This window comes from Amphiura filiformis, chromosome 15, assembly GCF_039555335.1.
Source record: "Amphiura filiformis chromosome 15, Afil_fr2py, whole genome shotgun sequence".
In the NCBI taxonomy this organism is placed as follows: Eukaryota; Metazoa; Echinodermata; class Ophiuroidea; order Amphilepidida; family Amphiuridae; genus Amphiura; species Amphiura filiformis.
Window position 1 is genome coordinate 4,438,989 of NC_092642.1, and position 72,089 is coordinate 4,511,077.

Below are 72,089 nucleotides of genomic sequence, written 5' to 3' on the forward strand. Positions count from 1 at the left end.
TACCCTCGGTATTTTCGAAGATTTGCTTGTTGTTTTCGTAATCATGAATTTTGCTGGGAATTATTTTGGTCCAGTCCCAGCAGCTTTACGGGTGATCAGCCCTGTTTCAGCTTATTTCTGGACACACAGCAGCCGAGATCTACCAATATGCTCTGGAACATGTTGGCCAGTGTTGGAAGGTTGACCAATGATGACATGTTCAACACCAGCCTAATGACCGTTGAGAAGTAAATCTTCCTCATGCGGCATAAAACAAACAAAAAACGCGTATTTTACTAATTGTAGATCCATCCTTTGCCCTCATTTTAGTGAAAACATTTTTTAACTCAGGGCTTTATCTGGGGTAAGGGCCGATTATCAACAATTACCATGGGGATTGGTGGGGATCACCATAGATTTCTACAGTATAATTCATGATTTTAATTTTGCTTTTGTAAAATTATAAGATATATCAACTTTTTACTTGGAAGTTTATGGTTGAAATAGTAATTTCCTTTCATATTTAGGAGAAAATCCGATAAAAAATTGTAGCCGAAAATCAATTGTGCCTATAATATTTTGTACATTTCCCAATTTTGTAACCGAGTATCGAAAATTAAAGGGGGCTGAAACAAGATAAACTTTCACAGGGGGGGATGATTTCAAATTGAATGAACACTTTAAGCAGCTCCATTTTAATTTCATATACCCTCTGAGAAAGATTCAACTTGAACCTTCTACAGATGGTGGTGAGTTTCAAATAGAGTGGAACGGGCTCCGACTCATAATCGGTTGCGGGTTCGAGCCCCGGCGGCGCTTTCGTGTTGTACCACTGAGTATTAAGGCACCTTATCTCGATTACTCCTCTCCACACAGGTGTATAAATGAGTACCGGCGTTCTTAAATGCTGGGAAGGTAACATACTCGCTGTGGAGGAGGTGTAGCGACCCCCCTATAGCAACTGATTATATGATGGAGGAGTCTGTCCCAATGACCAATGAAAGAGAGATGGGCACTCCGATCATTTGAAATTATTATACTACCCACATGGGGAGTGTAGACATTACATGGATTAGCCCAATACTTGAAAAAACTTGAAAACCAATATAAATTGGTTTGCTTAAAAAAATACTATACGCTCAATGAATACATACTGCTATGGTCATGTTTTTTATGTTGGGCACCAGTTTGCGATGCATGTGTATTTTTCAAACAAATCACATGCTTTTACAGGTTTGGTACTATAACTTCAAAAGTTTACATTAGAACCCAATAAAAGTATATATATTCTGAGAGCATATACTCAGACGATTTCAGAAACGATACAATGGGAGTCATTATACAGGGTGACCCATATAATATACAGGGTGTAACAAGCAAAATAAGGATGAAAATATTAATTCAGTTAGGGGTGTCACCCCTCAACGTACATTGATAATGTAAAGTTTTGACACATGTTTAATATAGTTCACTTAATTGCCCACCCAGCCATATGGAACTTTTAGCGGTCAAGTACTTCAATTATGTAGATACAGGGTGGTCAAAAATCTATCAATATTTATATGAATTTCTTCAAAACACCCCTTATCTGGCAGTGGAGATGCAAATTTTCATGATTGAGGCATCTAACTAGATGTAATATAAGCTCAACAATACAGTTTTGAAAGTTAAAAGAGAATTTGACAAAGCGTTTTCGTAAAAATGGACTTTTTGGATCAAAATTGAGCATGAGGGCGCTCTTTCAGATTTGTCGCAAACTTTCTATGTTTTACTAGTTTTTAGTTTACTGAAGTAAAGAGGATCACAACCAAGGTCTGCTTAAGAAATTTGAGCCATTTATCATGTTTCGTTTGTCCGTGGCACCCTTTTGAATGTTGCCTATTCAAATACATAGAGGGCAACGAACTTTATTAATGAAGAAACAAGTAATTAGTAATTTTTAATTGTCTAATTAACAAATACTGAGGCAATGAATACTAAACGTGATATCACTTGGCTGAGATCAAGTACAGAAACAAGTACAAATCCATTGTACAGCATTGTGATCCTCCGCCACATGATCACCATTGTACAGCATTGTGATCCTCCGCCACATGATCCTCCGCCACATGAGCCACCCCTGACTAATTAGACTTAATGAGTTACAGTAATTAGTACAAATGAAAATCATTAATTTTTGTTTCAGAAATTGAAAGACCAATGTCTAAGGAAAAAAATAGTACTAAACAAGCTCATAATAAATATCAAATAAACAAGCTACATGCATGTAAACATGTTTTGATGAGTAAGAATGCAACAAAGCCACCCTTTTTAGGTGTCAGTATAAAAAACATGACCCTATCGGAAACTACTTGCTGTACCTTATTAAAATATCGAACTGTGCAACAGTTGGCATAAGCGTGCAAGTGGTGTATATATCAAAAGGTGCACTCGAGAAAATGAATTCTACTCATTTAAATGATGGTTGCGACGTATTGCTTTCAGAAGAAGAAGCTGTTCCGTACTTTTACACGATTTATGGGAAAATCTTCGTCCTATTTATCGTACCCCTTGTGGCAGGATTGGGCATTCTCGGAAATGCTGCGCTATTATTTGTTGTTTATCGCGTACCAGAAATGCGGACTGTTACCAACTTCTATCTGTGTAACCTTGCTGTTAGCGATGCAACATTACTAATTATTGGCGGACTTAAGTACATGTGGACTTACTTCAACACTCCAATTGAGTTTTCTTTATCGGCGTTTAACTCTGGTGCCGTTTGTGCTTTAGTCTGGCTTGTCACATTCCTTTCTTATTTTACATCCGTTTTTTTAATAACATTCGTCACTTTTGAAAGATATTTGGCTATCTGTCACCCGCTGGCGCATCGAATGCTCAAAGGCAGAACATGGACTGTACGAATGACAATAAGTGCTTGGTTGATTTCTTTGGTTTTGGCTTGTGTAAGTCTCCATGTTCATGAAACTGAAACAATATGCATAGATTGGTCTAACAATGCCACATTTCATAATATGGTGGCAAAATTCGTTGTCTGCAAGGAGGACACAAATTGCTCGTGGTGTTGGCAAACTCTTGTTGCAGTTGACTTTGCACAGTTTTGTCTTGCAGTTGTCTTTTCTTCATACATGTACGGCAGAATTATTTACGCGCTTAGTACAAGGTCGGGTCTCACTGAAGAACGCGGCTCTGAAAAGCAAACGACAGCAATGCTTCGCGCCAGAAATCAAATAGGAAGAATGTTGATTTTGAATGGAACTGTTTTCTTCATATGTCTCGCGCCAAATGAACTATACAATCTCTATTATTTTAAGTATTGGTTGGATGGCGAGAGCCTGTTTGGAGATGAAACGCTGACAGTGCTTCTCTGGTTGGCTCGCGTTGCGACGCTGTTAAATTCGGCAGTAAATCCGCTCATGTATAACGTAATTAACGAACGATACAGGAGAGCATTTGCTGAAGCTTTTGGGTGTTTTCGAAAAAGAAAAAAGAGATCTTCTTCGCCGAATGAAAATGAAACTTCCACGTCAATATAATATCTAGGTAACAGGTAGCGAATACAAACTTACCTTTAGCCTGCAGCAAAGACATTAATATGAAACATCATGACATGAAGTTGTTGCAAAACGAAATGTTGGCAAAAGTCGCGGAAGACAGGAATGTTGTATTTTAGTCACATTTTAGTTTAACGTTGTACTCAACGCAGTATATGGATTCTAGTGGACTCTGCAGACATACAGACGTTAACAACAAGCATGCAATGGGCTATTCACGAAAATTACTACAGAGTAAATTATCTATAGAGAAGAAAGTTTCCAAGTTTGCTGAATGAAAACGACTGGAATTTCAGTTCCCAATGTTACTATACTGGAAAAGGCTTGAAAAGGCTACGATTAGCTTAGGTCGTTTGTGCGTAAACGCGTGCGTGTTTTTTTGTGACGGATAAAAAATCTTAGGAGGTTGGTCGGTACACCATCCCCCCTTCGTAAATCACGGAATTATCAAAATGAGCCTCTCAACATGAGAATTTCAGAGTTTGAACTATATATTCTGCTGGACACTTTTAAAGTCTGGATTTCCAACAATCATGACAGGACTAAAAGTCCGGAAATCTGAACTACTCTATAGGGTGTGCATCTACAGTCTCACTGGTGAACACGGCTCTGAAAAGCAAACGACGGCAATGCTTCGCACCAGAAATCAAATGGGAAGAACCCTGATTTTGAATGGAGATAAATGAAGACATTCTGTCGGATATCTTTCGCATGCGGGCCATAGGTTGCCCACCCTTATATTAAAGTTTCCAACTCTTGTTTATTATGTATCCTTGTTTCTCTTAATGGTGAAGAGATTATTCCTTTTTTTTTATTAAAAGTATTAAAAGTATTTATAGTCGGTTTAACGGTGGGTGGTCAGATTTTTTTACATACTCTGTTTTCTGTATTTCATGGGGAAAATCTGTTGAAAACTATCTACCAAATCACATTTTTTAACTACTCAGTGGTTATGCCACAATATATTTTAAATATGTTTCTATAGTATCCCAGAGGTGTTTTATGCCCATATCAACTTGTAAGCGCTCTTTAGCAAAGTCACAGTTCATTGAATTTACAAGCATATGACAAAACAGGCGAAAATAGTAACTTTTTGTACAAGATTTGCAATTTCAAGAGAATTGGCCATGGCTCATGGACAATATAAATATGCTTTTTCATTTAATGACATGAAATTTGAAAAATATCGTAAGGAACACTTGAGATTTTGACTTTTAAAACCTACATTTTGGTCAAAAAATGTGATTGGGTAGGTAGTTGTCAACAGATTTTCCACATTCGCCTTGTTATAACATTGAATTGCGTTTTCTGTTGACCTAGTGACGAAAAGCGTTTTTAGGTGGAAATGTTAGCTTTCGTTTGATATAAAAAAAAGTTCTGATTGGATGAAGGGAATACTTGAGGTTTCGACAAACACCAATCAAAGAGGCCCATTTTATAGTTAGAAGCTCCACAGCTCTTACATTGCTATGTACTCAACCGTGTAGTGTAATCAAAGACTGTGCGGAGACAATCAACCCTCCCAAAAATGTTGACAGTGGTGACCTTTAGGAGAAAAATACCGTGACAGCACGGATGGGATGCAAAATCAAATTAAATTGTCCACCTCTGATTCAGATGGGCTAGCCCCAACTGTAAAGTATTCCAAACTTTTGTCTATGCCTGTAAAATGACTTTATATACCGAGATTATGCGCAATTTGCAGTCCTAAACGCTAAAATGAGTCAAATTAGGACAATATTGTGGCCTAAAACTGGGCCAAAGAAAGATGCACATTGCAAAGTTTGGTCAATTCTATTCCGGTATTTGGAGCCGGGGAAAACTTTCTCCCATGACCCCAGTCGTAACGCCTCTGAGCAAGAACAAGTACTCATACCTAGACTGCATGCCAAGTTACGCGTTTTAGAAAACAATTCGTGACCAACACACTCCTGCACAGTCTAGTTTCGAAACGAGCACAAGGTTCGCACATGTAATTTCATTTGATAGGACATGATCTGTGAAATTCAAAAACGCTAACTTCCGCTTGTCTATGCTGGATGAACACAATACCTGACCGCAACTAATTCCAAAGGGGGGAAAAGTGAGAAGATTAGATCAGTCGATAATCAATATGTGGACCGCATCCAAAAGGTGTAATCACATAGTTTTCTCTTACTTGTCAATTTCATTTCTTCTTCTAAATCTATGCGATCCTATGAAGTATACTTCATAACAGCGATAGATAGAGCACCTCGTATCTCACTAGTAAAATGTGAGAAACCCCAGTCTTGAATACCCGCGGGCAAGTGCCTACGACTTGGGATAAACACACGTACCTGCAAAAGAAAGCCTCGCTTTTACATTCGGATGGTACGTGATTGAACTAGTTTACACTCGTATGAAAGTCAGGAGAATTGCAATTGAAGAAAATGAGTATGCTAAAGAAATTGTGCTGAATTAAATCAAGATATGAGCTGCATAATGAGCTGCAAGGTGCATGTCAAGAGGACATGATAAAAATGAGCGAGTTTAAATAAGGGTGAGTTGAAATGTTACAACAAGTCCATTGGGCAAGTTGCATATTTTCGGCAATTCCATTCGTCGAGTTGTATATTTCTGGCAAGTCCCAGAGCAAGTCCATAGGTTGAGTTTTCATGCATATTTTTGGAATTTTTAGTATTTCCGTAACTCGCTGTTGAGTCTTTCTACATTACATGTACTGTTTTAGTAACTCGTCGGTAGGACTTGCTAGTCTACAGGCTAGTCTAAGTGTTTCTGTTGCTCGCCGCTAGGATTTGCTGGCTTTTCCCGTAACTCGCCCAAGGGACAAAATACACATGTACAACTCCATTGGTAATTGAATACAGCCTAACTCGCCAGGTTTCTAACTCCCCTGATTTCAACTTGCTTTCTTATGGTAAGGCATTCCTCAAGGAATGATATTACGTGTTCTCAAATTCAGGGAAATAGGTTATCTGATCTACTATCTGAAGGCCTTTACCAATCTCACCTGTTGCTAACAGATACGATGTATTATTCGCTATAGAAGTTCATTGTACGATATGTCTTTGCCTTATTGGTTGGTGTATATTAGTGTTCTAGTTCAAAGTTCTTATACTTCAATCAATCTTTATATTAAAAGTGAACAAATAACTTAAAGAAGGTGCGTGTAAATCCAGTTAACGAGCAGGAAATCCAACTCACGCACGGTTTCACGTCACAACATGACAAAATATAATATACACATCAATAAGATTACATATGAATAACAATAATTGTGTAAATCAAATTGGGCGCTATTGAAAAAGTACTAGTGATTAAATAGTTAAATACGAATGCAACACGCTTGTAACTGTTGTTTCATCTTGCCAATGGAAGTAATACGTTACTAAAACGTATTGTTTGTACGAAAAAGAACTAGTTTATCAGAAGGATGAAACTGTGAGCTTAAAATAACCAGCGCTCTGACTAGGTTAATGTTAATGCGTTAATGTTTTCGCGCGCTATAATTACGTGGAAATCGCAGGTTGTAATCTGTGCCGTTCACCTGCGCATCGGGGCATATTCATGATTTTGAGATCACCTTGGGCCTATAATTTTAACCATGCCCATCATAGCAATCAATATTTGTATACTGTTTCATATTAATGACCTTTGTTGAAAATGAATCTGCCTTATCTAATGAAATCTCACGAGTATCGATTTTTTCAGTATTTTACTTTGAACAAGTGCACAACGAAGTGCTCTAAAATAAAACTACGACACATTCCTTTCAAGTATCGTCATTATATCTATATTTAGTTATTTCCAGTAGTCCATCTTTCTCGAGAGTTTTGCAAATAATTTGGTACCTACAGGTATTCATAATGAATAGTTTTTGAAATGAAGTTTATTTCGCCGTCTAGAAGATATTTTATTCACAACTGTAACCTCACACAATGAATGAATTTGACTAGAAGTTGAAATATATTTGAAGCGGCCTTTCGCAAGCCCTCGAATATTGATTCAACAACATACGTGTAGCTCGCACTTTCCTTGTCCGTTGTTTTCAATCTGAAAGTCATCAAAAGAGAGAAAATAGAATAAATGCCGCTGCATTATGTTGCCTATGGCAAGCCCGCCAAGCTGACCTTTACCTATTTTACACACCCGTAAAGGAACCTAGAGCTCTTCCCGGTCAATTTAGATTAAAGAAACGTTTTATCTGCCTCTTCTTTAAATATACAGACGAAGTAAGGCCGATAACCCTAATTTATTGAGACCACGACATTTTCTACGGGAAATAAATAAGGAATTGTACAATCACAGACCTTATTCATCCTCTACAACCATAAGGTACTTATTTGAATCGCCTTAGGAGTGTAAATGACACCATTGTTGCGATTAAAACTTGTCGAATATAAATGGGCGCAGGTGAGAGATTCCTACAACCCATTAAGCTAAATGTTTATCCCTATAAAATTCACAGTTTATTATTTGCTGCTATTTTTATGTGTTTTATAACTCTCTTTGAATCCACTATGGAATAACACAGATGGTAAGTAGGTCCATATTACTCAGTGGAATAGCATTGATGGCAGTATAGAGTGTCCGAAATATAATTTACTGAGCTATCCAAAACCACTATACAGTGAAACCCCTACAATGATTGATACAATGAATGAACTTGCTCCTTGCATGGTCATTGGTCTTGAACTGGTAGCATACGGTATTCGACTCATGACTCGTCCGTCTATGAGGTCCAACGATCGAAAAATAGCGAAATTTTCCCGGGGAAATATTAAAGGTACGGTCACTACCGTATTGGCCATTATGTTGGGTACTTTTATTTTGCATATTTGTTGCAAAATCAGATTGGGTAATTTTCAAACTTTCAGATTGGATAAACTTTGTCTAACATTAGTTTAAAAAGCAGAAATCATTTTACCCCACCAAACATATGTTTTACCTAAATGTTGGGCATCTGACTTGCCATTCGATAACTTACGTTATTCGCCGTAGAAGTCCTGACACCAAGATATACATTTAATTTGATCTAAATTAAAATAAAAATCCTCCAGTTCTCAAAGAATTAGTGATGTAACAGGATTAATTACCATAGCAGTGTGTTTACGCTATTTTGAATACATTACCCTGCACTAGGCGAAGCTGTATAGTGATAAATACAAGGATCGTAATTCTATAGAATGCTGAACACCCACACCTGTTTGAAAGAGTAGTGTCTTTGAAAAAAAGTATCGTAGTCAATCTATCATTGCACACATACACAGGTGATGCGTGCATCCTGCTTATAGTGCAGGGCAATCCATTAAAAATTCCCCATTGCTATGGTAATTAATCCTGTTACATCACTACTTTACGGCGAATTGAGGCTAAGCATAAATATGGCCCTATGTCTGGATCTACTTTGTGTTTAGGCGTAGCTGGTGTAGGGCCTACCGTTAGGTTTAGGCCAACTCTGTGCTCAGATTTAGCAGTTTAGAATATTTAATTGTTTTAACAAACCATTGGGAACTTTTAATAGACAACCACATGACTATATTGACGTCCTCTGTTAGTTAACGTTACATTAAGGTTACGCAGGGTTTTAACCTTAAGGTCAAGTTAGAATGGTTGGCAGGCTGTCGATAACTTATGGTTGCTTTCTTGCCCTGTGGGACCATTATATAATGTAACTCCATTAGTGGAAAGTCCTGACTATATGGACGTCTCTAGTCTCAGCCCTGCCAGGCTTGCGGCCTTGATGTTTTTAAGCCCTGACGGGGGCCTAGCATAAAAAACCCATCAAGGCCGCAAGCCCGGCAGGGCTGAGGCCGGAAATTTCCATAGTCAGGACTTGCTACTAATGGAGTTGCATTATATAATAGTCCCGCAGGGCATGACGAATGGTGAATGCGTAACCTTAAGTATCGATAGCCCACCATACTTAAAGACAACTCATCGCCCATTTCATACTTTTAACCTTTTTTATCCCTCAATTTCAAACATGTTTCAGTCCCTGCCCTCTATCGAAGCTAATTTATAGTTTAAGTAAATGTTTCCTAATGATTGCTTATTTAGCGCCTCTTGTTTTACATTATGTTTGTAAATTGTCTAAACACGTTGTCTTCTTTTCTAATCATTATGCTAGGACAGCTATCATAATCAAATCTAATTTACTTTACAGACTTATGGTTAAGCAAGGACTAAAGCTTAATACATCAGTGAATTAGATTTTATCTTGTTCCCATTAATATCGTCTACAGGTCATTCCAATAAACTAACACAACACATCCAACATGTAGGATGAACCTGTTATCATCTTGCTTGGACTTTCATCATACCCCTAGGGAATTGCACCAATCGAAACATAAAGCTATTAGCTTATTATTTGAGCATTCATTATTAACAAAAATAATTTAATCTGTAAGCATGAAAGTTGGGAGCATTACGCTTCTTACATTCCTTTATAGTGAAGATAATACATTACCATGCCTTGAGCAAAGTTCATGAAAACAAATGTGTTTATTCTATTTATTAACCATCCGTCGTACTATTATCTTCACGTCGGGATAAAAGCAAGGGGAATAAGTACTCAGACCCAATGTGCATGGCAAGCTAAGTGTTTAAGAAAACAACAGTTCGTGACCAACACAAGTATATCGAATCTAGCTTCCCAGCCAGCCTAAGGCTCACGCATGCAATTCCATTTGGCAGATCTTCATTGGTAAAGTGGGACAACACTAACTTCCATATGTATTTGAAAGATTAATGCAACACCGGACTGCAACTAATTCCAAAGTGGAGAAAATTGAGTAGATTAAACAGATAATAGATAATAAATGCATAAATAAAAAATAAATATTTAGAGCTGTGCAATGAACCATTGGGGAGAGTAAAATAGATAGAGTGCAAGAATGTTTTTGGCAAGACAAACAGGGAAGAGCAAGCAATTGTAACCAATGGTAAGACTTATTTGTAACCAATGAAAAAAATTGTGCTCAATAAAAAAACCTTGCTGGTAACAATGAGAAGTATAAGAATCTGCATAATAAGGTACAACATGAAAATTTGAGGGCAAACTAATACTATTATGCAAATAGGGTTCGGTAGCCTGAAGATACCAATTCACGGAGGTGGCATCATCAGTAAATTAGACCATGACGGGAAAAACAAAATTTGAACTCGGCATACCTGTCCCAGGTGTAGGCGATGATGATCATGTTGCCATTACGAACAAGATCAATGATCAGTTTGTGCGAATCTCCTCTCACATGATCTTGGTAATCTTGAGACATTCTTATCGGCCATTGATTCCCCTCCATTGCTCTACAATATGGGTTGTATATGCTGAACTAAGTAAATTTAAAGTATAAAGCATCTCTGTAACTGACATTTTGAATTGTTCTCATCAAGAGGTAGTGATCAACCATGCATTGGAAAAAAGCTATTGTTGTCCCGATCTCCAAAACAAAGCCTCCCAAGGTCAAGAAACTTAGACCTGTTTCCTTTACTTACGTAAAACTGATTTTCAAAATAGGTGAAGGTTTGGCTTTGAATGAATTTTGGAAGATATCGAAGATAAACTGACCTCTAGCAGTTTGTTAATATCAATGGTATCTCAACTGCCCACTAATGGATCCATCTGCTCCACACTATTCATCAAGGCACTGACAAGGTGAACGGACTTCTCCAAAGCGTTTGATATGATAGACCACGACATCCTCATTGAGAAATGTATCCGCTTGGGATTCCGCAGATCCCTCGTTCATTGGTTGTGTGACTTTGTCAGCATGAGCAACCGTATGCAATGTGTCCGCTATAATCAATCATTCTCTGAGTTCAAAGTTCTCATTCAAAGCCCTCCCACAAGGGATAAAACTCGGTCCAATTGGCTTCCAAGTTATCATTATTAAATGATGCAATTCAGACCAAAGATGCAAACGTCAACTGTTAATGTTGGAAATACGTGGACGACACTTGTTGAAAAGAGTCCGTAATCACAACCAAGCAAGCTTCAAGATACACAAGACGAGTTCACAGAGTGGACAAACAAAACAAGCTTCCTTGAACCCCCATAATATTTATATTATCACCAAAAGCAGACAGTTATTAATATTCATTGATGGTAATTGTAATTATTTCCATCCCTTGGATGTTCCATATGGCGGCGAGTTCTACGAGCTCTATGACGTTCTCTCTAATTGGCAAATTTGACAGTGATTAAAGTTAACTGGTAACATGGAACACTATTATATATATTCCAGTTAGATACCATAGTATCAACTACGGTGCAGCACTGACAAACAAAATCAACCCACTAATAGACTTGATTGTATTATTATAACTGCTTAGAAGCAGATTCATTAGAATTTCCTGTCAGATTTGGTGCTATTTATTGAAAACGCCTGTGTTTTATTGTTCTAATGAACTAGTTCTGTTTCATAAAAGTCATACTTGTTTTCTAACTTATTGCTACTAAGATTTCCATCAGGGCGACGCAAAAATGCAATGTATATAAATAGGAAGAGGCGTGCACGATACACTCATATAACTTCGATATAAACTGGAGTAAATAAATACGTGGAGACTAGTGTTTACGTAGTATCTTGTGATAACAAGAGTGTCCCAATAACACCAAAATGTTTTTGACTTAAGGTCACGTCCGAACCAACTTGACAGTTACTTATAAATTTTGAATAATGCAGAATAAAGATAATATGCTCCATAGAAAAAATCAGGAGAATCTGTCATGGAATTCGAACATTGCACTTTCAGCTTCCCAGGTCATGTGATTTATCAGCTTTGATTGAAGGAAGTATATAGTATTACAAATGCAATGTTTTAAACATGGTGTCCGTTATCTCGAAAATCTTAGACGTACAATAATTAACATTCCTCATTAATCCTTTCAGGAATCATATCCTTGCATGCAGGACACAAGGATTATTAAAAATCAAAATAACACTTTTTTTTTTTTACCAATTCACAAAGTCCTATAAGAAACATAATATATAGTTCGCTTTTGCAGCTGTCAATTTTTCTCAAACATTTCACAAAAAATCGATTATTCATAATATCAATTTAACAACAAAAATGCAGATGCAACTTTCGTTGCCAGTTGTTTTTCTATGCGAACGTCCTGAAAAGAGATAATATAATATAATAAGATACGAGGCATTCCATTGCTTGCAGCGAGACCGCCATACCGATATTTACCCCATCACACGCCCGTAAAGGATTTTATGGTCAATATGTCATTGCTAGAAAGAAAACTCTAATTTCTCTTACTAATTCAAAAAAATAATGCATACGTAAAATGATTTACCAAAAGCCGAATCCTGATTCGGCCGTCTGCCGAATTCATATAACGGTATCATCATTAATTTCTAGGGAATCAAATCAAGATTAAAAAAATACTACAGCCAAGTAAGTTTATAATCTATTATTTTGTATGTGTTTTATAACAATTTTTGAATCCTTTGTGGAATGACACAGATCATCAGTAGGTGAGTAATACTCAGTGATGTATTATTATTGGTGATAGTGTAATATAGAATTTGGTTTGAAATTAGAGTTCGCGGTGGCGAAAGGACACGTAATGCAACTCATAATCTGAAGGATCCGGGTCTTTTACCTCTAATGTCTCTCTCTACCCAGATGCAAGAACGGTTGACAACAAATCCGATTCAGAAGTCAAATTGGTAGTTTTCTGAGGTTTGTCCCTTTTCAAATCGGCCAAACTACCATTTCTATTACTTCTCGACATGGGGCCTCCAGCCAACAACAAAAATAAAGACTCTCCTCTACATGTTCATGTGTTCAGCTTCACATAAAATGCAATTTAAGTATTTAACCTTTATTTTACCGAAATCGGCCCAGAAATTAGCTCGATTCGAGGTCAAAACAAAATGTAAACAGACTGAATAAGCTCTGCTACAAGTCATCAACCGGGGTCACCTATGTACGACCTAAACAATAGTCGGTTCTTAGGCATTGCTACTGCACGGCATTTACCACTGTCGCATTTACCTCACTATTTAACTCAAAACTAACCCTTTCAAGTGTTCAAAGAAAGTTAGACACATGGAATTTATCCGTTAAAACCCTTTAAAGTTGTCATCCTAGTTTGATTTGAGACTTTATTGCAGGGGACGTTTGAATATAATAGCCTTGGATTATTTTAGTTGCGAATAAAAGTAAGTCAATGAGAGCGTGGATTAATACAATAGCGTAATATGATACGTAAAAGTCTACCGCACAGATGACCTGTCGTGAACATAGACGATAAAATGGTGTCTGTCGTGTTTATATCATGATATTTGCATACTTGCTATCGTCTGAAGTTGTCGGTAGAACTAAATAAAGTGATATTGATAGACTTTACATAAGATCGGGATACGCGTTGGTGTGTGTTTGGATGGGCGGTGTGTATTGGCAAATAATCCTCTAGCCGGACTTATTGCCTCATGATGAGCTCAAATGAGTGGTCAGACTTTTTCACAGCATTAAATTTGTTAAAACATTATGAAACATAACTATAATGTTTGTTCGGTTATACTTCTTTCAATGTGGATTGATGATAAAGGAAATGTAATGGCTTATACCTGCATACTGTAGTTACTGTTCATTTTCCTATACACAATACACAGTGCATTCACCATTCAGGTGTGACCTCTACAAACAGTGTATGTTAGAGGTATAGGGCATTTCCTAGTTAACGTCACTGTGTAAAAAATAACCGGCCAATATTATCTGAAATTCTAGAAAATATAGTTTTGTAACATGTCCTAAATTTTTAGCTAATTTAGATATTTGGAAATATTCGCACTTTGATGTTTTAGTAAGTAGGGCACGGCATGGCCTGCAAAATTCCCTGTGTAAATCGAATGCAACTTTTAGTGACTATCACTCACTTGTAGACCGCTCTCTTCCGAAGAGAATTAAAGCTTAACCACTTGACGGATATTTTTTTGTACTTGCTGTCAATCAAGAATAATGTATACATTACATGTAGGCTGAGTAGAAGGGGCATCTGCAAATGTTCGTACCTCCCTGATATGTTAATGACATATAACAGCAAAAACAGCTCCCATATCTGTGATAACTTTGGTCAGTGTAGCGAGTCAAGGCATTTCAAGTGGATGATTATTGATTGGCAAGTGCCATATTTGGGGATAAGTGCAGTCCACCATTAAATGTGGAGGATAGACTAGACTTTATCGATAGAATTTGCTGGAGTAGTTTCCTGTTAACCAGGTTTAAGTACTCTAAAGGTCGAATCATGTTTGCTGTGCAGCATGACTGCATATGGTATTCCCTGGTGCCTCGAACCTGCAACAATATTACCATGAATACGAACACTGAGCTGTTCAGCCACGGTGATGTTAAATAAAGGTGCTTCAGGGTGTGGTAAAAAAATTATATTGATTTAAAGAGTTTCTCTTCTACAATTTTATTGTTATATTGTTATTCTGTTTCTGAGTCGGTGTCCATTGCTTATTTTATTTGGAGATGGGTGTAAAACAAAGCAAAAAAACGCAGTGATTTATAGTGCGCTACGCAACCCACATGTACAATGCTTAGACTTCTACATGTTGTCGCTTACCACTACGGCCCCATATCATTCCATAAACCATTAAGGGGGTACTAAACCCCTGCCCAATCTTGTGCCTATTTTTGCATTTTTCTCATAAATTATAGTGCATTGGTGACAAGTAATATATGTATATTATAGGGGCAAGGACTACAACTACTGCACTGGAAATTTTATTTCGGCACAGACAACAGTTGTGGAGTTACAGTCAAAAATGTGGGAAAACCAATATTTGATCAATAAATCAATAACTACTTGCCTTGAGTTGCTGAATTTTCAGTGCAGTAGTTGTAGTCTTTGCCCCTATAATATACATATCTTACATGTCACCAATGCGCTATAATTTTTGAGAAAAATGCAAAAATAGGCACAAAATTGGCCAGGGGTGTAGTACCCCTTAAAATACATTAGCAGTAAATTCCTTTTCCTGGGGAATTATAGTCGAACGCCTTTTCGATTGAGCTTACCTGACTGCTACAGGCTGTAACAAACAAAAATCGCAATTTTTCTTTTTAGAAAAAAAAACCAGATGAAGTAATGGAAACAATAATTATTATTTGCAGTGGAATCAGTAATATCTTGCCTAACACAAAAACTGAACCAATGTCTTTACTAGTTTGGGCTCAAACGCTATGCACGTCCAGAAAACGGTGATGTTTTAACCAATAAATAACATTTGTATGATAAGTCAAATGTAATTAGAGAGGGCGGCCTATCTGCTATGTCCTGGCAGAACATCAGTCAATATGAGACACTAAATATCAAATGCGAGGATCCAGAGGATATGTATTATATATTTTCTCAGGCATGTATCCTCTGGATCCTCGCATTTGATATTTAATGTCTCATATTGACTGATGTTCTGCCAGGACACAGCATATAGAGATATTACAGCTTATTCAAATTAGTTGAAAGCTGTGCAATTTTTAAAACGATGTCGATAATGTCCACAACACGAAATCCCTATCATAATTATCCTATAGTAGCGTAGCGTGGGTCATCATATTGGGTGGTGGGGGGGGGGGGGCACCGACCATGATGGGGGGGGGCACAAGCTATTTTTCGGCACTTTTCCTATGGGTTCTCTAACTTTTGCCATCGATTGGGGCACGGGGGCTGTGACGCTACGCCACTGTTATCCTACAAGCTCATTGCAGTATTTACTTTATTTGTATAACAAATTGCTATTATTTGTCCATATATTGGTTGAATTAATGATACAAGGAAAAGAGTTGGAGTAGACTCAAGCGATTTGCTTTCAATCATTGCTCCCAATATTAGCCATTGATTGTCAGCAATCGCTTAGCGATGAAGTCTGAAGCAGCCGCGAGCACTCTCTCGCTACACGTCAAGCACGCAATGTTTGATTAAGGGTAATGTGATCGTAGAGAAAGATTTTGCCTCCCGGTTGAATTATTGTTTAAACAATCCTTATTCCACGCACCGTCAAAAACGTATCAAAGTCTTCAGACGTCTGCACAGGCCAAAAACTTGGTAAATTAAAGCGTACGGTAATGTATTATCCTCTTCCCCATATATTTATGATTTCAATTTTAACAATAGTGTTGATGCCGTTAATTATATTATTATACATTTTTGTAGGTATATTATAAAGGGAACAAAACATCTTGAAAACTTAATTGACGTTGTCAAATATTATTACTTTAAGAGGCATTTATTTTTAAGAACATAAGTTTAACGTATAAACGTGGGACCACATCTGGTCAATGTCTTCTAATAGGACAAGTTCATCGTTATGGTATTATTGAAATGGATTCAAACCTCTATGTCCATCCAAGAGTTGTGCGGTAGAAGTAATATTAATAATAGCACTGCAGATTAATCCATCTTAGGAAAAAATGATAGCCGATTAAAAATCCAAGATGGCCGCCATTTGATGCAGTTAACATCTTTATAAGGATACTAGCATTATACACTTGAAACTATGGTCGTCATTAATATCATATTTATCATTTAATGGTCGCCATATTGAAAATGGCCGCCATCTTAGAATATCAAGCGGCTAATGTTAGTTTCCTTATAAGTGATTCAAAGGCAACAAATGTTGCTACTTGTATGACCATTTTCCTTTTAATACATTAATATTTGTAATTAAGCGGCGACCATCTTAATAATGGCGGCCATCTTGGATTTTGAATCGGCTGACATTTTTTGTTCCAAATAAATGATTCAAGTGGAGTGTAACTGCAAATGTTGGTACTTGTCTGTTCATTTGATCCTTTGTAACATTACATTTGCTATTTAGTGGCGGCCATCTTGAAAAATGGTGGCCATCTTTTTTTTCCTAATCAGGATCCCAGATTATAAAAGAGTATATGTGCCAATTTTGCTCCTTGTATGACATTGCGCTCGATCGTGTCTCTAATCCTAGAACTATCATTGCAATCAAATATTGAATACTGAAGCTGGAGAGCAGCACAGCAGCTGCATGCACAGCTACAGAGCATTATTTCGACAGTCTCCTTTCTCGGAGTGTTAGAAAACCAAGAAATATAAACCAATATATTGTTTATAGTTTAATGGTGCTATCCTTCCAAACATTAATTCTCACTACCACGAAAAAACTGCCCTTATGAACTTGTTTTCCTGAATGGTTTATTATTTGACCTCTATTTACCCTTCCTAGCTATCTAATAAATTGAACCCATATCGCATTTAAAATCTCTTAGCTGATTAAATCAACTTATTTAATATCCAGTGGGTAAACATCCAGACAATATAACTAATCATTAAGATATTATCGGCTATGGTTCCTTTAATAGCTCTGTTTGTTAAAATGTAGGTTAATACAGGAGTTATTGGTAAACATGCTTGGCTTTAGCAGATCCTCGAAATACGTGACTATCAATAAAATAAACTGATACAACATTAGCAAGCAGGGGCGTAGCCAGCTTTCGGGGGAGGCATAGGCGAGTTAACATGAAAAATCCCTGGTGTGCATCATTTTGGCTCACTATTATCAGTGGCGTGTATGTATAGTGGGTAATGTTAGAAAGTCGTCCATTGTTGTAAAGCCCACACGATTTTGGAATGTTACACTCTTTTGTCAGACCCATTATCAAAGCGTTTTGGTGTGAAATTGGACAAGCAGTAGATGCGCCGACGAATTTTTATCGCTTCTGTCCCTTTTTATTTTCCTCTCCTGTTTTTGTCTCCTTTCTCCTTTCCTTTTCTTTACCTTCCCGAATTTCTCTTTCCAATTTTTGTTGTCGGAGGCAGTTTGCCCCTTTGCTACCTTGGATACACCACTATAAGTACGAGATCGATTTACGAGATTCGCAAGAGACAATTAGTTGTCAAACGTTGACAGTTGGTAACAGTTATCATGCTAAGTGAGTTTTTGGGACATACTATTGTTTAATGATTTATTAAAGCCTTTTCGTTGATAAAATAGAGCTGACTTGTTTGCAGGGTCTGCAGCTTGCAATGTTTGTAAAGTTATATGGATTAACTTATAATCGCCTCGTCGCATTACATGGAAATATCAAACAAACACTTATTCGTAATCGAAATTTTCGAACGCGTGGCCAACAAGTCCTAATCGAGTATCCTAATATGATCGCATCTATAAAATACATGAAAATTTAGTGCACGCACTCCTATGGTTTTTAGTAACTTGGGTAGTATTGACTACTTTTAATAAACCTGGATAAACCTGATATGTGCATTTTAAAGAAAACGTGCAGCGGAATTTTAAAATTTCTCCATATCCATATTTCGTGTTTTAAAATGTTTTAAATGTACTAAAATCGAGGTTCTTTTTTTATCTTGTATGTTGACACATATCTTAAACACGGGAAGATAGTGAGTGTCATGTCAAACCACATTAATTCGAAGCATAGTACAGGGGGCTTCAGTTCAATAATTATTATCGGAAACATGTTGCATTAATATAACACTAACGATGGGTTTGGTTAATGTTAGAACCACGTTTCATATCGGCAAGTGAAGGTCAGTGCCTGACGGGGTGAGGGTTGCGATTTCCCCTGACAAATCAAAGAAAAAAGATAAAGAAATGTTTCTTGTTCTTAAATGAACCCAATGTTTACAAATTACACCTTAAATGGTATTATTATGAAGCTAAGAATCCGAGTAAAATTTGTTTCTTTGCCCTCAACCACAAAACGTCCAGGCAGAGGTTGTATTAATATATGTCATGTATTATATTATGTTATATATCTTGTCTTAGAGTGCATATGGTATAAAATGCATAATGATTCTCCATTTTGGGTATATCTGATTAAACAATACAGTTTTAGTACAGAGCATTGCAGTTATAACCTATGAAGTAATAAAAGTTGACATTTAAATTACGTAGCATTTCAGACACTCTTTTTCAAGAGTCTACCGGTACCAATTTTGTAATCTTCACAGTAATTACACTTCACTTGTCGCGTTAAATAGTCACACCATATCCGACCAGAATCAATAACATCTTGGGAAAAGGAAATGCGTTCAAGAATCGGTGGAAAAGGTATGGATTTTAACCTCTTCTTGTGAGGGTAGTCGACAGGTTAATGCCCAGACATCAGTGCCGATGTATTTCTTTTTTTGGTAAGTTGGATATTAGAAAGTCGCATTCAGTGTCTAATATCAAGAAAACTTGTCAAATGAGTATAAACACGCTATGTCTCAAGATGATTAACAGTACTTTACATAATAGCAAGTTATAAAACAGATAATAAGCACTACGTATGTTGTTTCGAGGGAGCAATGGCAAGGACGCGAGTGATTGAACTCTCTAGTTTCGAGGGAGCAATGGCAAGGACGCGAGTGATTGAACTCTCTATAGCATTAAGCCAAACAAATATGTGTTTTAAGGACAACTCTCTATCTCTCTCTCTCACTCTCTCTCCTCTATCTCCCTCTCTCTCTCTCCTCTCTCTCTCTCTCTCCCCCTCTCTCTCCCCCCTCTCTCTCTCTCTCTAGGATAGTAAAAAGCATTTACAAATAAGGATTTTGCAGAAACCCACAATGAAATTGAACAACCAGTTCCAAAGATATGTGCAATTAAAAAGTTTCCAAAACCACAGGAAACAAAAGAAAACATTCCTTTGTTTGGCGATATCTCAAAATCAGTATTTCCGAGTTCCGACTGATTTTGCTTGATCGCATAACATATCATCGATGCATATGTATACAAAACGTAGCCTGTGTAATAGAGCTTGTAGATTATAGAAACTGTGTGAAATGGGGACTCCTTGACTTAGAAATCCAATAAATCTACTTTAGAAGCCCGAGGGTCACGTGTCATCGCTTGACCGTTGCTTTGGCCAGTTCAAGCAGTTAGGGAATGATTAAATATCCTTATGGACACTCCCTGTCTGTCTGCCTACGTCTTCTTGTAGCCTATTTGCCTTATTCGTTTTGAATATACATGTATGTTTGAAATCTCTACGGTATGTATGGTATGGAATGTATTTATTTGAGCACATAGTAACATTGTGGTGTGATAAAGTATATATAAGTAAAATGTTTTAATCTGTTTTAAGTCCGTTTTCATTTATTATCTTAGTCATTACGTAACACTTTACACAAATTGTAATAAATAAACGCGGCTTTATAATACACGTGGATTCTTATTGCATTTTGATTGCTATAATATGTACCGAGGAAAATCAATAGAGATCGTTAGGTGGTGGGCTTTGGAATGGTTTCCATTTTCTCCGTAAAGCCGCAAATAATAAGCAACCAAGGTTGTGACACTGACAATTGATAACAATTTAGGAAACTCATCATGCTCACCCTTCAAACAAACCGCGGTGGGACTGGTACCATTGAGTCCCTAGATCCGCAATTCTTTTTCGTTTCCCTCTTTTGTTCCTTTTGATCTTTAATCAACGAATTCCTGCAGCCGGTGCACATTGTACTCACATATGGGTAAAAGTCGATTAAAAATAACCACTTATTCAGACCATTGGGACGTCTTACAACACTTTTTGCAGCAATGTTCGATATAGTTTGATTACATGTAACTTTTACTTGCTTGCACTGTTATGGACCGACCAACGAGGTTACACTAGGAAAGCTCGCATTCCACAATAACGCTATTATAAAATCCCCTTGTTGGATTATTATAGGGACCAACATTTTGTACTTTTTGGTATTTTAAATTGCATTGCGCTACAGACCACTTTAGCTTGCGAATTTCAATTCTTCTTGAGTGCTTACGTTCGTAAAGGTCAGGAGCGAATTTACCAATAGGCCTGATGAGCCCCGGCCCAGCGCTCCCACATTTTTGGGCCTCTAAATTGTCCTGTGCATCTTCCTGTGCAAATAACCACTTATTCAGACCATTGGGACGTCTTACAACACTTTTTGCAACAATGTTCGATATAGTTTGATTACATGTAACTTTTACTTGCTTGCACTGTTATGGACCGACCAACGAGGTTACACTAGGAAAGCTCGTATTCCACAATAACGCTATTATAAAATCACCTTGTTGGATTATTATAGCGACCAGCATTTTGTACCTTTTGCTATTTTAAATTGCATTGCGCTACAGGCCACTTTAGCTTGCGAATTTCAATTCTTCTTGAGTGCTTACGTTCGTAAAGGTCAGGAGCGAATTTACCAATAGGCCTGATGGGCCCCGGCCCAGCGCTCCCACATTTTGGGCCCCTAAATTGTCCTGTGCATCCTCCTTTTAAGCCAAAAAACACAATGTTTTGGACCAAAATGGGGCAAAATTGCTTAATAACCTGCATTTTAAGTTAAAAGTCTGAAATTTAACTTTTTCCCGAGCTTCGCGCACAAATGTCTTTGTTAAATCTATACCTAAATGGTAATACTCCCGCCACCACTGTCGATCTTATACCTGAACAAAACCTTAACCAGTTGAGTGCACATGCCTTCCTCACAGTAAGTTTGGGGGCCTCTAAATTTTGGCCTGGCCCAGGGCCCCAAATAGGTTAATCCGGCCCTGGTAAAGGTATTATATTTCCCTGTCCGTGAATGATCTGTTTATCAATTTCTCATACAACATAGGGCAATGTATATTGACCCACATAGAGAATCAGTAACATCAGATTTCCTTGTGAAGTTTAGGTTTACAGAAAGTGACCTTCACATGAGATAGTTAGTTGTAAAATGTTGACATTTCGCAAATAGTGTCATGCATTATACATTATACCGCCAACTCTTTGCTGCGCTGGCTTATTCTTCTTTCTTCATAATTCAAATTCAAAATGTATTTTAATAAACCTGGGAAAATCTGATATGTGCATATTAAAGAAGACGTGCCATGGAATTTAAATATTGATCTTCAATTGAATCATATTTCGTGTTTCGAAATGTTTTAAATGTACCAAAATCGAAGGGCTTCATATGTTGACACATATCTTGAAAACGGGAAGATTAGTGAGTGTCATAGCGAAACATTTTAATTCAAGGCATAGCACAAGGTGCTTCAGTTCAATAATTATTCTCGAAAATATTTTACATTAATGTATAAGGCTGATGCTGGGTTTGGTAAGTGTATTTGATTAAAGTTAGAACCACATTTGAAATCGACGAGTGAGGATGTAGAGTGCTGCAGGGTGCTAGGTTATATAAAGATGTTATGTATCATATTATGTGATATATCTTGTCATAGAGTTACATAAAGTATACAAAGGTATACAAAGCATAGATTAAAGTTACAATCCCTCATAAAGTAATAAAGAATGAAATTTAAATTACGTAACATTTCAATTCGTATAAATTCAATTTAATTTTTAAAGCTATTGGATAGAACATTCACACTTCACATTAAATTCACATTAAAGACGTATATAAAGCTCTACGTTAGTTGTATTGAGAATAAAACGAGAATGTATCACCAAAACGATTCATTGATGGCACAAATTTGTCTTTTAAATTTAATGTCATCAACATATTGTGTTTGATGAACACAAAACATTATGAGAGGTCCAGGGGTACAAATGCATTTTTTTTAATATAGCACCAGCAAAGTAATATTTCAAAATCAAAACTCTCTAGTATATTATTCAAATGTCTTCCATTAACTCTTGAAGTATTCATTTTGTAGGTAACATTGAAACTTACCCAAGTTAGACTCAGACAGACATAAGACAAGGTGCCTCAAGTGCAGAAGCAAATATTCCCATATTCTGTAGGGCAACTTTCCATTAAGGTTTCTAGATTGACAATGTAGTATATTACCAGCTTGTAAGCTTACTCTCCTGACAACGCTGGAATGCTCTCTGTACTCTTGAAGTGTTTTACACGTCTGTGCTTCTGGAACAAAACCTGAGGCAACGCATGTTGTGACACTTCTGACACTACTTTTTCGTTCATATTATTTGTTTGTTTTGTTTTGTTGTATTTATTGTCAAAATCAGTGCAGAGTAGGAAAGACATTTTAGGAAACTGCAGATTGATTATTATATATTATTTAGTGATTTCATCTTGTTTGCAAACAAAATGTAGAAAAAAATCATAATTTGTAGCTTGAATTTTTTTATCTGGATCTTTCGATAAATCGATATGCGGTAAAAATTCTCTCAAAAACGAATTGCGCATGGCAAAATACACCAAAATTGATCATATTAGGATACTCGATTAGGACTTGTTGGCCACGCGTTCGAAAATTTCGATTACGAATAAGTGTTTGTTTGTGTCTCATTGATATATTTTTGAAATCCGTATGGCGTTAATGAAAAGTTTTACCCTTTTCAGTATGTCATAACGTAACAATTAATACAAATTGCAATCTGAAAACATTGCTATAAATTATACATGTATAGATGGTCGCTGGATTCTTCTTATATTTGAAAATCTAGGACAAATCGATCGAGATTGACAGCGGGCTATGGTATGGTTTACATTTTCTCAGTAAAATCGGCACACTGTTAGACCATGGTTAGACCACTAGCGGTTTTGCAGGTTGCGCCCCAAGCAGGTAGTTATAACCAATCTTCTAAACTTATTACAGTAGCCCTCCTGCATGATTACCAAAAAACCGCAAGGAAATAAAAGTAATGATCAGCTAGCTATCTAATGTCCGGTTGGTCATCCTAAATGAAGTAATCATATTATGTTTTGTATTGAAAAAAGTAATGTGCCTTTTACCGACGGTGTTAGGCAGTGCCTCATTTCAAATAGTGAGTTTTAGTTTTGGTTTTGGTCACGTGGTTTCCTATTACCCTGTCTAAGCTCTTGACTCACAAGGTCATTGATATCTTTGTTTCTACCCTTTGTTAGAAACTTCAAATTTGTAGCAAGGAGATTCAGTTTTCATTTCAGTTTCTTATATAAGGACATGAAGAAGTAAATCACTTGGTTTGAAGTTACCTGATCTAAGTATACAAATGAATGTTTAAATTTCACAGTGCAATATTCACGAAGAGATAAATCGAACATGACGATCTACATTGAAAAACGTGGTTTAGAAAATCCAATAAGCTATCACTATGGGACACTTTTCCTTGTAAAATCCGTGAACCTAAATACCCTGTGTAAAATCCGTGTAAATGATGTTGTAAATTCGGTGAAATAAACCAGTGAAATACCACTGAAAAGTCCTTGTAAAATCCTTGAACGTGTTTGACTCTCGCGATTCTTGAATAGCTGCTGCAAGTGTGATCACACATTCTTACAGCGCGGCCTATACGCTACATATCAATGTTTTGTTTCACCAAAAAATCCTTGAACTCGCATGGACCGAGAAAGGTCTGGTCATGGTACGTCGCGGTATGCCTTGTTGACACCTTCATAATTGGATGTTGATTGACGTGAACATGATGCATAAGGAGCTATGATTTCATACAGCACAGATCCTATGGTATAGTTAGTATTAAGACAATCTGTTTTAAACTGTTGCGATTTGGTAGTTCACAGCATCTTGCGAATGGTAGTGAGTTTTGGCAAAAATTGCATTGGTCATTTCATAGCGAGTGTTATAGAAAAATTCAAATATCACAGATATACTTTTGTCGGTCCTATGGTTATGTTGTATGTAAAGAGGACTGAAACAACAACACTTTTGTAAATGTACACAACTCAGTATTAAACAACAATTATAAATCAAGCTAGTTCTCAAAGTACTAGTATATGATTTATAGAATGAATCTTTGCAATATTGATTTAGATAAATTAAAATCTTTTTTTTGGATGCTTCGACCAACAATACCTAATCTACCCTTAAACCTGTGTGTTGCTAATCTTCGAGTATCGAGTTTCGAGTTCGAGTATCGAGTTTCGAGTTGCAATTTTCGAGTATCGAGTTGCAATTGTCGAGTATCGAGTTGAAATCTTCGAGTATCGAGTTGCAATTTTCGAGTATCGAGTTGAAATCTTCGAGTATCGAGTTGAAATTTTCGAGTATCGAGTTGAAATTTTCGAGTATCGAGTTGCAATTTTCGAGTATCGAGTTGCAATTTTCGAGTATCGAGTTGAAATTTTCGAGTATCGAGTTGAAATTTTCGAGTATCGAGTTGCAATTTCCGAGTATCGAGTTGAAATTTTCGAGTATCGAGTTGAAATTTTCGAGTATCGAGTTGAAATTTTCGAGTATCGAGTTGAAATTTTCGAGTATCGAGTTGAAATTTTCGAGTATCGAGTTGAAATTTTCGAGTATCGAGTTGAAATTTTCGAGTATCGAGTTGCAATTTTCGAGTATCGAGTTGAAATTTTCGAGTATCGAGTTGAAATTTTCGAGTATCGAGTTGAAATTGTCGAGTATCGAGTTGCAATTGTCGAGTATCGAGTTGAAATCTTCGAGTATCGAGTTGCAATTGTCGAGTATCGAGTTGAAATCTTCGAGTATCGAGTTGCAATTTTCGAGTATCGAGTTGAAATCTTCGAGTATCGAGTTCAATTTTCGAGTATCGAGTTGCAATTTTAATTTTCAATCTGCTTTTGAAGTAGGCTATAGGATGTCCCTCTCCGACATGAAGAGAAAGCACAAATGTTTAACCCTTCTCTATCCAATTTGTTATTACGTTCTCCACGGAATTCGTAAAAGCCCCGGTAAAAGCACACTAGTTGTTCATAAAAAGGGGTAGGCCTACTAGTGGATAGGTATTAACCTCGGGGGTATATTTACTATATATGAAAGGCAAAATACTTCAGATCAATCTAGATCAACCTTTGGCCTAATAAAATGTGTTTACCACTTTGATTAAGGGTCGCATGTGCGACAAATGCATCATTTGCAACAGAAAAGTTTAACTCGAACTTCGTTCATTTGAGCGCATTTCGAGTAACAAACTCGAAAACCTGCAAAAAGAGCGTAGTTCGAGTTAAAAACTCGAAAACCTACAAAATGATCAATATTCGAGTGAAATCCATATTTACTATATATGAAAGGCAAAATACTTCAGATCAATCTAGATTAACCTTTGGCCTAATAATATGTGTTTACCACTTTGATTAAGGGCCGCATGTGCGACAAATGCATCATTTGCAACAGAAAAGTTTAACTCGAACTTCGTTCATTTGAGCGCATTTCGAGTAACAAACTCGAAAACTTGCAAAATGAGCGTACTTCGAGTAACAAACTCGAAAACCTGCAAAATGATCAATATTCGAGTGAAATCCATATTTACTATTATATGAAAGGCAAAATACTTCAGATCAATCTAGATCAACCTTTGGCCTAATAAAATGTGTTTACCACTTTGATTAAGGGTCGCATGTGCGACAAATGCATCATTTGCAACAGAAAAGTTTAACTCGAACTTCGTTCATTTGAGCGCATTTCGAGTAACAAACTCGAAAACTTGCAAAATGAGCGTACTTCGAGTAACAAACTCGAAAACCTGCAAAATGATCAATATTCGAGTGAAATCCATATTTACTATATATGAAAGGCAAAATACTTCAGATCAATCTAGATCAACCTTTGGCCTAATAAAATGTGTTTACCACTTTGATTAAGGGCCGCATGTGCGACAAATGCATCATTTGCAACAGAAAAGTTTAACTCGAACTTCGTTCATTTGAGCGCATTTCGAGTAACAAACTCGAAAACCTGCAAAATGAGCGTACATCGAGTTAAAAACTCGAAAACCTGCAAAATGATCAATATTCGAGTGAAATCCATATTTACTGTATACAGTATATGAAAGGCAAAATACTTCAGATCAATCTAGATTAACCTTTGGCCTAATAATATGTGTTTACCACTTTGATTAAGGACGGCATGTGCGAAAAATGTATCATTTGTAAAAGGAAAGTTAAACTCGAACTTCGTTCATTTGAGCGCATTTTGAGTTTCAAACTCGAAAACCTGCAAAATGAGCGTACTTCGAGTTTCAAACTCGAAAACCTGCAAAATGTTCAATGTTCGAGTATCATTATACCCATCATAATGTAAGGCAAACTACTTCAGATCATGTTTAGATTAACCCTAGTCCAAAGCAGGGGTGGTATCGTGGTATCCAACCCCATGACGGATGATTTTACCGTAACCCAAAAACGCTTTTAGTAAGCTTTAGCACCCTTTACTTTTTATATAGCTGTGGGGTTTGGGGACATCCTTTGCGCTCATTTTGATGCCAAACGTGTTGGCCTATACAAAACCTTCCACTCGGTAAAGGGATGGATGCCACTCACGACGACCTCCATAGACATTTCAAATTTGAGGGTGGATGCCCCCCCCCATCGTGAGTGTTACAAATAATGGCTAAATTAGACTAGGGTTAACTTATATTATATATGTTACCATTAAAAAAGGGCACGTCGATAACGAGAAAAGCGGAAAATCTACATCAGAAAACTCAAACTCGAAAATCGTTCATTTTAGCATACTTCGAGTTTCAAACTCGAAAACATGCAAAATGAGCCTACTTCGAGTTTTAAACTCGAAAACCTGCAGAATTTTTAATTTTCGAGTTTCATTTATACCTACTATACTTCACATCATTTTACATTAACACTATAACGCAGGGGGTGGTATCGTGGTATTCAACCCCCCTAACGGATGATTTTACCGTAACCCAAAACGCTTTTATTTAGCTTTAGCACCCATTACCTTTTTATTTGGGGCCTGGGGACATCCTTTGCGCTCATTTTGTTGCAAAAACGGGGTAGGCCTACTCTCCCCTCGGGTAAATGGGGTGGATGCCACTCACGACGATTTCAATAGACATTCTGAGGGCGGGTGGCAAACACCCATCCCCTTAGTTATGTTCGTGAGAGTTACAACTAATGGATAAATTATACTAGGGTTAACTTATGTTACCATTATATTAAGGGCACGTCGATAACGAGAAAAGAAGCAAATCTGCATCAGAAAACTCCAACTCGAAAATCGTTCATTTTGGCATACTCGAGTTTCAAACTCGAAAACCTTTAAAATGAGATTACTTCGAGTTTTAAACTCGAACATCTGCAAATGTACAATTTTCGAGTTTCATTCATGCCTATCATAATGCAAGGCAAACTACTTCAGATCAGTTTTACATTAACCCTTGGCAAACGAATGGGAGGTATCATGGTATCCGACTCCCCTAACGGATGATTTTACCGTAACCCCAAAACGCTTTTATTTACGCGCATTGGTGTTCACTTTATGTTAGAATTATGGATCTTAGACTGAAATTTTCCGGGGAATACGGTACGCCCATGGACAAAATTCTAAAAAGGACCCAAAGTGCTCATTTCCGGGGGTGCCCCTACGAGGGGGGTCCGAAATTAGGTTTAACACGTTTGAAGTCCTATAGCGGCGATGTTGGTGTCTAAGTATATATGTTTTTGGGCACGGGGAATTCATTTAGATACATTTCAAAATCCAAAAATGGCCGCCTTGTGCCATAAAATTCAAAATGGCGCCCAAAATGGGGCCGAAAGGGCTATTTAATAAAAAGGCTATTCAAAGCTTAATGATGGCAATATTAGTACCTAGATATATGTTTTAGGACATGACAAAGACGTTCTGATACCATAGAAAATCCAAAATGGCCGACATATACCTCAAAATTCAAAATGGCGCCCCAAATCACGTCAAATGGACCAATTTAGAATAGTACAGTTCCTATACGGTGGGTCTTTTGTCGATTTTTTCCCTCCCTCATGCACCGTATAGCGAAATTTAAATTGTAAATCGGACATTCCGTTGGCGCGTTATAGACCAAAACGTATATTTCAATGGTCCATAGGATTGTGTGTCATAATTTCGTTCTGTAGGGGGTGCCATTGGTATGAAAATCTCAAAAAGTTTGGTGTTAAGTGGGGGAATGAAAAAGTGGATCACGAAATGGCCCTTTAAATCAAAAATCACGTAAATATCATGCCATGTTTTCCCATGTAAATCCTATGGCAGCTACTAGCCTGGTGCGGATTTCGAAATATGTGCTTAGTTTTCAAGCTAGACGCAAATCCACGTAAAAGCTGGCAACCACCTTTATTTTGTCATTTTGAGTATGCTGAATCCAAATATTTTGTCTGCCGAAATCAATTTTTATCATGTGACCTTCAAAATGGCCGCCAAAAATGATGCTTTTAGCGCTTGTCGTTTGATAGATGTAAAATATGTAAGTGTTATAATGTTTCAATCCATGTAAAAGCTAGCAACCACCTCTAATTTGTTATTTTGGATGTGCTGAATGCAAATATTTTATTTGTCAAAATCTATTTTGATCATGTGTCCTTCAAAATGGCCGGCAAAAAGTCTGCCTTTAGCGCTTGTCATTTGAATGATGTAAGAGCTTGTTATAATGTTTATATATCCGCGTAAAAGCTGGCAACCACCTTTGCAACCACCTTTGTTTTGTCATTTGGGGTATATTGATTCCAAATATTCTGTCTGCCAAAATGTATCTTTTTCACATGACCTTGAAATGACATAAAAAGGTAACGTTTGTATAGGAGTATACAGGTGGCCAAAATTGAAAGTGCCAAAATGTGTGCATCCAGCATATCAAATTAATCCGCATTCTCCAAGGATTCCAGAAATGCATTTCTTTTCTCAATAAGACCGATGGTTTTCAAGATATGGGGTTTTAAATGCCAGAAGTCTTGTACAGGGGTCAGAAAATAAAAATGCTCGGATTTTCTTCAAAATGGTCGCAAAATGTTCCTCTTGTCATTTGGGATAAGAAAAAGAATAGTTTGCACAACGTCTGATGTCCAGTTCTTAAGGTATGGGGCGCCAACTAGAAATCGCTATTAGCCAGAGAAGGGCGGCCACGATTTCTTGGAATTTAAATCCCGTTGCCGTTTTCCCATTCGATTAGGCCTACATGTGATTTTCTAAATTCCCCCCGAAATTCACCAAAATCACATATGTTGTGTAAAAAAATATTGCGATTCATAATCTGCAGGAGTTCAACTTTGGACTCCAGTCTAAGTAGGTTTTTTCAGCCCGTTTTTCAGTCGACCCAATGCGGAAGTCAATGCGGAAATTCTGAGGATTTTATGACGATGTGTTTAGGCACGATCGAGTCCCACCACCACTGCTATTAGCCTCAGTTGTTATGATGGTGACAAGTGGAATCGTGATCGATACACCATGAAGGAGGCATCCAAGGTGTCCCAAACTATTCTTTTTCTTATACCAAATGACAAGACGAACATTTTGCGACCATTTTGAAGAAAATCCGAGCAACTTTAATTTCTGACCCCTGTACAAGACCTCTGACCTTTAAAGGACCCTATCTTGAGAACCATAGGTCGCATTGAGAAAAGAAATGCATTTCTGAAAACCTTGAGTACCCGAAGTAATTTGATATGCTGCATACTGACATTTTGACTCTTTTAATTTTTCACCCTATTTACCCGTGTACAAACTTTACCCCTTATATCAAGGTCATGTGGGAAAGAAACATTTTGGCAGACAATAGATTCGGAATCTCTATACCCAAAAGGACAAAATAAAGGTGGTTGCCAGCCTTTACGCGAATTTGCGTCTAGCTGAACGATTTTTCCATTTTCGCACCAGACTATAGACGAATCCAAGTAGCCAAGTCATGGTCAGGATTTGGTCGGACATCTTTGGGTAGCCGTTTGCACCAACCTGGTGTTTTGAGCGCCACATTGTGCAAATAAAAGCACTCATCACCTGTGTATGTCTGCAATCATAGATTGAATACAATACCGCTTTTTTCAAAGATACTTATCGTACAGGTGTGAGTGATCAGAATGATATGGTTCAATGCATAGATACCGCGTGTAGTTAATCCGATTATTATGTCACTTCAACAGCGAATAGACCATGTAAGCTCATGTAAAAGCTGTGTGTTTTGCCGAAGGAACTAACTGTAGGGCATATTGTGTTGTAAACTAATCATTCTTTTGTCTACCTTTGTTTTCGCGGAAGTTGTAAAACGGGTGATGGAATGCAGCTTAAAATTTCCGCCAAGGGCGAATCATTTCACATTTTGGGTGCATTGTAGCCGACGGCTACCCAACTAAAGGCTGCTAGTCAGGTGTAGGAGTGCGTGGATTTGGATTCGTCTATACGTTTTCAACGATCAGATCGCGAAGTACTGTAGTCTAAATCCCAGTCGTCGAAAAAAAGTAAAAAGATTGCGGCAGCCGCCTGCTTGACGATATCAAAATAAAAATGCTTGACGAGAAAAAAATTCGACAAATGACTCCAAAATATAGGAACTGTATACAAGTACTAAATTTAGAATACGATGATATGATCATGGTTGTGTTGTTAGTGTCTAAGTAGGCCTATATATGTTTTCGGAATAGTACATTTGTCGCGCATATTTAGGCAAATTAATCTAAATTGATCTGAAGTAGGCCTATGTTGTCTTTCATATATAGTAAATATGGATGAGACTCGAATATTAATCATTTTGCATGTTTCAGTTTGAAACTCGAGTAGGCTCATATCAGCGCTTATTTCGTAGGTTTTCGAGTTTGTTACTCGAAATGCGCTCAAATGAACGAAATTCGAGTTAAACTTTCCTGTTGCAAATGATACATTTTTAGGCATGCGGCCCTTATTAACCCTCGTCCTACCAAGCCTTTTTTACTACGTATCTTATTAAGGGGGGTGGTTACCACCCCCTCGGGAATTCGTTATAAAGCACCCCACACTTACGAAAGTGGTACCAGTGGTTAGCTATGACCCTCCTCTAAACATTGATACCCAACAAGTACCAACATTCCCCATAGCCTAGAAGTTATGACGTCATAATGAAGCCCGCCCTCGAAAAATCATGATATATCAGAATACACACAAAAGTATAGGAAAATTGAAATTTTGCTAATTTTTTTTAGAAAAATGCTATTTTGATGGGGTTTTCTGTAGAATATTGTGGGAAATGACAATTCTAAGCTACATACCAAATTAGAAGTCAGTAGGACTGCAAATATTTATGTAAGAGCAGTACAAATATGCCCAGGTGGCAACCCCCCCCCCCCCCCCGTACCCGCCATCTTTGACGAGCTACCCTACCCCCGGGGAAGGTGGTACCCCCAGGTTTTTTATGTCAAAATAAGCGCAAAGGATGAAAGGACAACTACCTAGAAGCCGTAGGTCCCATTCGTTTGCGTTTTTATGCGACGGGGAACAATCCGTTAGGGGGTGGTAACCACCCCCTTGGTAGGACGAGGGTTAATCAAAGTGGTAAACACATATTATTTAGCCCAAAGGTTAATCTAGATTGATCTGAAGTACTTTACCTTTCATATAGTAAATATGGATTTCACTCGAATATTGATCATTTTGCAGGTTTTCGAGTTTTTTACTCGAAGTACGCTCATTTTGCAGGTTTTCGAGTTTGTTACTCGAAATGCGCTCAAATGAACGAAGTTCGAGTTTAATTTTCCTGTTGCAAATGATACATTTTTCGCACATGCGGCCCTTAATCAAAGTGGTAAACACATATTATTAGGCCAAAGGTTAATCTAGATTGATCTGAAGTATTTTGCCTTTCATATACTGTATATAGTATATGGATTTCACTCGAATATTGATCATTTTGCAGGTTTTCGAAGTTTTAACTCGAAGTACGCTCATTTTGCAGGTTTTCGAGTTTGTAACTCGAAATGCGCTCAAATGAACGAAGTTCGAGTTAAACGTTCCTGTTGCAAATGATACACTTTTCGCACACTAGTGCGGCCCTTAATCAAAGTGGTAAACACATATTATTAGGCCAAAGGTTAATCTAGATTGATCTGCATAGGCCTATATAGTAAATATGGATTTCACTCGAATATTGATCATTTTGCAGGTTTTCGAGTTTTTAACTCGAAGTACGCTCATTTTGCAGGTTTTCGAGTTTGTAACTCGAAATGCGCTCAAATGAACGAAGTTCGAGTTAAACTTTTCTGTTGCAAATGATGCATTTGTCGCACATGCGGCCCTTAATCAAAGTGGTAAACACATATTATTAGGCCAAAGGTTAATCTAGATTGATCTGAAGTATTTTGCCTTTCATATATAGTAAATATGGATTTCACTCGAATATTGATCATTTTGTAGGTTTTCGAGTTTCTAACTCGAACTACGCTCTTTTGCAGGTTTTCGAGTTTGTTACTCGAAATGCGCTCAAATGAACGAAGTTCGAGTTAAACTTTTCTGTTGCAAATGATGCATTTGTCGCACATGCGACCCTTAATCAAAGTGGTAAACACATTTTATTAGGCCAAAGGTTGATCTAGATTGATCTGAAGTATTTTGCCTTTCATATATAGTAAATATGGATTTCACTCGAATATTGATCATTTTGCAGGTTTTCGAGTTTTTAACTCGAAGTACGCTCATTTTGCAGGTTTTCGAGTTTGTTACTCGAAATGCGCTCAAATGAATGAAGTTCGAGTTAAACTTTTCTGTTGCAAATGATGCATTTGTCGCACATGCGGCCCTTAATCAAAGTGGTAAACACATATTATTTAGGCCAAAGGTTAATCTAAATTGATCTGAAGTATTTTGCCTTTCATATATAGTTAATATGGATTTCACTCGAATATTGGTTATTTTGCAGGTTTTTGAGTTTTTAACTCGAAGTACGCTCTTTTGCAGGTTTTCGAGTTTGTTACTCGAAATGCGCTCAATTGAACGAAGTTCGAGTTAAACTTTTCTGTTGCAAATGATGCATTTGTCGCACATGCGGCCCTTAATCAAAGTGGTAAACACATATTATTTAGGCCAAAGATTAATCTAAATTGATCTGAAGTATTTTGCCTTTCATATAATAGTTAATATGGATTTCACTCGAATATTGGTTATTTTGCAGGTTTTTGAGTTTTTAACTCGAAGTACGCTCTTTTTGCAGGTTTTCGAGTTTGTTACTCGAAATGCGCTCAATTGAACGAAGTTCGAGTTAAACTTTTCTGTTGCAAATGATGCATTTGTCGCACATGCGGCCCTTAATCAAAGTGGTAAACACATATTATTTAGGCCAAAGGTTAATCTAAATTGATCTGAAGTATTTTGCCTTTCATATACAGTAAATATGGATTTCACTCGAATATTGGATATTTTGCAGGTTTTGAGTTTTTAACTCGAAGTACGCTCATTGTGCAGGTTTTCGAGTTTGTTACTCGAAATGCGCTCAAATGAACGAAGTTCGAGTTTAACTTTCCTGTTACAAATGATACACTTTTCGCACATGCGGCCCTTAATCAAAGTGGTAAACACATATTATTAGGCCAAATGTTAATCTAGATTGATCTGAAGTATTTTGCCTTTCATATATAGTAAATATGGACGAGACTCGAATATTAATCATTTTGCAGGTTTTCGAATTTTTAACTCGAAGAACGCTCATTTTGCAGGTTTTCGAGTTTGTAACTCGAAATGCGCTCAAATGAACGAAGTTCGAGTTAAACTTTCCTGTTACAAATGATACATTTTTCGCACATGCGCATGCACAAAAGAAATGTGTGCTAAAGCTTAAATAAAAGCGTTTTGGGTTACGGTAAACTTATCTGTTGGGGTGTTGTATCCCGGGCTGGATACCACGATACCACCCCTTCGTTGGACTATATGGTTAATCTAATGATCTGAAGTAAATTTAGTTTACCTTACATTATGATAGGTATGAGGTATGAATGAAACTCGAACATTTAAAATTTTGCAGATTCTCGAATTTAAAACTCGAAGTAGGCTCATGTTAAAGGTTTCGAGTTTGAAACTCGACGTATGCCAAAATGAACGATTTTCGAGCTATATAAAAAGTAGAGGGTGCTAAAACTAAATAAAAGCGTTTTAGGGTTACGTTAAAGTCATCCGTAAGGGGAGTTGGATACCACGGTACCCCCTGCGTTAGAGTAGGGTTAATCTAATATGATGTGAAGTAGTTTGCTTTTCATTATAATAGGTATAAATGAAACTCTAAAATTAAACATTTTACAGATTTTCGAGTATAAAACTCGAAGTAGGCCCATTTTGCAGGTTTTCGAGTTTGAAACTTGAAGTATGCTAAAATGAACGATTTTCTAGTTTGAATTTTCTGATGCAGATTTTCCTTTTTTCTCGTTATCCACGAGCCCTTAATTTCAACTCGATACTCGAAAATTGCAACTCGATACTCGAAAATTTCAACTCGATACTCGAAAATTTCAACTCGATACTCGGAAATTGCAACTCGATACTCGGAAATTTCAACTCGATACTCGACTCGATACTCGAAAATTTCAACTCGATACTCGAAAATTTCAACTCGATACTCGAAAATTTCAACTCGATACTCGAAAATTGCAACTCGATACTCGAAAATTGCAACTCGATACTCGAAGATTTCAACTCGATACTCGAAAATTTCAACTCGATACTCGAAAATTTCAACTCGATACTCGAAAATTTCAACTCGATACTCGAAAATTGCAACTCGATACTCGAAAATTTCAACTCGATACTCGAAAATTTCAACTCGATACTCGAAAATTTCAACTCGATACTCGAAAATTGCAACTCGATACTCGAAAATTGCAACTCGATACTCGAAGATTTCAACTCGATACTCGAAAATTGCAACTCGATACTCGAAGATTTCAACTCGATACTCGACAATTGCAACTCGATACTCGAAAATTGCAACTCGAAACTCGATACTCGAACTCGAAACTCGATACTCGAAGATTAGCAACACACCTTAAACCTTAGAGCTTTCTTATTTGATTTCTGCGACTGGGGCTTTTAAGATTCTCGTGTGGCTTTGGCACTTTTGGAACAATAGGCTGAATTTATTTGAGTTGTACCTATACCTTTGTACCATGTTCGGTGCACCGACGGTGGGATTTTTTATACTAATGATTTTGTTTGTGAAAATTAAGATCTGGAAGATCAGATCCTGTTTGATTCCAATTTAATTTTGTCACCATATTATTACTGGTAACGTGTTGAACAAGGGATGATCTCATGGTTTCATGGAAATGTAATTTTTTATCTTTTCTTTATAAATGGTCTGAACATACCCTATTTGAGTTGTACTTGTCAAAAAAAGCACAGACCCTAGAAAAAGTATGTCCTCAACTGACCATGGTTAGCCAGACATGCAGAGCAATAAAATCTCCATTATTCATTTAGCTATAGCCCTCACTAGGATCCACAACATTCTCATCTAAATATGGCACATTTCTTAATCCCCAATACAGTCGCACATTCATTGAATGACCTTTGAAAATTTGAGTACATAAACTCATATTCTGCAACTTGAGGTCAAATTTTGTTTTATGATTGTTTAATTGAGGTTATTGAACTATGGCATTGGGATGAGGCCATTGTGGTCCAAACATGCTTTGTTTAAGACCCTGGCAGGACGCACTATACATGTACCAAGGGCGGTCTGGGTAGTTGGGGTTGTAACAATTTTCTAGCACCTCGGTGAAGCAATGTTTTTGTAATATTAATTTTTATTATTATTTTCAACAATTTGTTTTAGGATTTGTGAAACGGATTTAAAATATTAAGACTATTTGTTTTACAATTGTTGTATTTTGTAGGCCTACCACCTAAATTTGGCGTACGGGGAAAGATTTCTTTTTGACATTGAGGTTGACTTTGGTGAAAATCTGTGAATAATAGAGAATGAGCGAATCACAGAATAACTTTTCACGAACAAATGTGGACAAATAGACCTACTTAGGCATACCAGTTTGAAGCTAAAATATTACATAATTAATTATGAAGAAATTGAAACAAATTCGTCTGAACGTGACGATTCGTGACGATGTTTTTCACTCTTGACATTATTTTTTTTTAATCTTAGGTAAATTGATTAATTAATTAAGTTTATCTTAGAATTTTGGCTTCCGATGAAGAATTTAAACCTTTATCATAATTTTAACAGCCAATGAAACATGAACACATGACCTTAGAATTTGCATAGGCCTACAAGCTTTCTTGTTTTGCCTGCTTATGATGTATTTTGCTTGCTATGTTTTGAAGATTGCCCCTTGCACAACACTATTCCTTAAAAAAAAGGTTCCTCGTCAGTCATTCGTGTTTTTTTTAATTAGAAGCTATTAGAGGAGGAAGTGGAGGGGGAAGACACTTGGAAGTTGGGGGGAGGTAATATAGGTGAGAGGAGAAGGGGAGAGGTAGGGGTAATTCCTTCAAGAATGACCTCGGCTATCGGCTCGGCGAGCAGAGGCAAATCCGAGTCCGCGAGGCTGACGCCTCTTCGCTAGCCCAGTTATTAACCTTAGCCCAGAGTCAAGTTCTTCAAGAACTTGTAGGGGTTAGTTCTTTCAACTAATTAATTTATAACTCATAATCTCTTCCATCATCATCGCTTAGGTACCCGTAAAACGTTTTCAAATAGGTTGATAAAGGGATGTCAGAAAACGTTTAAATGTCGGGTTATATAAAGGGCATATAAAGGGTACATAGAACGTTATAATAACATTGAAAAACATGTTTTGAAAACCTACTGTAAATATGTTTAAATAATGTTATTAAGAATTGACAAAATATTTGGCAAAAAAATTTGTAAAAATTGTTTACAATAATATTTTAAAAATATTGTTGCAGTGTGTTTTCAAACGAAATGTTTTAAAACGTTTTCACGACCTTTTAACCCGACATTTAATGTTATTAAAACGTTTTAACCTATATTAAAACCAAAAATATAACTTGTTTAAAACGTTTTTAAAACATTTTTGTGTTTGCTGGGTAGCATGTATGCCATAAACAAATCAAATTTGTATGACGCTTTTAGAAGTTCCACCACCCACAAGTCACCTACGAGGGTACACACTTAAAAATATGAGGTGAAACGTTTTTAGTCGGTGCATAATTGGCAGTCGCATGCAGGGTAAAAATAACCCTTTAGGTTCTTTTTGGCCCCGTGGTTCAGCTATGGTGTGGTAACCGCTCTAGTTAGTTAGGTTAATGCACAGTGGGTTAATGTGTGATAATCGACAACCTGTTATGCTAATTGCCAAAGTTATTTTTTGTAATTTTGAGAACAAAGAAGACAATCTGGTTCAAGCATTAACAGAGAGTGTCGAATGTGTCTACTTTTACTCACCATTGCAAACTCACGTGGTCATCATCATGTTGGCCTATAATTTTGCCTCTTTATTCATTTCATTCGTTTATTCATCATTCTTTCTTATTCTTAATTTTTTTCTTATGCATTCGGGCCATGTAGATCGACATACTAATAATCATGATCAAAATAATCTTCCAAACCTTCCAAAACCAACAAACAACATACCGTTTCGCATCCCAAGTTTGAAGTTTTATCGATTTTGAGCGCAGAATGATGAAAAGTACATTTTGCGCTCAATATACTAAATGGCATATCACACATTCACCTAACTAAAAATTTACTATATAAATTGAACGATATGTAACAGAGAGTGTCGAATGAGTCTACTTTTACTCGCCATTGCAAACTCACGTGGTCATCTTCATGTCGGCCTATAATCATAATTTTGCCTCTTTATTCATTTCAATCGTTTATTCATCATTCTTTCTTATTCTTAATTTTTTTCTTATGCATTTGGGCCATGTAGGCCGACATACTAATAATCATGATCAAAATAGTCTTCCAAACCTTCCAGAACCAACAAACACCAAATGCATGCCGTTTACGCAGCCCAAATTTGGAGTTTTATCGATCATTGAGCGCAGAATGCTGAAAAGTACATTTTGCGCTCAATATACTAAATGGCATATCACATATTACCTAACTAAAAATTTACTATATAAATTGAACGATATGTAACAGAGAGTGTCGAACGAGTCTACCTATATTCACCATTGCAAACTCACGTGGTCATCATCATGCAAACTCACGTGGTCATCATCATGTTAGCCTATAATTTTGCCTCTTTATGCATTTCATTCGTTTATTCATCATTCTTTCTTATTCTTAATTTTTTTCTCATGCATTTGGGCCATGTAGGTCGACATAGTAATAATCATAATCAAAATAGTCTTCCAAACCGTCCAAACCCAACGAACACCAAACATACCGTTTCGCATCCCAAGTTTGAAGTTTTATCGATTTTGAGCGCAGAATGCTGAAAAGTACATTTTGCGCTCAAGATCCTAAATGGCATATCACACATTCACCTAACTAAAAATTTACTATATAAATTGAACGATATGTAACAGAGAGTGTCGAACGAGTCTACCTTTGTTCACCATTGCAAACTCACGTGGTCATCATCATGTTGGCCTATAATATTGCCTCTTTATGCATTTCATTCGTTTATTCATCATTCTTTCTTATTCTTAATTGTTTTCTTATGCATTTGGGCCATGTAGGTCGACATAGTAATAATCATGATAAAAATAGTCTTCCAAACCGTCCAAACCCAAAGAACACCAAACATACCGTTTCGCATCCCAAGTTTGAAGTTTTATCGATTTTGAGCGCAGAATGATGAAAAGTACATTTTGCGCTCAAAATACTAAATGGCATATCATACATTCACCTAACTAAAAATTTACTATATAAATTGAACGATATGTAACAGACTATAATTGCAAACTCACATGGTCATCATCATGCAAACTCACGTGGTCATCATCATGTTGGCCTATAATTTTGCCTCTTTATTCATTTCATTCGTTTATTCATCATTCTTTCTTATTCTTAATTTTTTCTTATGAATTTGGGCCATGTAGGTCGACATACTAATAATCATGATCAAAATAGTCTTCCAAACCTTCCAGAACCAACAAACACCAAATGCATGTCGTTTACGCAGCCCAATTTTGGAGTTTTATCGATCATTGAGCGCAGAATGCTGAAAAGTACATTTTGCGCTCAAGATCCTAAATGGCATATCACACATTCACCTAACTAAAAATTTACTATATAAATTGAACGATATGTAACAGAGAGTGTCGAACGAGTCTACCTTTGTTCACCATTGCAAACTCACGTGGTCATCATCATGTTGGCCTATAATATTGCCTCTTTATGCATTTCATTCGTTTATTCATCATTCTTTCTTATTCTTAATTGTTTTCTTATGCATTTGGGCCATGTAGGTCGACATAGTAATAATCATGATAAAAATAGTCTTCCAAACCGTCCAAACCCAAAGAACACCAAACATACCGTTTCGCATCCCAAGTTTGAAGTTTTATCGATTTTGAGCGCAGAATGATGAAAAGTACATTTTGCGCTCAAAATACTAAATGGCATATCATACATTCACCTAACTAAAAATTTACTATATAAATTGAACGATATGTAACAGACTATAATTGCAAACTCACATGGTCATCATCATGCAAACTCACGTGGTCATCATCATGTTGGCCTATAATTTTGCCTCTTTATTCATTTTATTCGTTTATTCATCATTCTTTATTCTTATTTTTTTCTTATGCATTTAGGCCATGTAGGTCGACATACTATATAATAATCAGGTTCAAAATAGTCTTCCAAACCTTCCAAACCCAACGAACACCAAACATACCGTTTCGCATCCCAAGTTTGGAGTTTTATCGATTTTGAGCGCAGAATGATGAAAAGTACATTTTGCCCTCAATATACTAATTATAGGTTAATGTATGAGTATCACTTGTTGAGAGTTAAATTGTACACAATAATGCACGCGTACTGAGATGTTGATGCGTCTAATGCACGAGCCCCGAAGGGGGAGTGCATTAGACGCATCAACATCTCAGTATAAGTTCATTATTTTCTCGAGCAATAAGTGATACGCATTTATTAACCTATTTCATACACGAGAAAAAAAAATGCCGTGATTTTTGCTATTTTGATAACAAAATCGTCACTAAAAATTTTGAAAAATACGAGCAAATATAAATGCATCAACCCGCAAGAAAAATGAATCAATCTTACGCGATGCGAACGCGCGCGAAAGCACTACCCGTAGTACGCGGAGTCCGCGCCCGTGCAATTATACAATATTAATGCACTAAGCGTATTTTTCTAACGGCTTTACTGATTGGCTATGTGGTTCTAAGAGTGTATGAAATGGCATATCACACATTCACCTAACTAAAAATGTACTATATAAATTGAACGATATGTAACAGACTATAATTGCAAACTCACATGGTCATCATCATGTTGGCCTATAATTATAATGTTGCCTCTTTATTCATTTCATTCGTCATTTATTCATCATTCTTTCTTATTCTTATTTTATTCTCATGTACAATTTTCGGGCCACGTAGGCCGACATAGTAATAATCATGATTAGAATAGTCTTCCAGACCTTCAAAAACGAACAAACACCAAAGATTTGAGCGCAGAATGCTGAAAAAACCAACATTTTGCGCTCAATATACTAAATGGCATATCGTCAGCCCAGAGGATGATTTAAGCACTTCCCAGCAAGTCTTGCGGTTAGCACAGCTGTGTGAGTGAACATGATACCACTGCCCGCCCACTGCATACACACGTGCATGGTGAAATTTGAATTTTGACAGATATATTTACAATACAAACTCCTTCAAAAGGTTGGTCGATTTCACATTTTATGTTATCTACAGACGGTGTGAATTATCCTTCATGCATACATCACTTTAGATCTGAAATCGACTGAGTAATAATGACACACGGGCAATTCTAAAACAACATCTTTTGCACAGAGTTCAATGGGATTTGAAAAGTAAAGTGGCAGTTGAAACTCTAGTGATAACACTTTTACAGTGCATGATGGGGCTTCCTTAAATCATCCTCTGTCGTCAGCCTGCTACGCTTTTTGCCCAAGTCATTTTTTGTAATTTTGAGAACGAAGTACAAAATATGGTTCAAGCATAACTGATAATTATACAAATGAAAGGGAATAATCCAAAATAATTAGGTTGATTACGTAATTGATGCATGCTATATGTTAAATATCGTTCAATTTATATGGTATTTTTTTAGTTAGGTGACTGTGTGAGATGCCATTTAGTATATTGAGCGCAAAATGTACTTTTTAGCATTTTGCGCCCAAAATCGATAAAACTCCAAACTTGGGTTGCGAAACGGAATGCATTTGGTGTTTCTTGGTTTGGGAAGGTTTGGAAGACTATTTTGATCATGATTATTAGTATGTCAGCCTACGTGGCCCAAATACATAAGAAAAAATCAAGAATAAAGAAAGAATGGTGAATAAACTAGAATGAAATTATTTAAAGTAAAGAGGCAAAATTATGATTATAGGCCAAAATGACAATGACCACTTGAGTTTGCAATGGGGAGTAAAAGTAGACTCATTTGACACTTCCCATATGGGTAAGTTTCCAAAAAAGTTGTCTCCCAAAATCCCTAGAAGGGGAGGGTTTCGATTTGTAGCCCAGGGTACAGCGATATTTCCCTACCCAACAAATAGCGCCATCTCTTGATATACGGATATGTTTGACGGAGATATTTTGACATCCGCATATTTTTTTGGGGGGGGGGGGCTTTGGGGGTGCCAGCCTTCAGCCCCCGGGGTTGGGGCGGCCACGGCACGCCACTGTTTGAAGCGTTTCCGAAACATTCCGAGTAACTGAACTATGAAAAACTATCAACAACCAATTTTCAAAACACAACCATTCATGTAAAATATAATTTTAAAACTCTCATATTCCCAAGAATTCCCATGAAAGTATCATAAATATTTAAATGAAGGTACATATAATTTACTATTATTCAGGCTTATGTCCCCACGTTCGATTTAGGAGTAAACACTAATACCATTTTTGAAAAGCCGAAGGGGGAGAGCAAGCAATTTCTGGTAAGCCGGGGGTAAACAATTTTTGACACACATTCATGAGGCGCCTCTTAAATAAAACGCTCTAAAAAGGCAAAACAGTACGGAAACGCTTAAATAAACGATGAGTGCAAAGTGTAAGAAAAGTTGCACTTTAGCCTCAAACCGGGCCAAAGGAAAATGCCCATTGACAACTTGTGGTCAATTTGGTCCCGGTATTTTGAGCGGATGGGGTAACTTGCCCGCCGTTGAGACACCTCTGACTTCCACTGAAGTTCTCGCACATAATTAAAATAAGAAACAGAACTTATTCACCACCACTGACTTACATTGGACAACCATGTGCTCCAATCATGCCTGAGCACTCCCTTTTAAATGTTTTTTTGTTTAATTTCATCCCGGAATTTCATTGGCCTCAAATGACCGTTGCGTCATCTTGCGTGACGTACGTTCGGACATTTGGGGTCAGGTTCAGGTTGCTATAACTGTAGCATAAACATTCTACCAATTATGGTGATTTATATGTACCTATAAATTTGACAAGTGACATCCTACGTACACGTGGGCTTGTTTGTCTGGACACATTTACGCGTGTCTGCCGTTGGCGACCCAGCTAGCTAGTCAACCCTCTCACTGGATGCACATATCATGGACTGCAGTACTGCACAGATCCTGGCCAAACCCACACAGTGAACCAAACCACAGATCCTGGAAGTGTGCCATACCAAAGCCAGACCATAATACTCCGGGATACTGCTGTCCATATGACCGTATGGTCGAAACATCATCTGCAAATATTATACCATGTCCCCGATCATTCATTGAGGGTATCTTCCAGGGTCTATTATGTTTGTAGTAGGCCCATAATATTGACCGGTGGTTTTATTTCTGTCTACAAGCTATACCCGGGTAATTTAAAAGGGCATTTCGTGATATAGGGGGCCTACAGCATTATACCCCCGCCCCACTCTTCTCAAAAAATATCACTAGAAACCTCTGGCTAGGCTGGCTACATAATCAGTAATCATGGTAATAATGTTTATGTACAATTCTTGCAGATTAATTGGTCAGCAAAGATATCATAAAAAATGAATTTCGTTCTGGTATACGCCATATAAGTGACGTAGTTAATCGGATTAACTACCATAGCAATAGATGAATACAATTTTGCCTATATCGCCCCGCACTGCAACGTTAATGCGGTGGCGATGCATTGAACCATAAATGCTAATCACTTGCACCTGTAAGATTAGTAAAGAGCGGCATTGTATTCAATCTATTATATGATTGAAGACAGGTGATGAGTGCAACCTGCTGTAGTGCAGAGCGATATATTTAAAAATTGTATTCATCTATTGCTATGGTAGTTAATCCGATTATGACGTCACTTCTACGGCGTATAGGCCTACCTGAACGAAATTACAACACATTGCCTATGGAACAGTGTAACCCACTGTAATACACATAATCATGCATAACTCGCAAACGCAAAATCGGAATCAATTTTGGGAATAGGCTTTGTTCATGGATATCTACTGAAAAATGTTATAAAAAGGGGATGCTAGGATCACAAAATACTCCTTTAATTTATTTCATTTAAAGACATCATGTACGATCTTATAATGTGAAATTGGTTAGGCCTATATTAACAATTATTTATACTTGTTTTTTGTTTTTGTTTGTTTTGTTTGTTTGTTCGCTGTAGGCCTATTTGTAATGTTTAATACAACATGTCCCAACTCAGTACACCCATTTTATGGAATGAGCCAAATTCGTTGTCTTTGTACGAAACAACAGAATAATTTCAATATTGGTCCACAGAACTCCCCGATGAAACGGCCAAAATAGCCAGTGAAGTTTCTTTCACTTTACCTCGTTATTTCTGCTTAAAACCTGCAAGAACAATAAAATTTAAATTTTGACAGAAATCGTTCATTTATGGCTATAATTAATGCTTGGATTAAAAGTTGAGCGTTTCTAAACACACGCTGCATGTCTATCATACACGGCTCTCACATTATTTCTCCCTTCAGTATTCCCCTTTAATTAGGTGTTGGTTGGAACTTGTGTTGAAATAAGTGAAAGAATCGTGAGGTATAGTTTGATCAGAATATCTATGGTTTATCAGTACAAAAAGTACAGCAGAGCGAAGTTTAACTTATTTCCTAAAATTAAAATATCATTTTGTTGGACTAGGCCTACTAGTATATTACGGACTATTGTATTAGCTAATACGGCGAGCGAAGCGAGCCAACTTGATAATTTTAGAAGCCCGCAGTCAGGGGAATATGAGCCATGCCTCCAGACTTCAGAAAAAGTTTGAGCCCAGTTTAGATTGAATACAGTACAAAAACTGTAAATTTGCCGTGGGAAGGTTGCACTAGCCTTACACGACCATTAACACAACTCAGACATTTCACACGACCTTCCACCACGCCGACCTATCAAGGCAACATTTGGACAGATTGACTTCAATTACACAAATTGCTCACTAATTGTTAATTGGCCAGTAGGCGTATGGTGGTGACTCACAGCTGCAGTATTAATTACTTAAGGAAGTATTAGTATTTCGTGATACTACTACATGTAGCATCCTCTTTTTATGACCTTTTCAGTAGATTTCCACGAATAAAATTTCTTTCCAAAATTTCAGTTTATTCCGATTTTCAGTTGATTCCGATTTTGCGTTTGGGAGTTGTGCAAGATTTAATGTATTAATTATACTCCTCCATAGGCCACTGTGTTGAATTACGTTCTGGTATATCAACGAATTAATCTGCAAGACTTAGTGTTCCAGTGGTATACAAATCTAAACCTTTTTTTCAGAAAAGTTGGTGATGAGGCCGTGGATCGCAAAATGGCATTTTAATCATCTGGTCAGGTCACACTATGTACTTGAATTATTGAACATGAATGAATAGTGTGGAATGTGGGTGGAACTACAATGTAGTATACTCTTACCAGCAGTTCCCCGGCTATACTCTTATTTAGTTTCGCATAAACAGTTTGAATGCATGATTTTCAACTGTATACAACAAGACTGGCTGGCATTTTGGAAGACATATGTTGTCACAACATTTGTCCTGACATGTCAACTGGTCAGCGCACAGATTAGATCGCATGGTCAGTGCCTGAAGGGGATGTGCAGTAAGCCATATCACACTGAGCAGTATTCTCACCCCTAGCCAAATATTTTTATGTCACCAGATAGCGGTCAGAGTACAAGTTCGCGCGCGCTGCCAAGGTTATTTTAGCACCCAAACAAACTATGAATGTGTGTGTGTTTATATCTGCTCTGGCTCGCCGCCCTTGCGCAGTTCAGACACACAGGCGGCAGCTATGAGTGGGTATGCTGTTATGACCTGTGAAATATCCATGAAAAAGTGAAATATCCGTGAAATTATTATAGGCAAGTTGGATTACAGATTTTACAAGGATTTTTCAACCGATCAGTGATTTTACAAGGAAAAGTGTCTCCTAGTGTATGGTTATTTTAGCTGTGAAAAATATAGACCATTACAAAAGGGTCGACCCAGGTGATATAAACAAAATGATTCATGTCCTTATCGCATGTACGAGAATCGATGGAAGGCCATTATATCACTTCCAATATAAGCTAGTGACTTTTATTGAAGCAATTTTTACTGGAAAAAAATTAGAAGATAGAGGGGAAAAGATAGTGTGTGAGGGGAGGGGTGAGGGGAGGGAGAAAAGAAACAGACGGGAGAGAGTATTGGCAGTGAAAAGGGAAGAGGGAGGAGGTTATATCGGTGGGGGAGAGGGGAGCCTAGTTAAGAGGTATGGGTTGTGCTTACCGGGGAAAATAAACTAATTCATAATCAAATCATCTCCATACATCGTTTATGTTTCATACAAACAAACAAAGCCCCCACGCCACCTTTCAATATACGCGCATTATTTCTAGACCTAGAACTTGGGGTGTAATTATACGGTGGTATGAAAGTATGCCACCTACGACAGACTTATCTGAAGTAATACTAAATTAGATTTCAATTGCATCAAATATCGCCCGCGGGGATAGATATCCGATAATAATTATGTTAGCACAATAGGCTATTATATACTTATGGTTAGGTAACCTATTCTGTGTCCTCCCAGCATAATAGTGTTATGATTGCAGACAAGATCTGCTCTACTTTTTAATCCCTTGATTTTTGACCAAAACTTATAATTTGAAATGAGGGAAAGTAAAGTATGGAAAGTGAGCTGTATTATACCATTCAGACGCTGATCCAAGTGTATGGTGTTTAAAAAGGAGGCGGTCCGTATATATTTTATCAAGGTTGTGACAAATGAAGACTGTTTTTAGGAAACCCACCCGTCCACCCGATGCCCATAGGCACTATCACCTTACCCCTGAATCCGTTTCCATGTTTTCATTTATTGTTTCCTATCTGCTTTTCCCCTTATCATTATTTTCAAGATTCCCAACTATAGGGAGGTAAGTGCAATATGGGACAAAGAAGCCGTTTGCAATAACAATGCTCTGTTAGTCCAACAATTCGTGAAGACTTTATATTACTTTAATTGCTAGTGGTATGCGATAAGTTGACGAATGAGGCCGGCCATACCTTATTGCGCGTCAAGTTTGAGGCTTACGTTAAAAGTATGCAATAACCAAAGCTAACATCAGGTACCGGCAATACATATAATTTACCTTTAAATTTATTTAATACTATCCTATGTTTACCAAGAACAAACATTAATTTGCTAATAGTAGAACATTGTTGAACATGATATCTAATTTCAACCTCTTCAAATAAAATGTTCTGTCATTTTCAGAGCCTCCAATCATTAAAATAATATTATTCCATTACCTGAGGCATTTTTTCTTTACGTGTGTACATTCCAACTGTACACCCATCGTTCATGACTGTGCAAAACAGAATTACAAAAATATTTACAATAACAAAATACCAAACGTTTCAACCAAAACTGAAGCGAAATCTATGTGACTGATAGTGCACGTCCCCTTCCCCAGGGTATAATGTATGTAAACATAAATTCAACACATGAGTGTTTTCAATTGCCCAGGAAAAGACTTGGTTTTGTGTTGGTTTTAAAGATTTACGTAAAGTTGAAGTTGTCAATCGCGCAGTTGACAGCGACATCACTACCACTGATAGGGCATTTCAACATCGTTATGTGTTAAACGTTTTCATGTCTGGAATTCAGTTCATTTGTCTATATAAGAAATCTAGAAACCTAGATATGTTACGATGTGATTAGGTGTTGTAGATGCGTATTCAATGATGGCTAAATGTGAAAACAAGGTTTGGATTAGAACTACAATCTCAGAAAATATTGTTCGAACACTTTAAAGGCCTTATTGGAAATAGTCCCCCTTCTACCCCCGTACAATGTTGGCATACCCAATATGCTCATCTTCACATATCTTCTCCCAACATTGATTGGTGGGGAAAGGGAGGGATATGCTTAAGATGAACATTGAGAGAACTCTATTATAAATCTTAGTTTCCAGTGACTCATGTAGCGTGCGCACTATACTAAGATGAACATGGGAATTACAGTGGGTGTTCGAACACATTTTTTCCGGGATTGTCTACAAAATTGCTTAGCAAAATCATCTGATTTTAGTTTTTGGACAATAACTCTGCAGTTACGCCATCGATTTTAATGCAATTTGGCACACATGTTAGACATATAATTTGCTATCATCCCACAAAATATGGAGAAAATCAATGAATATTTTGATAGCGTTCTGTTAGTATAGATTTAACATAGCGTTTTGTACACACAAATACAGGCCTAAATTATTTATGTGCCATGTTTATTGAGCATATGTACATGTGGTATAATTAATTTAGAGAAGGTGTTAATATTTTATATTCAGCTAAAAACAGACATTACTCGTAAATTTAATGTTATGTATTTAAATGTCACAAATTTACCACTGTGTGATAAATCGGAGGGGGGGGAGAGAGAGAGCGAGTGATAGGAAGGAGAGATACGCACAGGCTATGCACATTTATTGTTTTTAAAAACATTACTTGACCAACATTTAAGAAAATCAGCCTAATGTGTGAAATTGTGTTCATTAAACATTTGAAATACACCATGGTTAGGATGGTCAAATGGTGAATCATAACGATTTACACACATAGACAAGCACGCATTTCCAACGATTCACCATATAATAGAAAAGTAAATCCTATTATTCTTTATGTTTTGTGGTCAACCGTGCACAATGTGTGTTTTCAATGGGGAGATGTGCAATGATTTACCTTTACCATGAATAGGCTTTCACACTTTCAGTGTACACAGTTATACCCACTGAAGAGACAACGCAAATCATGTTTAATGAAATGTGCCAATTTGAGATTGCATAAGCCTAATAATAAAGGTCATTATCTATAATGCTCATAATGATCGGTGTTTGTTTAACTGAAAAACAACATTTTTGAATTGTTTATATTTTCTTTCTTTTTTCGATCAAAAATAATGACAATCATGAAATAAGCCTGAACTTGCACACCAATCATTGACCATGTTAGTTAAAATATTATTGATTGATGTGTCCTATACATTGCGCATGTGTCTTTTAATGTAAAATTGGACTTGAACTTGAAACATATTGAACAGCAAGTGACATTTGCACTTTTTATTCTTCCTTCTTTTTAATGCATTATTTTCCTTTTACTTAGATTTTTTTTTTTTTTTTTCCTTTATTTAATTTTGGCATTTTCTTTCCTATTTTGTGTTGGTTTTGTTTCTTTGTTTCTTATATCTTTCATTATTATTTTTTTTGTGGGGGGTCTTTAATGACTTCTTTTTCGTTTTATTTGCTTGAAATCTTTGAAGTTTACTTTTGTGGGGTCAGGAATTACTGGTTTGGAAGGAGAAGTTTGGCAATGCATTGGACATAGGGTGGTAGATGTCGTTGCATTATTTTGCTATCTACTGCAGATAGCATTGACAAATTTGCATCCCACATCCGTGTGATGTTTGATTGACGGTGCCCTTAGTGTTATAGCAAATATAAAAGATGGTCCATGATTGTCCGAAAACATTGTCAACTTTTAAGCTATTCAAATTGCTATGTTTTAAACTGTTTGGGGATATGTATCAGGTATTTTACGTCTTATTCGACTTAAATTATTCAAAATTTGATGAAAATATATGTTTAAAGTGACCGATCCCTGAAATATTTGAGGATGTAATGTAATATTATTTATTGCATGTGTTACCTATTATATATAAACTAACATGTCCAAGTTTCGTTTGAATCGCTCTACTGGATCTGAAGTTAAGATCCCAAATGTGAAAAAGCAAACACTGATTTTAGAATTCCTCAGACAATCTCAGAAAATATTGTTCGAACACTTTAAAGGCCTTATTGGAAATAGTCCCCTTCTACCCCCGTACAATGTTGGCATACCTAATATGCTCATCTTCACATATCTTCTCCCAACATTGATTGGTGGGGAAAGGGAGGATATGCTTAAGATGAACATTGAGAGAACTCTATTATAAATCTTAGTTTCCAGTGACTCATGTAGCGTGCGCACTATACTAAGATGAACATGGGAATTACAGTGGGTGTTCGAACACATTTTTCCGGGATTGTCTACAAAATTGCTTAGCAAAATCATCTGATTTTAGTTTTTGGACAATAACTATGCAGTTACGCCATCGATTTTAATGCAATTTGGCACACATGTTAGACATATAATTTGCTATCATCCCACAAAATATGGAGAAAATCAATGAATATTTTGATAGCGTTCTGTTAGTATAGATTTAACATAGCGTTTTGTACACACAAATACAGGCCTAAATTATTTATGTGCCATGTTTATTGAGCATATGTACATGTGGTATAATTAATTTAGAGAAGGTGTTAATATTTTATATTCAGCTAAAAACAGACATTACTCGTAAATTTAATGTTATGTATTTAAATGTCACAAATTTACCACTGTGTGATAAATCGGAGGGGGACGAGAGAGAGAGCGAGTGATAGGAAGGGAGAGATACGCACAGGCTATGCACATTTATTGTTTTTAAAAACATTACTTGACCAACATTTAAGAAAATCAGCCTAATGTGTGAAATTGTGTTCATTAAACATTTGAAATACACCATGGTTAGGATGGTCAAATGGTGAATCATAACGATTTACACACATAGACAAGCACGCATTTCCAACGATTCACCATATAATAGAAAAGTAAATCCTATTATTCTTTATGTTTTGTGGTCAACCGTGCACAATGTGTGTTTTCAATGGGGAGATGTGCAATGATTTACCTTTACCATGAATAGGCTTTCACACTTTCAGTGTACACAGTTATACCCACTGAAGAGACAACGCAAATCATGTTTAATGAAATGTGCCAATTTGAGATTGCATAAGCCTAATAATAAAGGTCATTATCTATAATGCTCATAATGATCGGTGTTTGTTTAACTGAAAAACAACATTTTTGAATTGTTTATATTTTCTTTCTTTTTTCGATCAAAAATAATGACAATCATGAAATAAGCCTGAACTTGCACACCAATCATTGACCATGTTAGTTAAAATATTATTGATTGATGTGTCCTATACATTGCGCATGTGTCTTTTAATGTAAAATTGGACTTGAACTTGAAACATATTGAACAGCAAGTGACATTTGCACTTTTTATTCTTCCTTCTTTTTAATGCATTATTTTCCTTTTACTTAGATTTTTTTTTGTTTTATCTTCCTTTATTTAATTTGGGCATTTTCTTTCCTATTTTGTGTTGGTTTTGTTTCTTTGTTTCTTATATCTTTCATTATTATTTTTTGTGGGGGGTCTTTAATGACTTCTTTTTCGTTTTATTTGCTTGAAATCTTTGAAGTTTACTTTTGTGGGGTCAGGAATTACTGGTTTGGAAGGAGAAGTTTGGCAATGCATTGGACATAGGGTGGTAGATGTCGTTGCATTATTTTGCTATCTACTGCAGATAGCATTGACTAATTACATCCCACATCCGTGTGATGTTTGATTGACGGTGCCCTTAGTGTTATAGCAAATATAAAAGATGGTCCATGATTGTCCGAAAACATTGTCAACTTTTAAGCTATTCAAATTGCTATGTTTTAAACTGTTTGGGGATATGTATCAGGTATTTTACGTCTTATTCGACTTAAATTATTCAAAATTTGATGAAAATATATGTTTAAAGTGACCGATCCCTGAAATATTTGAGGATGTAATGTAATATTATTTATTGCATGTGTTCCCTATTATATATAAACTAACATGTCCAAGTTTCGTTTGAATCGCTCTACTGGATCTGAAGTTAAGATCCCAAATGTGAAAAAGCAAACACTGATTTTAGAATTCCTCAGACAATCTCAGAAAATATTGTTCGAACACTTTAAAGGCCTTATTGGAAATAGTCCCCTTCTACCCCCGTACAATGTTGGCATACCCAATATGCTCATCTTCACATATCTTCTCCCAACATTGATTGGTGGGGAAAGGGGAGGGGATATGCTTAAGATGAACATTGAGAGAACTCTATTATAAATCTTAGTTTCCAGTGACTCATGTAGCGTGCGCACTATACTAAGATGAACATGGGAATTACAGTGGGTGTTCGAACACATTTTTTCCGGGATTGTCTACAAAATTGCTTAGCAAAATCATCTGATTTTAGTTTTTGGACAATAACTCTGCAGTTACGCCATCGATTTTAATGCAATTTGGCACACATGTTAGACATATAATTTGCTATCATCCCACAAAATATGGAGAAAATCAATGAATATTTTGATAGCGTTCTGTTAGTATAGATTTAACATAGCGTTTTGTACACACAAATACAGGCCTAAATTATTTATGTGCCATGTTTATTGAGCATATGTACATGTGGTATAATTAATTTAGAGAAGGTGTTAATATTTTATATTCAGCTAAACACAGACATTACTCGTAAATTTAATGTTATGTATTTAAATGTCACAAATTTACCACTGTGTGATAAATCGGAGGGGGACGAGAGAGAGAGCGAGTGATAGGAAGGAGAGATACGCACAGGCTATGCACATTTATTGTTTTTAAAACATTACTTGACCAACATTTAAGAAAATCAGCCTAATGTGTGAAATTGTGTTCATTAAACATTTGAAATACACCATGGTTAGGATGGTCAAATGGTGAATCATAACGATTTACACACATAGACAAGCACGCATTTCCAACGATTCACCATATAATAGAAAAGTAAATCCTATTATTCTTTATGTTTTGTGGTCAACCGTGCACAATGTGTGTTTTCAATGGGGAGATGTGCAATGATTTACCTTTACCATGAATAGGCTTTCACACTTTCAGTGTACACAGTTATACCCACTGAAGAGACAACGCAAATCATGTTTAATGAAATGTGCCAATTTGAGATTGCATAAGCCTAATAATAAAGGTCATTATCTATAATGCTCATAATGATCGGTGTTTGTTTAACTGAAAAACAACATTTTTGAATTGTTTATATTTTCTTTCTTTTTTCGATCAAAAATAATGACAATCATGAAATAAGCCTGAACTTGCACACCAATCATTGACCATGTTAGTTAAAATATTATTGATTGATGTGTCCTATACATTGCGCATGTGTCTTTTAATGTAAAATTGGACTTGAACTTGAAACATATTGAACAGCAAGTGACATTTGCACTTTTTATTCTTCCTTCTTTTTAATGCATTATTTTCCTTTTACTTAGATTTTTTTTGTTTTATCTTCCTTTATTTAATTTGGGCATTTTCTTTCCTATTTTGTGTTGGTTTTGTTTCTTTGTTTCTTATATCTTTCATTATTATTTTTTGTGGGGGGGGGGTCTTTAATGACTTCTTTTTCGTTTTATTTGCTTGAAATCTTTGAAGTTTACTTTTGTGGGGTCAGGAATTACTGGTTTGGAAGGAGAAGTTTGGCAATGCATTGGACATAGGGTGGTAGATGTCGTTGCATTATTTTGCTATCTACTGCAGATAGCATTGACAACTTTGCATCCCACATCCGTGTGATGTTTGATTGACGGTGCCCTTAGTGTTATAGCAAATATAAAAGATGGTCCATGATTGTCCGAAAACATTGTCAACTTTTAAGCTATTCAAATTGCTATGTTTTAAACTGTTTGGGGATATGTATCAGGTATTTTACGTCTTATTCGACTTAAATTATTCAAAATTTGATGAAAATATATGTTTAAAGTGACCGATCCCTGAAATATTTGAGGATGTAATGTAATATTATTTATTGCATGTGTTCCCTATTATATATAAACTAACATGTCCAAGTTTCGTTTGAATCGCTCTACTGGATCTGAAGTTAAGATCCCAAATGTGAAAAAGCAAACACTGATTTTAGAATTCCTCAGACAATCTCAGAAAATATTGTTCGAACACTTTAAAGGCCTTATTGGAAATAGTCCCCCTTCTACCCCCGTACAATGTTGGCATACCCAATATGCTCATCTTCACATATCTTCTCCCAACATTGATTGGTGGGGAAAGGGAGGGATATGCTTAAGATGAACATTGAGAGAACTCTATTATAAATCTTAGTTTCCAGTGACTCATGTAGCGTGCGCACTATACTAAGATGAACATGGGAATTACAGTGGGTGTTCGAACACATTTTTTCCGGGATTGTCTACAAAATTGCTTAGCAAAATCATCTGATTTTAGTTTTTGGACAATAACTATGCAGTTACGCCATCGATTTTAATGCAATTTGGCACACATGTTAGACATATAATTTGCTATCATCCCACAAAATATGGAGAAAATCAATGAATATTTTGATAGCGTTCTGTTAGTATAGATTTAACATAGCGTTTTGTACACACAAATACAGGCCTAAATTATTTATGTGCCATGTTTATTGAGCATATGTACATGTGGTATAATTAATTTAGAGAAGGTGTTAATATTTTATATTCAGCTAAAAACAGACATTACTCGTAAATTTAATGTTATGTATTTAAATGTCACAAATTTACCACTGTGTGATAAATCGGAGGGGGGGGGGGGGGGGAGAGAGAGCGAGTGATGGGGGGGGGAGATACGCACAGGCTATGCACATTTATTGTTTTTAAAAACATTACTTGACCAACATTTAAGAAAATCAGCCTAATGTGTGAAATTGTGTTCATTAAACATTTGAAATACACCATGGTTAGGATGGTCAAATGGTGAATCATAACGATTTACACATAGACAAGCACGCATTTCCAACGATTCACCATATAATAGAAAAGTAAATCCTATTATTCTTTATGTTTTGTGGTCAACCGTGCACAATGTGTGTTTTCAATGGGGAGATGTGCAATGATTTACCTTTACCATGAATAGGCTTTCACACTTTCAGTGTACACAGTTATACCCACTGAAGAGACAACGCAAATCATGTTTAATGAAATGTGCCAATTTGAGATTGCATAAGCCTAATAATAAAGGTCATTATCTATAATGCTCATAATGATCGGTGTTTGTTTAACTGAAAAACAACATTTTTGAATTGTTTATATTTTCTTTCTTTTTTCGATCAAAAATAATGACAATCATGAAATAAGCCTGAACTTGCACACCAATCATTGACCATGTTAGTTAAAATATTATTGATTGATGTGTCCTATACATTGCGCATGTGTCTTTTAATGTAAAATTGGACTTGAACTTGAAACATATTGAACAGCAAGTGACATTTGCACTTTTTATTCTTCCTTCTTTTTAATGCATTATTTTCCTTTTACTTAGATTTTTTTTTTTTTTTTCTTTTATTTAATTTTGGCATTTTCTTTCCTATTTTGTGTTGGTTTTGTTTCTTTGTTTCTTATATCTTTCATTATTATTTTTTGTGGGGGGTCTTTAATGACTTCTTTTTCGTTTTATTTGCTTGAAATCTTTGAAGTTTACTTTTGTGGGGTCAGGAATTACTGGTTTGGAAGGAGAAGTTTGGCAATGCATTGGACATAGGGTGGTAGATGTCGTTGCATTATTTTGCTATCTACTGCAGATAGCATTGACAAATTTGCATCCCACATCCGTGTGATGTTTGATTGACGGTGCCCTTAGTGTTATAGCAAATATAAAAGATGGTCCATGATTGTCCGAAAACATTGTCAACTTTTAAGCTATTCAAATTGCTATGTTTTAAACTGTTTGGGGATATGTATCAGGTATTTTACGTCTTATTCGACTTAAATTATTCAAAATTTGATGAAAATATATGTTTAAAGTGACCGATCCCTGAAATATTTGAGGATGTAATGTAATATTATTTATTGCATGTGTTCCTATTATATATAAACTAACATGTCCAAGTTTCGTTTGAATCGCTCTACTGGATCTGAAGTTAAGATCCCAAATGTGAAAAAGCAAACACTGATTTTAGAATTCCTCAGACAATCTCAGAAAATATTGTTCGAACACTTTAAAGGCCTTATTGGAAATAGTCCCCTTCTACCCCCGTACAATGTTGGCATACCCAATATGCTCATCTTCACATATCTTCTCCCAACATTGATTGGTGGGGAAAGGGAGGGATATGCTTAAGATGAACATTGAGAGAACTCTATTATAAATCTTAGTTTCCAGTGACTCATATAGCGTGCGCACTATACTAAGATGAACATGGGAATTACAGTGGGTGTTCGAACACATTTTTTCCGGGATTGTCTACAAAATTGCTTAGCAAAATCATCTGATTTTAGTTTTTGGACAATAACTCTGCAGTTACGCCATCGATTTTAATGCAATTTGGCACACATGTTAGACATATAATTTGCTATCATCCCACAAAATATGGAGAAAATCAATGAATATTTTGATAGCGTTCTGTTAGTATAGATTTAACATAGCGTTTTGTACACACAAATACAGGCCTAAATTATTTATGTGCCATGTTTATTGAGCATATGTACATGTGGTATAATTAATTTAGAGAAGGTGTTAATATTTTATATTCAGCTAAAAACAGACATTACTCGTAAATTTAATGTTATGTATTTAAATGTCACAAATTTACCACTGTGTGATAAATCGGAGGGGGGGAGAGAGAGAGCGAGTGATAGGAAGGAGAGATACGCACAGGCTATGCACATTTATTGTTTTTAAAAACATTACTTGACCAACATTTAAGAAAATCAGCCTAATGTGTGAAATTGTGTTCATTAAACATTTGAAATACACCATGGTTAGGATGGTCAAATGGTGAATCATAACGATTTACACACATAGACAAGCACGCATTTCCAACGATTCACCATATAATAGAAAAGTAAATCCTATTATTCTTTATGTTTTGTGGTCAACCGTGCACAATGTGTGTTTTCAATGGGGAGATGTGCAATGATTTACCTTTACCATGAATAGGCTTTCACACTTTCAGTGTACACAGTTATACCCACTGAAGAGACAACGCAAATCATGTTTAATGAAATGTGCCAATTTGAGATTGCATAAGCCTAATAATAAAGGTCATTATCTATAATGCTCATAATGATCGGTGTTTGTTTAACTGAAAAACAACATTTTTGAATTGTTTATATTTTCTTTCTTTTTTCGATCAAAAATAATAACAATCATGAAATAAGCCTGAACTTGCACACCAATCATTGACCATGTTAGTTAAAATATTATTGATTGATGTGTCCTATACATTGCGCATGTGTCTTTTAATGTAAAATTGGACTTGAACTTGAAACATATTGAACAGCAAGTGACATTTGCACTTTTTATTCTTCCTTCTTTTTAATGCATTATTTTCCTTTTACTTAGATTTTTTGTTTTATCTTCCTTTATTTAATTTTGGCATTTTCTTTCCTATTTTGTGTTGGTTTTGTTTCTTTGTTTCTTATATCTTTCATTATTATTTTTTTTTTGGGGGGGTCTTTAATGACTTCTTTTTCGTTTTATTTGCTTGAAATCTTTGAAGTTTACTTTTGTGGGGTCAGGAATTACTGGTTTGGAAGGAGAAGTTTGGCAATGCATTGGACATAGGGTGGTAGATGTCGTTGCATTATTTTGCTATCTACTGCAGATAGCATTGACAAATTTGCATCCCACATCCGTGTGATGTTTGATTGACGGTGCCCTTAGTGTTATAGCAAATATAAAGATGGTCCATGATTGTCCAAAAACATTGTCAACTTTTAAGCTATTCAAATTGCTATGTTTTAAACTGTTTGGGGATATGTATCAGGTATTTTACGTCTTATTCGACTTAAATTATTCAAAATTTGATGAAAATATATGTTTAAAGTGACCGATCCCTGAAATATTTGAGGATGTAATGTAATATTATTTATTGCATGTGTTCCCTATTATATATAAACTAACATGTCCAAGTTTCGTTTGAATCGCTCTACTGGATCTGAAGTTAAGATCCCAAATGTGAAAAAGCAAACACTGATTTTAGAATTCCTCAGACATGTCTACAAAATTGCTTAGCAAAATCATCTGATTTTAGTTTTTGGACAATAACTCTGCAGTTACGCCATCGATTTTAATGCAATTTGGCACACATGTTAGACATATAATTTGCTATCATCCCACAAAATATGGAGAAAATCAATGAATATTTTGATAGCGTTCTGTTAGTATAGATTTAACATAGCGTTTTGTACACACAAATACAGGCCTAAATTATTTATGTGCCATGTTTATTGAGCATATGTACATGTGGTATAATTAATTTAGAGAAGGTGTTAATATTTTATATTCAGCTAAAAACAGACATTACTCGTAAATTTAATGTTATGTATTTAAATGTCACAAATTTACCACTGTGTGATAAATCGGAGGGGGGGGACGAGAGAGAGAGCGAGTGATAGGAAGGAGAGATACGCACAGGCTATGCACATTTATTGTTTTTAAAAACATTACTTGACCAACATTTAAGAAAATCAGCCTAATGTGTGAAATTGTGTTCATTAAACATTTGAAATACACCATGGTTAGGATGGTCAAATGGTGAATCATAACGATTTACACACATAGACAAGCACGCATTTCCAACGATTCACCATATAATAGAAAAGTAAATCCTATTATTCTTTATGTTTTGTGGTCAACCGTGCACAATGTGTGTTTTCAATGGGGAGATGTGCAATGATTTACCTTTACCATGAATAGGCTTTCACACTTTCAGTGTACACAGTTATACCCACTGAAGAGACAACGCAAATCATGTTTAATGAAATGTGCCAATTTGAGATTGCATAAGCCTAATAATAAAGGTCATTATCTATAATGCTCATAATGATCGGTGTTTGTTTAACTGAAAAACAACATTTTTGAATTGTTTATATTTTCTTTCTTTTTTCGATCAAAAATAATGACAATCATGAAATAAGCCTGAACTTGCACACCAATCATTGACCATGTTAGTTAAAATATTATTGATTGATGTGTCCTATACATTGCGCATGTGTCTTTTAATGTAAAATTGGACTTGAACTTGAAACATATTGAACAGCAAGTGACATTTGCACTTTTTATTCTTCCTTCTTTTTAATGCATTATTTTCCTTTTACTTAGATTTTTTGTTTTATCTTCCTTTATTTAATTTTGGCATTTTCTTTCCTATTTTGTGTTGGTTTTGTTTCTTTGTTTCTTATATCTTTCATTATTATTTTTTGTGGGGGGTCTTTAATGACTTCTTTTTCGTTTTATTTGCTTGAAATCTTTGAAGTTTACTTTTGTGGGGTCAGGAATTACTGGTTTGGAAGGAGAAGTTTGGCAATGCATTGGACATAGGGTGGTAGATGTCGTTGCATTATTTTGCTATCTACTGCAGATAGCATTGACAAATTTGCATCCCACATCCGTGTGATGTTTGATTGACGGTGCCCTTAGTGTTATAGCAAATATAAAAGATGGTCCATGATTGTCCAAAAACATTGTCAACTTTTAAGCTATTCAAATTGCTATGTTTTAAACTGTTTGGGGATATGTATCAGGTATTTTACGTCTTATTCGACTTAAATTATTCAAAATTTGATGAAATATATGTTTAAAGTGACCGATCCCTGAAATATTTGTGGATGTAATGTAATATTATTTATTGCATGTGTTCCCTATTATATATAAACTAACATGTCCAAGTTTCGTTTACTGAATCCCAAATGCTGATTTTAGAATTCTACTGGATCTGAAGTTAAGATCCCAAATGTGAAAAATCATCAAACACTGATTTTAGATTCCTCAGACATGTCTACAAAATTGCTTAGCAAAATCATCTGATTTTAGTTTTTGGACAATAACTATGCAGTTACGCCATCGATTTTAATGCAATTTGGCACACATGTTAGACATATAATTTGCTATCATCCCACAAAATATGGAGAAAATCAATGAATATTTTGATAGCGTTCTGTTAGTATAGATTTAACATAGCGTTTTGTACACACAAATACAGGCCTAAATTATTTATGTGCCATGTTTATTGAGCATATGTACATGTGGTATAATTAATTTAGAGAAGGTGTTAATATTTTATATTCAGCTAAAACAGACATTACTCGTAAATTTAATGTTATGTATTTAATGTCACAAATTTACCACTGTGTGATAAATCGGAGGGGGGGACGAGAGAGAGCGAGGGATAGGAAGGAGAGATACGCACAGGCTATGCACATTTATTGTTTTTAAAAACATTACTTGACCAACATTTAAGAAAATCAGCCTAATGTGTGAAATTGTGTTCATTAAACATTTGAAATACACCATGGTTAGGATGGTCAAATGGTGAATCATAACGATTTACACACATAGACAAGCACGCATTTCCAACGATTCACCATATAATAGAAAAGTAAATCCTATTATTCTTTATGTTTTGTGGTCAACCGTGCACAATGTGTGTTTTCAATGGGGAGATGTGCAATGATTTACCTTTACCATGAATAGGCTTTCACACTTTCAGTGTACACAGTTATACCCACTGAAGAGACAACGCAAATCATGTTTAATGAAATGTGCCAATTTGAGATTGCATAAGCCTAATAATAAAGGTCATTATCTATAATGCTCATAATGATCGGTGTTTGTTTAACTGAAAAACAACATTTTTGAATTGTTTATATTTTCTTTCTTTTTCGATCAAAATAATGACAATCATGAAATAAGCCTGAACTTGCACACCAATCATTGACCATGTTAGTTAAAATATTATTGATTGATGTGTCCTATACATTGCGCATGTGTCTTTTAATGTAAAATTGGACTTGAACTTGAAACATATTGAACAGCAAGTGACATTTGCACTTTTTATTCTTCCTTCTTTTTAATGCATTATTTTCCTTTTACTTAGATTTTTTGTTTTATCTTCCTTTATTTAATTTTGGCATTTTCTTTCCTATTTTGTGTTGGTTTTGTTTCTTTGTTTCTTATATCTTTCATTATTATTTTTTGTGGGGGGTCTTTAATGACTTCTTTTCGTTTTATTTGCTTGAAATCTTTGAAGTTTACTTTTGTGGGGTCAGGAATTACTGGTTTGGAAGGAGAAGTTTGGCAATGCATTGGACATAGGGTGGTAGATGTCGTTGCATTATTTTGCTATCTACTGCAGATAGCATTGACAAATTTGCATCCCACATCCGTGTGATGTTTGATTGACGGTGCCCTTAGTGTTATAGCAAATATAAAAGATGGTCCATGATTGTCCAAAAACATTGTCAACTTTTAAGCTATTCAAATTGCTATGTTTTAAACTGTTTGGGGATATGTATCAGGTATTTTACGTCTTATTCGACTTAAATTATTCAAAATTTGATGAAAATATATGTTTAAAGTGACCGATCCCTGAAATATTTGAGGATGTAATGTAATATTATTTATTGCATGTGTTACCTATTATATATAAACTAACATGTCCAAGTTTCGTTTGAATCGCTCTACTGGATCTGAAGTTAAGATCCCAAATGTGAAAAAGCAAACACTGATTTTAGAATTCCTCAGACATGTCTACAAAATTGCTTAGCAAAATCATCTGATTTTAGTTTTTGGACAATAACTCTGCAGTTACGCCATCGATTTTAATGCAATTTGGCACACATGTTAGACATATAATTTGCTATCATCCCACAAAATATGGAGAAAATCAATGAATATTTTGATAGCGTTCTGTTAGTATAGATTTAACATAGCGTTTTGTACACACAAATACAGGCCTAAATTATTTATGTGCCATGTTTATTGAGCATATGTACATGTGGTATAATTAATTTAGAGAAGGTGTTAATATTTTATATTCAGCTAAAACAGACATTACACTCGTAAATTTAATGTTATGTATTTAATGTCACAAATTTACCACTGTGTGATAAATCGGAGGGGGGGGACGAGAGAGAGAGCGAGGGATAGGAGGGGGGGGATACGCACAGGCTATGCACATTTATTGGTTTTAAAAACATTACTTGACCAACATTTAAGAAAATCAGCCTAATGTGTGAAATTGTGTTCATTAAACATTTGAAATACACCATGGTTAGGATGGTCAAATGGTGAATCATAACGATTTACACACATAGACAAGCACGCATTTCCAACGATTCACCATATAATAGAAAAGTAAATCCTATTATTCTTTATGTTTTGTGGTCAACCGTGCACAATGTGTGTTTTCAATGGGGAGATGTGCAATGATTTACCTTTACCATGAATAGGCTTTCACACTTTCAGTGTACACAGTTATACCCACTGAAGAGACAACGCAAATCATGTTTAATGAAATGTGCCAATTTGAGATTGCATAAGCCTAATAATAAAGGTCATTATCTATAATGCTCATAATGATCGGTGTTTGTTTAACTGAAAAACAACATTTTTGAATTGTTTATATTTTCTTTCTTTTTCGATCAAAATAATGACAATCATGAAATAAGCCTGAACTTGCACACCAATCATTGACCATGTTAGTTAAAATATTATTGATTGATGTGTCCTATACATTGCGCATGTGTCTTTTAATGTAAAATTGGACTTGAACTTGAAACATATTGAACAGCAAGTGACATTTGCACTTTTTATTCTTCCTTCTTTTTAATGCATTATTTTCCTTTTACTTAGATTTTTTTTGTTTTATCTTCCTTTATTTAATTTTGGCATTTTCTTTCCTATTTTGTGTTGGTTTTGTTTCTTTGTTTCTTATATCTTTCATTATTATTTTTTTTTGGGGGGGGTCTTTAATGACTTCTTTTTCGTTTTATTTGCTTGAAATCTTTGAAGTTTACTTTTGTGGGGTCAGGAATTACTGGTTTGGAAGGAGAAGTTTGGCAATGCATTGGACATAGGGTGGTAGATGTCGTTGCATTATTTTGCTATCTACTGCAGATAGCATTGACAAATTTGCATCCCACATCCGTGTGATGTTTGATTGACGGTGCCCTTAGTGTTATAGCAAATATAAAAGATGGTCCATGATTGTCCAAAAACATTGTCAACTTTTAAGCTATTCAAATTGCTATGTTTTAAACTGTTTGGGGATATGTATCAGGTATTTTACGTCTTATTCGACTTAAATTATTCAAAATTTGATGAAAATATATGTTTAAAGTGACCGATCCTGAAATATTTGAGGATGTAATGTAATATTATTTATTGCATGTGTTCACTATTATATATAAACTAACATGTCCAAGTTTCGTTTGAATCGCTCTACTGGATCTGAAGTTAAGATCCCAAATGTGAAAAAGCAAACACTGATTTTAGAATTCCTCAGACAATCTCAGAAAATATTGTTCGAACACTTTAAAGGCCTTATTGGAAATAGTCCCCTTCTACCCCCGTACAATGTTGGCATACCCAATATGCTCATCTTCACATATCTTCTCCCAACATTGATTGGTGGGGAAAGGGAGGGATATGCTTAAGATGAACATTGAGAGAACTCTATTATAAATCTTAGTTGCCAGTGACTCATATAGCGTGCGCACTATACTAAGATGAACATGGGAATTACAGTGGGTGTTCGAACACATTTTTTTTGGATTTTCTACAAAATTGCTTAGCAAAATCATCTGATTTTAGTTTTTGGACAATAACTATGCAGTTACGCCATCGATTTTAATGCAATTTGGCACACATGTTAGACATATAATTTGCTATCATCCCACAAAATATGGAGAAAATCAATGAATATTTTGATAGCGTTCTGTTAGTATAGATTTAACATAGCGTTTTGTACACACAAATACAGGCCTAAATTATTTATGTGCCATGTTTATTGAGCATATGTACATGTGGTATAATTAATTTAGAGAAGGTGTTAATATTTTATATTCAGCTAAAAACAGACATTACTCGTAAATTTAATGTTATGTATTTAAATGTCACAAATTTACCACTGTGTGATAAATCGGAGGGGGGGAGAGAGAGAGCGAGTGATAGGAAGGAGAGATACGCACAGGCTATGCACATTTATTGTTTTTAAAAACATTACTTGACCAACATTTAAGAAAATCAGCCTAATGTGTGAAATTGTGTTCATTAAACATTTGAAATACACCATGGTTAGGATGGTCAAATGGTGAATCATAACGATTTACACACATAGACAAGCACGCATTTCCAACGATTCACCATATAATAGAAAAGTAAATCCTATTATTCTTTATGTTTTGTGGTCAACCGTGCACAATGTGTGTTTTCAATGGGGAGATGTGCAATGATTTACCTTTACCATGAATAGGCTTTCACACTTTCAGTGTACACAGTTATACCCACTGAAGAGACAACGCAAATCATGTTTAATGAAATGTGCCAATTTGAGATTGCATAAGCCTAATAATAAAGGTCATTATCTATAATGCTCATAATGATCGGTGTTTGTTTAAATGAAAACAACATTTTTGAATTGTTTATATTTTCTTTCTTTTTTCGATCAAAAATAATGACAATCATGAAATAAGCCTGAACTTGCACACCAATCATTGACCATGTTAGTTAAAATATTATTGATTGATGTGTCCTATACATTGCGCATGTGTCTTTTAATGTAAAATTGGACTTGAACTTGAAACATATTGAACAGCAAGTGACATTTGCACTTTTTATTCTTCCTTCTTTTTAATGCATTATTTTCCTTTTACTTAGATTTTTTGTTTTATCTTCCTTTATTTAATTTTGGCATTTTCTTTCCTATTTTGTGTTGGTTTTGTTTCTTTGTTTCTTATATCTTTCATTATTATTTTTTGTGGGGGGTCTTTAATGACTTCTTTTTCGTTTTATTTGCTTGAAATCTTTGAAGTTTACTTTTGTGGGGTCAGGAATTACTGGTTTGGAAGGAGAAGTTTGGCAATGCATTGGACATAGGGTGGTAGATGTCGTTGCATTATTTTGCTATCTACTGCAGATAGCATTGACAAATTTGCATCCCACATCCGTGTGATGTTTGATTGACGGTGCCCTTAGTGTTATAGCAAATATAAAAGATGGTCCATGATTGTCCAAAACATTGTCAACTTTTAAGCTATTCAAATTGCTATGTTTTAAACTGTTTGGGGATATGTATCAGGTATTTTACGTCTTATTCGACTTAAATTATTCAAAATTTGATGAAAATATATGTTTAAAGTGACCGATCCCTGAAATATTTGAGGATGTAATGTAATATTATTTATTGCATGTGTTCCTATTATATATAAACTAACATGTCCAAGTTTCGTTTGAATCGCTCTACTGGATCTGAAGTTAAGATCCCAAATGTGAAAAAGCAAACACTGATTTTAGAATTCCTCAGACATGTCTACAAAATTGCTTAGCAAAATCATCTGATTTTAGTTTTTGGACAATAACTATGCAGTTACGCCATCGATTTTAATGCAATTTGGCACACATGTTAGACATATAATTTGCTATCATCCCACAAAATATGGAGAAAATCAATGAATATTTTGATAGCGTTCTGTTAGTATAGATTTAACATAGCGTTTTGTACACACAAATACAGGCCTAAATTATTTATGTGCCATGTTTATTGAGCATATGTACATGTGGTATAATTAATTTAGAGAAGGTGTTAATATTTTATATTCAGCTAAAAACAGACATTACTCGTAAATTTAATGTTATGTATTTAATGTCACAAATTTACCACTGTGTGATAAATCGGAGGGGGGGACGAGAGAGAGCGAGTGATAGGAAGGAGAGATACGCACAGGCTATGCACAATTAATATTTATAAAAACATTACTTGACCAACATTTAAGAAAATCAGCCTAATGTGTGAAATTGTGTTCATTAAACATTTGAAATACACCATGGTTAGGATGGTCAAATGGTGAATCATAACGATTTACACACATAGACAAGCACGCATTTCCAACGATTCACCATATAATAGAAAAGTAAATCCTATTATTCTTTATGTTTTGTGGTCAACCGTGCACAATGTGTGTTTTCAATGGGGAGATGTGCAATGATTTACCTTTACCATGAATAGGCTTTCACACTTTCAGTGTACACAGTTATACCCACTGAAGAGACAACGCAAATCATGTTTAATGAAATGTGCCAATTTGAGATTGCATAAGCCTAATAATAAAGGTCATTATCTATAATGCTCATAATGATCGGTGTTTGTTTAACTGAAAAACAACATTTTTGAATTGTTTATATTTTCTTTCTTTTTCGAGCAAAAATAATGACAATCATGAAATAAGCCTGAACTTGCACACCAATCATTGACCATGTTAGTTAAAATATTATTGATTGATGTGTCCTATACATTGCGCATGTGTCTTTTAATGTAAAATTGGACTTGAACTTGAAACATATTGAACAGCAAGTGACATTTGCACTTTTTATTCTTCCTTCTTTTTAATGCATTATTTTCCTTTTACTTAGATTTTTTTTGTTTTATCTTCCTTTATTTAATTTTGGCATTTTCTTTCCTATTTTGTGTTGGTTTTGTTTCTTTGTTTCTTATATCTTTCATTATTATTTTTTTTGTGGGGGGTCTTTAATGACTTCTTTTTCGTTTTATTTGCTTGAAATCTTTGAAGTTTACTTTTGTGGGGTCAGGAATTACTGGTTTGGAAGGAGAAGTTTGGCAATGCATTGGACATAGGGTGGTAGATGTCGTTGCATTATTTTGCTATCTACTGCAGATAGCATTGACAAATTTGCATCCCACATCCGTGTGATGTTTGATTGACGGTGCCCTTAGTGTTATAGCAAATATAAAAGATGGTCCATGATTGTCCAAAAACATTGTCAACTTTTAAGCTATTCAAATTGCTATGTTTTAAACTGTTTGGGGATATGTATCAGGTATTTTACGTCTTATTCGACTTAAATTATTCAAAATTTGATGAAAATATATGTTTAAAGTGACCGATCCCTGAAATATTTGAGGATGTAATGTAATATTATTTATTGCATGTGTTCCCTAGTATATATAAACTAACATGTCCAAGTTTCGTTTGAATCGCTCTACGGGATCTGAAGTTAAGATCCCAAATGTGAAAAAGCAAACACTGATTTTATTCCTCAGATCATGTCTACCCAAATTGAAAAAGCAAAATCATCTGATTTTAGAATTTTGGACAATAACATGTCAGTTACAAATTGATTTTAGCAAAATCACATCTGATTTTAGTTTTTGGACAATAACTATGCAGTTACGCCATCGATTTTAATGCAATTTGGCACACATGTTAGACATATAATTTGCTATCATCCCACAAAATATGGAGAAAATCAATGAATATTTTGATAGCGTTCTGTTAGTATAGATTTAACATAGCGTTTTGTACACACAAATACAGGCCTAAATTATTTATGTGCCATGTTTATTGAGCATATGTACATGTGGTATAATTAATTTAGAGAAGGTGTTAATATTTTATATTCAGCTAAAAACAGACAGTACTCGTAAATTTAATGTTATGTATTTAAATGTCACAAATTTACCACTGTGTGATAAATCGGAGGGGGGGGGGGGGGCGAGAGAGAGAGCGAGGGATAGGAAGGGGGAGATACGCACAGGCTATGCACATTTATTGTTTTTAAAAACATTACTTGACCAACATTTAAGAAAATCAGCCTAATGTGTGAAATTGTGTTCATTAAACATTTGAAATACACCATGGTTAGGATGGTCAAATGGTGAATCATAACGATTTACACACATAGACAAGCACGCATTTCCAACGATTCACCATATAATAGAAAAGTAAATCCTATTATTCTTTATGTTTTGTGGTCAACCGTGCACAATGTGTGTTTTCAATGGGGAGATGTGCAATGATTTACCTTTACCATGAATAGGCTTTCACACTTTCAGTGTACACAGTTATACCCACTGAAGAGACAACGCAAATCATGTTTAATGAAATGTGCCAATTTGAGATTGCATAAGCCTAATAATAAAGGTCATTATCTATAATGCTCATAATGATCGGTGTTTGTTTAACTGAAAAACAACATTTTTGAATTGTTTATATTTTCTTTCTTTTTTCGATCAAAAAATAATGACAATCATGAAATAAGCCTGAACTTGCACACCAATCATTGACCATGTTAGTTAAAATATTATTGATTGATGTGTCCTATACATTGCGCATGTGTCTTTTAATGTAAAATTGGACTTGAACTTGAAACATATTGAACAGCAAGTGACATTTGCACTTTTTATTCTTCCTTCTTTTTAATGCATTATTTTCCTTTTACTTAGATTTTTTTTGTTTTATCTTCCTTTATTTAATTTTGGCATTTTCTTTCCTATTTTGTGTTGGTTTTGTTTCTTTGTTTCTTATATCTTTCATTATTATTTTTTGTGGGGGGTCTTTAATGACTTCTTTTTTCGTTTTATTTGCTTGAAATCTTTGAAGTTTACTTTTGTGGGGTCAGGAATTACTGGTTTGGAAGGAGAAGTTTGGCAATGCATTGGACATAGGGTGGTAGATGTCGTTGCATTATTTTGCTATCTACTGCAGATAGCATTGACAAATTTGCATCCCACATCCGTGTGATGTTTGATTGACGGTGCCCTTAGTGTTATAGCAAATATAAAAGATGGTCCATGATTGTCCAAAAACATTGTCAACTTTTAAGCTATTCAAATTGCTATGTTTTAAACTGTTTGGGGATATGTATCAGGTATTTTACGTCTTATTCGACTTAAATTATTCAAAATTTGATGAAAATATATGTTTAAAGTGACCGATCCCTGAAATATTTGAGGATGTAATGTAATATTATTTATTGCATGTGTTCATTATTGTATATAAACTAACATGTCCAAGTTTCGTTTGAATCGCTCTACTGGATCTGAAGTTAAGATCCCAAATGTGAAAAAGCAAACACTGATTTTAGAATTCCTCAGACATGTCTACAAAATTGCTTAGCAAAATCATCTGATTTTAGTTTTTGGACAATAACTATGCAGTTACGCCATCGATTTTAATGCAATTTGGCACACATGTTAGACATATAATTTGCTATCATCCCACAAAATATGGAGAAAATCAATGAATATTTTGATAGCGTTCTGTTAGTATAGATTTAACATAGCGTTTTGTACACTCAAAATACAGGCCTAAATTATTTATGTGCCATGTTTATTGAGCATATGTACATGTGGTATAATTAATTTAGAGAAGGTGTTAATATTTTATATTCAGCTAAAAACAGACATTACTCGTAAATTTAATGTTATGTATTTAAATGTCACAAATTTACCACTGTGTGATAAATCGGAGGGGGGGGGGGGAGAGAGAGAGAGAGCGAGGGATAGGAAGGGAGAGATACGCACAGGCTATGCACATTTATTGTTTTTAAAAACATTACTTGACCAACATTTAAGAAAATCAGCCTAATGTGTGAAATTGTGTTCATTAAACATTTGAAATACACCATGGTTAGGATGGTCAAATGGTGAATCATAACGATTTACACACATAGACAAGCACGCATTTCCAACGATTCACCATATAATAGAAAAGTAAATCCTATTATTCTTTATGTTTTGTGGTCAACCGTGCACAATGTGTGTTTTCAATGGGGAGATGTGCAATGATTTACCTTTACCATGAATAGGCTTTCACACTTTCAGTGTACACAGTTATACCCACTGAAGAGACAACGCAAATCATGTTTAATGAAATGTGCCAATTTGAGATTGCATAAGCCTAATAATAAAGGTCATTATCTATAATGCTCATAATGATCGGTGTTTGTTTAACTGAAAAACAACATTTTTGAATTGTTTATATTTTCTTTCTTTTTTCGATCAAAAATAATGACAATCATGAAATAAGCCTGAACTTGCACACCAATCATTGACCATGTTAGTTAAAATATTATTGATTGATGTGTCCTATACATTGCGCATGTGTCTTTTAATGTAAAATTGGACTTGAACTTGAAACATATTGAACAGCAAGTGACATTTGCACTTTTTATTCTTCCTTCTTTTTAATGCATTATTTTCCTTTTACTTAGATTTTTTGTTTTATCTTCCTTTATTTAATTTTGGCATTTTCTTTCCTATTTTGTGTTGGTTTTGTTTCTTTGTTTCTTATATCTTTCATTATTATTTTTTGTGGGGGGGGGGTCTTTAATGACTTCTTTTTCGTTTTATTTGCTTGAAATCTTTGAAGTTTACTTTTGTGGGGTCAGGAATTACTGGTTTGGAAGGAGAAGTTTGGCAATGCATTGGACATAGGGTGGTAGATGTCGTTGCATTATTTTGCTATCTACTGCAGATAGCATTGACAAATTTGCATCCCACATCCGTGTGATGTTTGATTGACGGTGCCCTTAGTGTTATAGCAAATATAAAAGATGGTCCATGATTGTCCAAAAACATTGTCAACTTTTAAGCTATTCAAATTGCTATGTTTTAAACTGTTTGGGGATATGTATCAGGTATTTTACGTCTTATTCGACTTAAATTATTCAAAATTTGATGAAAATATATGTTTAAAGTGACCGATCTCTGAAATATTTGAGGATGTAATGTAATATTATTTATTGCATGTGTTCCCTATTATATATAAACTAACATGTCCAAGTTTCGTTTGAATCGCTCTACTGGATCTGAAGTTAAGATCCCAAATGTGAAAAAGCAAACACTGATTTTAGAATTCCTCAGACAATCTCAGAAAATATTGTTCGAACACTTTAAAGGCCTTATTGGAAATAGTCCCCTTCTACCCCCGTACAATGTTGGCATACATCAATATGCTCATCTTCACATATCTTCTCCCAACATTGATTGGTGGGGAAAGGGAGGGATATGCTTAAGATGAACATTGAGAGAACTCTATTATAAATCTTAGTTTCCAGTGACTCATATAGCGTGCGCACTATACTAAGATGAACATGGGAATTACAGTGGGTGTTCGAACACATTTTTTCCGGGATTGTAGCATGACTCAATAAAATGGTAACCTCTCCTCTCCAGGGTTTATTTATGCCATTGCTGTGCCTGCCATGCCACGGTTTGATGTTCCATCCACTGTTTTAAATATGTTGCTTCGTATATTATCATGTTAGTTCTATTGTACTATGTTCCGTGCAATACCAATTTTTTCCCAGCCAATTTTTATGTTTATGGGGCGTGATATTTATCTCGTCGAGAGTGATGTGCTGGCAACCTCTCCTCTCCTGGGCTTTCTCGATTTTGTCGCATTTTCTCTCCTGTGCGGGTTTTCGCGGAAAGGTGTGATATGCTCGATACGCTGTTTTGATTGATTGTATTATTCTGATTGTTATAATTATCTGTATATTTAATTTATATTGCTATGTTGTATTTTGTGATAATAATTGCTCTGTGTATATTTAGTCAAACCCTGCCCATTTGTTATTTCTATTTAGGGAGCAAGACATTTGAAATATTGCTGAGAGTGATGTGCTGGCAACCTCTCCTCTCCAGGGCTTTTACCATTTTTTTTTTTTTTTTTTTTTTTTTTTTCGTCTGTGCCGGT